General features: G+C 36.6%; 4 protein-coding genes across 10 annotated transcripts; 3 read left to right on the top strand and 1 right to left on the bottom strand.

Annotated features, from left to right (window-relative positions):
• The first annotated feature begins 21,562 nt into the window (after positions 1 to 21,562).
• Positions 21,563 to 32,540, top strand: LOC110799316 (serine/threonine protein phosphatase 2A 55 kDa regulatory subunit B beta isoform). Of its 3 annotated transcripts, none has more exons than XM_056843133.1 (14): positions 21,563 to 22,023; positions 24,140 to 24,243; positions 24,325 to 24,423; positions 24,533 to 24,652; positions 25,232 to 25,426; positions 26,102 to 26,193; positions 26,975 to 27,093; positions 27,975 to 28,098; positions 28,327 to 28,450; positions 31,060 to 31,128; positions 31,210 to 31,301; positions 31,389 to 31,466; positions 31,549 to 31,619; positions 31,740 to 32,540. In XM_056843133.1, the coding sequence occupies exons 1-14, from the start codon at positions 21,891 to 21,893 to the stop codon at positions 31,874 to 31,876; spliced, it is 1,557 nt and encodes a 518-aa protein (XP_056699111.1). In that variant the 5' UTR covers positions 21,563 to 21,890; the 3' UTR covers positions 31,877 to 32,540. The 3 variants fall into 3 exon arrangements, with proteins under 3 accessions (XP_056699111.1, XP_021860249.1, XP_021860248.1); XM_022004557.2 differs by having other exon boundaries at positions 25,232 to 25,429; XM_022004556.2 differs by having other exon boundaries at positions 21,564 to 22,023; positions 25,232 to 25,432.
• Positions 32,541 to 33,216: 676 nt separating this feature from the next.
• Positions 33,217 to 36,410, bottom strand: LOC130459670 (B3 domain-containing protein Os01g0234100). The gene is made up of 9 exons (XM_056827157.1): positions 36,158 to 36,410; positions 36,016 to 36,060; positions 35,865 to 35,924; positions 35,575 to 35,691; positions 35,242 to 35,451; positions 34,870 to 35,085; positions 34,664 to 34,780; positions 34,364 to 34,570; positions 33,217 to 34,291 (listed from the first exon to the last, which is right to left on the bottom strand). Exons 1-9 carry the CDS (start codon positions 36,167 to 36,169, stop codon positions 33,347 to 33,349), a joined length of 1,929 nt encoding a protein of 642 aa, XP_056683135.1. The 5' UTR covers positions 36,170 to 36,410; the 3' UTR covers positions 33,217 to 33,346.
• Positions 36,411 to 38,281: 1,871 nt separating this feature from the next.
• LOC110799308 (uncharacterized) lies at positions 38,282 to 49,427 on the top strand. 4 transcript variants are annotated; one of them, XM_022004546.2, is made up of 17 exons: positions 38,290 to 38,662; positions 39,212 to 39,810; positions 41,774 to 41,903; positions 42,002 to 42,203; positions 42,731 to 42,817; positions 42,957 to 43,016; positions 43,119 to 43,205; positions 44,448 to 44,519; positions 44,732 to 44,787; positions 45,642 to 45,727; positions 46,255 to 46,345; positions 46,460 to 46,617; positions 46,698 to 46,789; positions 47,063 to 47,143; positions 48,150 to 48,223; positions 48,923 to 49,024; positions 49,355 to 49,427. In XM_022004546.2, exons 2-16 carry the CDS (start codon positions 39,252 to 39,254, stop codon positions 48,996 to 48,998), a joined length of 1,911 nt encoding a protein of 636 aa, XP_021860238.1. In that variant the 5' UTR covers positions 38,290 to 38,662; positions 39,212 to 39,251; the 3' UTR covers positions 48,999 to 49,024; positions 49,355 to 49,427. The 4 variants fall into 4 exon arrangements, with proteins under 4 accessions (XP_021860239.1, XP_021860236.1, XP_021860238.1 ...); XM_022004545.2 differs by having other exon boundaries at positions 49,348 to 49,427; XM_022004547.2 differs by having other exon boundaries at positions 38,282 to 38,662; positions 41,792 to 41,903; positions 48,923 to 49,427.
• Positions 49,428 to 61,596: 12,169 nt separating this feature from the next.
• Positions 61,597 to 70,103, top strand: LOC110799313 (anoctamin-like protein At1g73020). 2 transcript variants are annotated; one of them, XM_022004552.2, is made up of 16 exons: positions 61,597 to 62,171; positions 62,730 to 62,799; positions 63,031 to 63,146; positions 63,425 to 63,551; positions 63,625 to 63,725; positions 63,803 to 63,894; positions 63,994 to 64,098; positions 64,185 to 64,469; positions 68,101 to 68,233; positions 68,337 to 68,450; positions 68,536 to 68,606; positions 68,706 to 68,836; positions 68,952 to 69,034; positions 69,108 to 69,215; positions 69,452 to 69,610; positions 69,713 to 70,103. In XM_022004552.2, exons 1-16 carry the CDS (start codon positions 61,986 to 61,988, stop codon positions 69,836 to 69,838), a joined length of 2,007 nt encoding a protein of 668 aa, XP_021860244.1. In that variant the 5' UTR covers positions 61,597 to 61,985; the 3' UTR covers positions 69,839 to 70,103. The 2 variants fall into 2 exon arrangements, with proteins under 2 accessions (XP_021860244.1, XP_021860245.1); XM_022004553.2 differs by having other exon boundaries at positions 61,599 to 62,171; positions 64,200 to 64,469.
• The last annotated feature ends 1,627 nt before the right edge of the window (positions 70,104 to 71,730 follow it).

Raw genomic sequence — 71,730 nt, 5'->3', positions numbered from 1 at the left:
ATTTATGATAATCAATCGATAAGCTAGGTCGGAACGGAGTTTTGAAAAATCACTAATCAAATAAAAGTAATTAAACTAAACTTAGAAATCAAAGGTAAACGAGATTAGGGAATGAGGTCAAACAACAACAAATCATGGAATGAGCACAAGATGAATGAAATAGAGTATAAAACATGAACACCACGTGTATGAACGTTGAATTCATGAGTAGCTACATCTACCTCCTGGTATCTAGCAATTTCCCTAAGCATCAAGCATGAATTCCTGTTCTACACTGTCACGTTGGGGCAAATCAAAGTCCAATTCTAACAAATAGTCAAGGTTAGGTCTTTAATCCTTTTCCAACCCAAATAGACTACCTCAAGAAATCAAGTAACACCCAAGTAGCTAATTTGAATGCAACAAGCTAGAATTGAGAATGCTCAAACATGTAATTATTTAATCATGAAAAACCCCTAAAATCTAAACACAAATTCCCAAACCAATCTACGTTAGGTTTTCACCCAAACCCTAACCAATACACTACTCAATCAACATAAAAACACAAAATTTATATAAATTAATAACTATTAACATGAAACTAAGCAATAACATCAACTAATCTAAACATGGATAATTAAACTAAACATGAACAATTAAATTAATTAAACAATAAATAAAGCAATAAAATAAACAATAAATAAAGAAATAAATGAAGAGAGATTAATAAATTCTCATTGATTGATGGTTGAATCTTCAAACCAAATTTCCACCCTTATCAAAAACCCCATATTGCATTGATAATTTCTCACTTTTCTCTCTCTCGAAACTAACTAAAAACCCTAGAAATTGGAAATTAAAACTGGAATGTGATGGTTATGAAATTGGGTATTTAACTATTTTAACCCCTTCAAAATAAAATGAAGAAAAAAAAAGAGTAAAAAAAAGGAGGAATTAAAAATTAAAAGAAAAAGAGAAACCAAAAAGAAATTAAAAAGGGAAGAAAAACAAAAGGAAAAACAAAACAAAAACCCCTGAAAACCAAACAAACAACCCCCTCTTGTTCTTCGTCTGATGTCCTTCGTTGCTCTCCTCATCATCAACAACCCACACCTCCTCCCGCTGCGCCCCTACCTTCATCATCAGATCAAGGCTCTTCATCTTCGACATATAATCATCAACCAACGCATCACAACCCTCAATCAAATTATTGAATCGCAGCCGCTCGATTTTCATTAATCCGTATAACTCAAATGTTCAGTCAAACTCAATGGAGGTTCGGTGGAACCAAATTCTGGTTTGGGCGAATTGAAGGGAGGTTCGGGCGGACCCAACATTGTCAGGAACTTTTCTAAATTTTGGGTTCGATCGAACTATAGTTCGGGTTCGACCAAACTAATTTCTCTATTTTTTGCGCTGTTTTTCGTGCTCGATTTTGATTGTTATTTTGCGTTAGTGCTGTTTTATGGACTTAGATGACGATGGTTGTTATGGGTCATTTTATACGACGTGAGGTCAACGTTTGAACGGATCAACGTGAATAAGATCGTATCGGTTAACTCCTACATTTAAGGAGTCGTTGTGGCTGAATCAAGGAATACTTGGAGGGCAAGGTCAAATTAGTTAGAGATTATTAAGCAAACAGTTGAGGATATCAAGGAGCTAACAACATTATTCCCTTAACAAGGCTAGACCCAGAGCTATATAAATACGTCCTACCTACAACAAGAATGGCAACCGAATACCTACGGTGAAACCTAAATACTCCCCATATCTAACCACTACCTTCTTCCATTTATCCCACTAATATCCATTATCCCCACTACTATTGTTTAACCACTACTTAGCTACACTCCATGATGCATCTTTTCACCTGAGCATACCCACGTACATTTTGCTATAAATACTCCATTTCCTTAGCTATAAGGAGGAAAAAAGGGCATTATACTCTAAAACTACTATTGTTTATTCTTAGCCAAGAAAAAAGTGGTATTTTTGAGCTAAAGGTTTTACTGACTTTTCGTGTCTGCTTTTCAAATTATTAGGCGCCTAAACTAGCTAGGTTCCTAAAACAAATTTCCTAGAATTGAGCTTCTACTTATTATATCATTCAAAAAATGCGTACTTTTTTTTGGGGGACCAAATTCATTTTAATTTTGTTTGAAAGCATATTTATATTTCTTATTTAAATTCGAAATTAACTTATTAATTTGAAACTTTTCATTTATTCGAATTAAGTATGTTCCTTTTCTTTTCGAAATTTAATTAAATACATTCGAAATATATATATATATATATATATATATATATATAAAATAAAATAAAAAATCGTTTTTATTATTCATTCTCGTTTTATTCTTTAAACGTTTCAGTGTTTTACTATGATTTATTATGAGAGATGGGTAGTATAGGAAAGGGCATATAGAATAGAAGCATTGTGTTTGCATTATATCAACATGATTGTACTTTATCTGCCTACTAACTGTTTGTGTCCTTCCTATGCTTTGCGATTGCTATTATTCTTACTTATGGTATATTGTGGGATCGTACGGTAAGTGAGAGTACTAATTACTAACATAGAAACTATGTTTAATCGTCATAGATCACTAATCATGTCTGACATAGAAGAGAATAGAGTAGGGAGCAACTATCACCCTATCGTTCTGAGTGATGATGACTCCAGCCCTATCGTTCTAAGTGATGGTGACTCCAATCTTATTATGAGTGATGATGAAAAGGTGATGAATTATGAACCTGACAGTAGAATTCGTAGTCTAGAGCACATTTGTCGCGAAGTAATGAAAACAAGTGCATATGGTAGTGATGATGAGGCAATTCGTGAGTATGACCGTGCTGTGGGTCAAACAAAAATGGATATCTACAAAGCCTTTCTGAGGGTTGAATCTGATTCTGAGCCTGAGATTGAGTTTGAGTTTGAGCCTGAACCTGAGCCCGAGCCCGAGCCTGAGCTAGAGGAAAATAATCATCAACTTCAAGGTCTACGAAGATCCTCAAGGCCAAGAAAAGAAGCTTATTATTTTGATATGGATGATGAAGATGAACTTAAGTATGAGTTGTTCACCCTAGACGATTATAACGAATCAAAGGACAAGTCTGATGATGTCTCCCTTTAACTTTGCTTACATATTTAGTTGCGTGTGAGAAAATGTTGGACAATTCGCCCAACCATAGTTTATGTTTATATCGTAGAACCTTTTTACTTTATTTTGAGAACAGGTGTGTGTTAATATTTAGGATTGTTATCGACATTCTTTTGAGGAATAAAAGTTAGATTATGGATTATCCAAAGGATCAAAGTTTATTACGGGCACGCAAGGGGAATGTTTTCTTCTTTATTCTACCTTATTATTCGTGATGATTGAAGTTATTCCTTGTTTCTCAGCTGAATGTTCTGCATGCAAATATCATTCGTAGATGATTGTTCATTTTATGTGAATTTTGGATGTTGGTGTGATATTACATTGCTAGAGGATAATATAAGTAAAGTTTTGAACCTGAATTAGAGTATATTAATTTCAGGTCGCGTTCTAGGATGACCAACAGTAATGACCTAGCTGCTGTCTTTCGCCTCTTGGCGGAAAAACTAGCCCAGGAAAGAACTGAGCGCCCCGATTCTGCAGGAGACATGTTTGAAAGGCTTGCGAAAGTTAAGCCACCATACTTCAAGGGGCAAGCAGACCCGACCTTCCTAGAAAACTGGATTAGGGAGTTTGAAAAACTATTTTGGGTGGTAAACTGTCCTGAAAATATGAAAATAGGTCAAGCTGTCCTTTACCTAAAAGATGAGGCCGATCTATGGTGGAAAGAGAATGGAACTAGGCTAAGTGTTGTTGAAGGATTTAATTGGGACTCATTTGTTGTTGCGTTGAGGGAAAAGTTTTATCCTCCTTTCATAACAAAACGAAAAGCGCAAGAATTCATAAACCTTGGGATGGGGAGTATGACTATCGCTGAATACTATAGTAAGTTTATAACTTTGTCGAGGTTTGCACCTGAGGTGGTAGCTACTGAGGAGCTAAAGGCTCAGAGGTTTGAGCAAGGGTTGACCGATGAGATTCAGTTGGGATTAGATGGAGAAACCTTTACATCCCTAGATAATGTGCGTGAGAAAACCACCCATATTTATGAATTGCAGTCTAGAAGGGACAAGAAAAATGTGGTTGGGGAGAAAAGAAAAGAGTTTAATGCTGGGAAAAACCAAGGGAATTTCAAGAAAAGTACGAAAGTGAACAGGAATGAGGGTGGAAATGGAAATGTTCAACAGAGGAACAATCAGGGGCACAACAATAGCAACCAATCTGAGAGAGTGCATCACTGTAAGAGATGCAACAACAACCATCCTGGTAAAAACTGCAAGGGAGAATTAGTGACATGCAACTATTGTCAGAAAAGGGGCCATAGGGAGTATGAGTGCTTCACCAAGCAGAAAAAGGAATAAAATGGTAATGGAAGTGAAAATCAAGTGAGGTTTAACCAGTCTGGAAGACAAGATTCAAAGCCTGGAGGGGCACAAAACAATCAAGGAAACTATAATAAGCCCGGGCAAACCGTTCTTGATGACTAGAAATGAAGCTGAATATTCTGCAGACGTAGTTCATGGTACTTTTTCTATTAACTCTGTGCTAGTTAAAACATTATGTGATTCGGGAGCAACTTATTCTTTTGTTTCGTCATCTGTTGTTAAGAGTCTGAATTTGGTAGATTTTGAGTAATTGATTTACCTGTTAGTATACCTACTGGTGTAACCATAAGGTGTACCAAGTTGTTTAAGAATCCGCCTTTGAAGATAAAAGATTGCGTTTTCTTTCCGATTTGATAGAGTTTAATCTGGGAAACCTATATGTAATTTTGGGGATGGATTGGCTAAGTTTGTTCAGGGCCAAGTTAGAGTTTGTAATTCAGAAACTAAGTATAAGGAACCCTATTGGAAATTTGACCTCATACAAACGTTTTGGGAAAACCAAGAACCTTGGGGTTATTTCTGCAATGCAAGTGAGGAAATTGATGATAAGGAGTGTGAACTATTTTTCTGTAGGAGCTAGATGTGAGTTAAGAAGTCGGAATGAAGATCGAGGATGTTCCAACTTTGAATGAATTCATGGATGTGTTTCCTAGTGAGATTGCAGGTATGCCACTTGCTAAGAGCCGTTGAGTCCCCTATAGACTTAGTTCCTAGAATGACGCATATATCTAGAGCACCATATAGAATGACACCTCCTGAAATGAGCTAATTAAGACAAAGTTGCAAGAGTTGTTTGGTCAAGGAATATATTAGGCCTAGTGCATCACCGTGGGGAGCTCCTGTGTTGTTTGTTAAGGAGAAAGATAAGAGTATGGAATTATGCATCGATTTTAGGGAGCTAAACATCATCAAGAGCAAGTATCTATTGGATCAATTGAACTGGGCGAGTGTGTTCTCGAAGAATGATTTGTGTTTGAAGTATCACCAATTGAGGATAGCTGATAAAGATATACCTAAGACCTCATTATGACTCGTTATTGTCATTATGGGTTTAGAGTAATGTCTTTTGGGTTAACCAATGCACCTGCCATAATTATGGATTTGATGAATAAGATTTTCTACGAATTCCGAATTAAGTTCGTTATTATGTTACTGATGGTATCCTGATTTATTCAAGGAATGAAAAGAGCATAATGAAATCTTGAGGATTACTTTGGAGACGCTTAGATAGAATCTAGTTTTATGTGAATGAAGTACACAAATCTTGAAGTCATGTGCGTATAAGTGACACCGGTGGAAAAGTGAAGGACTATATTGATCGAAAACCACGTTACGTAAGGGAGTAAAATTAAGAGAAGATTCGAGTGGTCCAGGATTGTTAGAAATTTGTTGTCTTGAAAAGAGGGGAATATATGAATTGGTGAAATACTAGGATTTAAGCCCAAGAGTTATAAATCCATGAAAGGCGTAATGAGGTTCAGTAGAAAAGGAAAGTTGAGCAGAAGGAGTGTCTGTAGATCCTGCTAAGGTTCGAGCTGTGAGTGAGTGACCTACTCCAAAGAACGTGTCTAATATTTGAAGTTTCCTAGGCCTATTTGACTGTTATAAGAGGTTGTGAAGACTTTAGAAGAGAGCAAAACCAATGGCAAACTTGTTGAAAAAGGAATCAAAATTTGAGTGAAGTGAGAAAAGTGAGGAAGCTTCTAGATTTTAAAAGAGCGTTTGACCTCCGCACCTGTTGTCGCTTCAGTTGAAACCTTATGAGACAAATTACCCTACCCATAACCTAGAGCTAACTGTTATTGTGTTCGCTTTGAAGATTTGGAAACATTACCTTTATATGAAAGCATTTGAGATCCTTACCGACCATAAAAGCCTGAAATTTTGGCAAAAAGAGTATAATTGAATCTTGGGGACAACATTGAAAATGATACTGTTTTCCACCCTGCAACCGATGGTCAGCCTGAGAGCACTAACCAAACCATGGGAGATATGTTGAGAGCATAAACTATTGACTTTAAAGAGCAGTTGGGAGATCATCTAGATTTGATTGAATTTCTTGGAACAATAGTTACTCTGCGAGCTTTAAGATGGAACCTGTTGAGGCATTGTGTGGAAAGAAGTGTAGAAATCCCACTTGCTACGATTCTAGTGGAAATATAGCTTTGGGGGCATGATTCGTTGAAGTAGAAATATCCAAAGTCATTCTCTGGGATGAGTTACGAGGGCGTAACTCGTTTTCTTTAAGGGGGGTAAAATGCGATAGAAATTCGCGCTTTTACCTATTTTTATGGTGTTTTTATGCATTTTTATGCTTATTTTTAACAACTAATTCATGCTGATGCAAAGTACATAGATTCTCCGCACAAGAAAATGTGTTCGTGAATATTACAAGTAACTTTAAGTTGGAAAAAGAGTGCACATTAGTGGCACAAGTACTTCTACAGTAAGAATAAGTTGAAAACTTTTGAGAAATGGGTGAATTTTCGTGTCAAGTTTCGGGACGAAACTTCTTTTAAGAGGGGTAGATTGTAATCCCCGTAATTTTATACATTTTATTAATATATTTTAACGTATAGTTAATTATATTTAAATAGAATTTACGAATTTTAGAAATAAATATTTAAGTTACGAATATTTATTTTTATACGTTTTAAATATTTCAACGATTTATGAAACTAAAATAATTTTAGAATTTTATGATGAAAAGAATTCGAATTACGAAAACACGATCGATTGAATTTAGAAAACAATCCTAATCATTTTGGATTCAAACAACCTTAATCCTAAGCCAAGCCCAACTTGGTAAAGCCCAAAATATCAAACCCACAACTCTCCTCCACTCTCCCCTCTTTCAATTTCACGTGAAAAACAAAACACCTAAACCCTTGCTCCTTCACGTGAAACCACAAAACCCAAAAACCTTTCTTCTCTCTTTGCTTCAGCCACCACCGTACTCCTCCGCCTAGCACCGCCCTAACCTCCGACCGTCCGACGAGCCGCCGCTGTTGTCATTCGTCGTCGGACCCTCACTGCTCGGTAATTTCGTCTCCTCCTTCCCCCTCTCTTTCGTCCTTTTTCCCCCTTTTATTTCGTTGCTTGCTTCCCTTAATCGCGGATTCTGTTTCGCACAGCCACCGCAGTCGCCGCACGCACCACCGCGCTGCCCCTAGCCAACCACCGTCCACACGGTTGCGCAAGCCGTCGTTGTCCACTCGTTCGCCTTTCCTCCTTTGCTCCTCTTTACTTCTTGCGGAAGTCAGTCACCACCGTTGCAGCCTCGCCGCCAGCCGCGACCACCTGCCGCCGCGTGCACCAGCCATTGCCGTCGGCCAGCCTTCCCTTGAATCTTTGTTGGGTTAATTTCTTGAACCCTAAGTAATTCAATTAAATATTCTAAATTTATGTTATTAATTTAAGTTATATTTTAATTAAATTGAATTTAGAATTTCTATGATTTAATTCGAATTTCATATTTTTATATTATGTTTAAATAGTAAATTTAATTTTCAGTTTATATAAATGCATTGAAATAACGATTTGAATTAGTTAAAGCGGGAATTTTAAGTCTTTAATGGTTGGAAATCATGGTGGGATGATTAGGGATTTTGAAATTGATTGTTTCAACGTTCTAAGAACGTTAATTGGTCTTAGTGAAGTTTTTAAATGAATTTATATTGCTGAAAGTTTAAAGTACGATGTTTGCAAAAAGTTTTCAACGGATTTCAATCACTAATTCAATAATTATGATGCTAGGAAATCAAAGGTTTAAGTTTTGATATTGGGGAATGTTCTAAATATGTTTAGGATGCATTTAGAATGCTTTATTATGGTTGCCAATGATTAGAAATTGATTGGGATTATTTGTTGGTTGTTAGGTGGAGAATTCTCCGTAGGCGACTTTTGAATTATTAAAGTGGTCTTGCAGTTTGTTTACACAAGGTACGTACATACCTGTGTGCTTGGAATGGGTGCTAATTGTTGAAACCATGTTGAATCTTGTTGTTGAACTTGGTTATGTTGATATTATTGTTGAACTTGGTGATGTTGATATTATGGACGAACTGGGTTATATTGAATGTGCGTGTTTAATACTGTTGGACAACTTATTGAACTTATTTTGCACTATGAGAACGGTAACATGTTAGTATGGATGATTGATACAAACATGTTGGTTGGGAACACTAGATTATTCTATATGATTGGTTTGGATCGATTGGTTGTTGTTCCCTTTCTAACTTTTCACTACTTTATAAGGGCGGAGGACCTTGTTTAGTAAGTTGAAACTTTATGCCCATATACAGGGTTGCTCATGGTTAAAGGAAAGGTTGGTTAAGTTGGAATGAGTCTTGATTGATACTTTTATGATCACCTACTTAATTCCAAGATAAAAACAGTTGTGAACAAATGTGAATTGTCTGTCTTATGTAATGGTTGAGTCATAACGGAATCTCAATTTGTAAATCATGTAAAGTGAAACTGAATAGCAATAGCTTTAGACTGTGCACGTCTGAAGTGACGGACAAACAGGAGTTGGGGTTCATGGTGGTAGCCCATGGCCTTTTCTGGGACCGGATTGATCACCGTGTCCTATTTTTATTTAAACGTTCCTCGATATCGCAGGTCACTGAGGTTACGGAGTCGCGCCCGTACCTCGTCTTCCTTAGTGAAGACTTTTGGATGGTCAACTCGGTCCATTGTCTATTTCAACTAAAATAATATTATGGTTATTAAGCCTAGCTTAGTCTAGTCAAGTATAATCGTCAATTTATTATGTTTTGCCTGTCCTTACTTATATTTATTAATATCATGTTAGGGTTGTTGGTTTGATAGTATCATGCTAGGATCGTTGTTGTTTTAGTATGTAGTACTCAGCTTTGCTGATTACGTGCTTTGTTTGTGTGTGTTGATCATGGCTATGCCTTATTGATCCTGTGATGACCCATCTTTGGTGAGCAGTCTCTAAGGATCAATAAGCGTTGCCCATCTACAGGTTTGAAGATGATGCATCATTGGGATCGGGATTAGAGAGCTTGTAGTTCTATTCGTTTAATTAAGTGATTTAATTTGTTAACTTGGATTTGAAATTTGTCGTACTATTCGTATTTCTTTAATTCAGTTAATTGGTTTGGACCTAATATGTAATAGATTATTTATGAACCTAAAAGTTAGTTTTATGTTTTCCGCTGCAAAATTCTGAATAAGCCGTAACGTTTTCACACGGGCGATAATACTTTGATAATTCTCTATGTTTTATATTAAAAGGTTATTTTAGAAAAGAGAGAATTGTCGGGGTGTTACATTATTCCCTTAACAAGGCTAGACCCAGAGCTATATAAATACGTCCTACCTACAACAAGAATGGCAACCGAATACCTACGGTGAAACCTAAATACTCCCCATATCTAACCACTACCTTCTTCCATTTATCCCACTAATATCCATTATCCCCACTACTATTGTTTAACCACTACTTAGCTACACTCCATGATGCATCTTTTCACCTGAGCATACCCACGTACATTTTGCTATAAATACTCCATTTCCTTAGCTATAAGGAGGAAAAAAGGGCATTATACTCTAAAACTACTATTGTTTATTCTTAGCCAAGAGACACTAAACCAAATATTTTCCCTAATAGTAAACCTACTGCCGTAACACAAAACTGATCCTCGACAAGCCTTCCCGACCCAAGCACATCGTCCGCTTATGTACTTTCTTCACGCATCTGACATCCCATTATCTTTTACTTATGTCTTATTATTAGCATCATTTACATATACGCAAACATACCAATGTACTTGTACTTAACATGGCTTTTTACGCCAGCAACATAGTGGATTGGTGGACTCATTGCCACCCGCGGTTTTTATCCCTTTCGGGTTTTCCGCGTCACCATCTCTTGTCTTGTCTCTCTTTGTTTTCTGTCATTTATTTCCTGTCATTTGCATACTTTATTTTATCTAGTCGTCTATGTCCCAACCAAAGGTCGTCCATACGAAATTTGGCATAAACAGTTTGGCGCCGTCTGTGGGGAGATGGCTAGATTTATCTCCAAACACATATCCACAAATATCCTTCCCAAACACAAAATCTGACCCCTTGAGTTCACCAGAAAAGTTGTCGCTATGCTATGTGTCGTTGTCATACTGTGTCGCCACCACGAGATGAAGCTATGTCAGGGCACATGTCGTCGACAGTCCAGGTTTCGTCGACGGGTCAGGTATCGTCGACGAGTCAGGTATCGTGGACGGGTCAGGTGTCGTCGACGGATCAGGTTTCGTCGACGGGTCAGGTGTGTCGACGGGTCAGGTGTGTCGACGGGTCAGGTGTCGTCGACGGGTCAGGTGTGTCGACGGGTCAGGTGTCGTCAACGGGTCAGGTGTCGTCGATGGATCAGGTGTCGTCGACGGGTTAGGTGTCGTCGACGGGTCAGGTGTCGTCGACGGGTCAGGTGTCATGGCCAGGTCAGGTGTCGTCGGCAGGTGTCGTCGGCAGGTCAGGTGTCGTCGCCAGGCTCGTCAGTCGCTGGAATATGGAATGACGTCAGGGTACATGTCGTCGCTAGATCAGGTGTCAACATCATCAGGTGTCATCGCTAGAAGTGACGCGTCGGAGTGGTCGAATTCAACCTAGATGATGCATATCGTGACAACAACGACACCAACGCTTGACGTTATCGAAAATAGGTACTAATATTTATAATATTCAAGTCTAATCGTTTGGCCTCGTTTTCGAATACGTGACAGGTTTTGGTCTAGACGTCACGGACCATCATGCAGATGTCACCACAAACAAGATACAACATGAGTTGGCTCGTACCTTGACAAGTTCTCGAGACGATTGATCACTTAACGTCGCGAAAAGTATGGTATAAAACTCAACCCCAGTGATTTTAACTTAAACTAATATTGTTTCTAGTCCTTGTTGTCACTAAAACAGATACGAACACATGACGTCATCCACCAATGACATGACGCCAACATAGTTTCGTCCGACGTCACCTCCACATCAGTCGACGACGTCTCCACAAACGAAGGCGACAAATGGAGATTCAACAACAAAATGTCGGCAATACTAGATTTTGTAGCTAACTGCAGTCCAAATATCAAATAGGAGAATTTGTAGTTGTCCTGAAGTCGCCACAGGGGAGCATATAGTATACTCTATCTCATTTGATTTTCATATAGTATACTTTACTTGATTTTCTTTTTATATAGTATACTTTGCTTGTTTTAATTTCCAAAAGCACTTTGAAATATATGCTATACGTTGTTATCCCACTTTTTGTACTAACGTCGTCACCACTTGTCGTTTGATCATGTCGTGTCGCCAAGTATTGTCTTGTCTAAGGGTATTGACGTGTCGCTTGGCTAGGTCATGAGTACATCAGACGACCGACGTTAGAAAGCAGGTGACAAGGTATCGTCTTATCTACAGATACTGACGTGTCGCTTGGCAAGGTCGTGAGTAAAGCAGGCGACCAAACGTTAGAAGGCCGTGAGCATATAGTATACTTTATTTGATTTAAATTTCATACGATATTTTTGATGCGATTTAATTTTTGAAAGTATCTGAATTATTATTACCATGTTGATGCATGTCGCTTGTTATGATTTCAAGTTTAGTTAAGAATAAACTTTTCATATGACAATGTGGTTGTAGACAAGATGTTAGCCAGGAACGTGACATCGGCGGCTCGATATCAAATGACTATTCACACAACCGGACCCAAAAAACGTAACACCTCAAAGTGACTTCCCACATCAACATTGCCAAGCCTACAACACAATCACCTCTCAAAAAATTAACCTTTCGCCATCACACTTTCCATGTCATCATATTTTCACCCCTACCAACGTCAAACCACTTGACATCATAAACTCAACGTTGTGTCCTCTCCCCACGTCCTCATCACCAAGTTCTTCATCAGCACATCATAACGCGTTGTTACGACAACATGTCAAGACAGCAGGACGCGATCAGCCACACAAGAAGATAAGACATCATTTGTCGTAAAGTATGACACATAGAAATAAATATCTAACATTTTTTAATTTCTTTGGTGATAGTGTTACACGAGGTCACGACACGACATGAGGTCACGACGACACAACATGACGCCACGACAGCAAGTCACGACAGCAGGACGCGACCATTCCGGTTACCCCCATGACGACAAGAAGTTTCTTGGCGTTAAACATGGTACGTAGAATTAATTATCTAACATCTTTATTTTAACAATATATTTCTTCGTAAGTTCGCCAACAGATCGTTGATACATGAATTTCAATGGGGGCTAAAGGTACGAACATACTTTCGAAGTAAGTTATCTTTTATTTATAATATATACGTATTGTCGCTGCCATGTACATCGCATATCGCGAGGGTCATCAACACAATCGAATGGTATGAGTGACGCAATTCATTTATGTCAATAGTGACAGTCAAAATTTTATAAACTAACACCTCATACCATATTGAAATTTTCTCACATATCATCCATGATAACTATTTTTCATTCACTAACGACATGCCACGACTATACGCGTTAGAATGTATATTAATGACAATAGAGTACCTTGATCATGATGATATGCCCCGACGCCACGAGATGGCAATGACCGATGACACGACGCCACCAGACTAGCTACCGAGAAAGCTAAGGTAATCGGAATGTCGAATAATCATCGTCAATGACCATGATGACACATGAGTAACTTCTAAACTATTTTTCACACACTTTCTCATTTCAATTCATTCATTGTTGTTCTCTTGTATTAATATGTCTCGTATTCAACGTTCATCAAGTTAACTAATAAATTATTGCATCACCATGAATTTCTCGATTTCTCTAATGACTAAACCACTTTATCAAATCGTTTTGAGGTAGTTTGACTTGATAGGACGTTTAGAGGTTGCATCATGCTGGCACGCATGTACGGCGTCAAATATAAACAAACGTCATCATATCTGTGGCCGACTTCAGCCATAATATCTTCCTAAAGTCGCCACAGGGGGGCAAGATAGTACATACTCCTGTTTAGTTTAATGTACTTGTTACAACTTTGAAATTTAACTAACGATGTGATACAATTTATTTTCATGGTGATCTTGTCATGAGATTTTGGTAACCGGTACGACGCTAAGACATATGTACAAACATTGGGGGCTCAACCACTATCACATGTCGAAATAGGCGGATAAAGAAAAGTCATTGGGTTTACCAAAGACGACAAGTGATAGGACGTCAACCGAATAACAAGAAAGGTAATTTATAAAGAGTTCACATAATTTACGACATATTGTAATGTAAGTTTGTCAAATGGTTTTACCAAAGACGTTAAGAAAAAGTCCACTTAAGACAGTATAAGGAATTCACATTAACCATATGTTCTTTCTTGTGCCACATTGCGAGGATCAACCAATAAGTCAACCAACGTTACAATGGACAGTGTCAAGACCAGCGATGCGTCAATCTCATTCAACGTGACGGGACGACACCAGGTGTGACGACGATGGTACAAGCGATGACAATGATCTCAGGAACGAAAACAAGATCGGCGACGGGAGGTGTCACGACATCAGGACAATGCTGTTGATTGTGGAATCGTCATCAAGGGACAGTCAGCGACACGACGTAATTTCGTTACACGAGCCCATATTAAGTAATATCTAACACTTACTTCGTGCGTTAATTAAGTTATTACATTTTTCACTACACTGCGATTAAAGTTCAATTTCAGTTTTTGATATCTGTCGCATTGAATATATCTTTCCAAACGCAATTATATTATATTTATGTCTCATCTTATTTATTTGAAAATCACCGCTAACATCGCATCACACGAACGTCCACCTCTACCTTTTCTATTCTCTACAGATCACTTGTTGACGATATCACCAACGACAACAACAACGAACGATATCATCAGAAGACGACATCAACGAACGACGCTATCAACTACAAGCGACGACGTCTCCAAGGTCATGACCCTTAAACTTATTGGATCCCTACAACGACATGTCACTTCTAAGCGCGACCACTATAGACGACGCGGGTACTATTTATGTGCACATAACTTCGTTCTCTGAATACCTCACAGGTGACATCTATTCCACTGCGAACAACAGAGACATCGTAAACAACATTTTAAGCTAACAACGTGTATGCACCCTCGACGCTTGTCCAAACGCCTAACCAATCGCCAAATACAAAGCAGAAAAACACACGTCTTTCCCCTCAACACTGACGACAAACAAAGCCAACCCAGAATGGTCATGTCTCACTTAAACTGTTGTTCTGAAAATCCATAGGCTAAAGTCTCCTTCAATAGGCTGCGCCATCCAAACATCCTACCCCTTGTCCTCGTGTTATAGGAAACCTCACAACCCTTCGACTCTTCTTGACAATTGTCATATGGTTGCTTCAAACCATTCATTTCATTCACCTATAACTTCAACTTAGTCGCCACAAATTTCAACTATTGTCTTCTCTAAATCTCTCTGCGTCATTGACCATTAACATTTTTGACACCTCGCCCACCTTCTTGTCAGTCGTCTTCTACCTATCCTAACATGACATTGCAAACCGTCTAAAACGATTCAACCATATGCACACTCGACACGAATTCCTTCTATAAATTCTTCGCACGACTACGAACAAACGAAGAGGCTTATATCTCCTACACATGATAGATGTCACACAACAACGACAATAGAAGCACGCATGTAAACATCAGACGACAGACTAAGATGCAACAGTTGGCCATGACGCCTGTAAACATCAGACGACAGACTAAGATGCAAAAGTTGGCCATGACGCCTGTAAACATCAGACGACAGACTAAGATATAACAGGTGGCCACGACGCCTGTAAACGTCGAACGACGGACTAAGGCACAACAGATGGGCGTGACGCCCGCAATTATCAAACGTCAGACGAAGATACAAAAGTTAGCCATGACACCGGATACCTAACTAACGTTATGTCTTAAACATGTTTTCACACGGGTTTTTAAGAATTACATTTTGTTGTCTTACGCTCGTTAAGAGAAAGGATTCTTTCACAAGATGTCATGTTTACATCTAATTAAGCTGAGGACACCAACGCCGACATGAAGACGCCAATATACGCATGACGACATCAAGTGTCAGAAATCATGGATGACACCAAGTTGCGACGTCGTTGATCAAGATTAAGTATGGAAGACGACGGACAGGACGAAGACAATGATATATTAGCATCGACAACAAATGAACGCGGTGACTGACTTTGAAGATTATTTTTCTAACTTTCGGCTCGCTACAATTAGAAAAATGGGGGCTATTGTTATGGGTCATTTTATACGACGTGAGGTCAACGTTTGAACGGATCAACGTGAATAAGATCGTATCGGTTAACTCCTACATTTAGGGAGTCGTTGTGGCTGAATCAAGGAATACTTGGAGGGCAAGGTCAAATTAGTTAGAGATTATTAAGCAAACAGTTGAGGATATCAAGGAGCTAACAACATTATTCCCTTAACAAGGCTAGACCCAGAGCTATATAAATACGTCCTACCTACAACAAGAATGGCAACCGAATACCTACGGTGAAACCTAAATACTCCCCATATCTAACCACTACCTTCTTCCATTTATCCCACTAATATCCATTATCCCCACTACTATTGTTTAACCACTACTTAGCTACACTCCATGATGCATCTTTTCACCTGAGCATACCCACGTACATTTTGCTATAAATACTCCATTTCCTTAGCTATAAGGAGGAAAAAAGGGCATTATACTCTAAAACTACTATTGTTTATTCTTAGCCAAGAGACACTAAACCAAATATTTTCCCTAATAGTAAACCTACTGCCGTAACACAAAACTGATCCTCGACAAGCCTTCCCGACCCAAGCACATCGTCCGCTTATGTACTTTCTTCACGCATCTGACATCCCATTATCTTTTACTTATGTCTTATTATTAGCATCATTTAAATATACGCAAACATACCAATGTACTTGTACTTAACATGGCTTTTTACGCCAGCAACATAGTGGATTGGTGGACTCATTGCCACCCGCGGTTTTTATCCCTTTCGGGTTTTCCGCGTCACCATCTCTTGTCTTGTCTCTCTTTGTTTTCTGTCATTTATTTCCTGTCATTTGCATACTTTATTTTATCTAGTCGTCTATGTCCCAACCAAAGGTCGTCCATACGAAATTTGGCATAAACAATGGTAAAAGAAATTGGTTTGTTGTGGATGGTGTTGCACAGGTGCGAAGGGTTGATGCAAGGGAGTTGGCAAGTGGTGGTGTGAAGGAGTGGGTGCTTGTTGTTGGATTGTTGGAGCGATGGAGTTGAGGGATGATGTTGGTGGTGAGCTGCGTGGCTGGACAACTTGCCAACAGGAGAGGAGAGTAGATGATGGTACGTGAGAATTGGTATGGTGTAGGATAGGGAGTGAGGCTGGTGTAGGATAAGAGGTGTTAAGTGTAGGGTAGGAGTGGTCTAGTGTAAGGATGCCATGACCGGTTTTGTTGCTTTTAAAGCCAAAGTTGACTTTTCTTGACCACGTAATTTAATTAGCTTGGTCTTTTAAACTCGTGAATGGGTACTCCATGCCGCCACCTACACAACTAAAATAAAACACGAGGAAAGAATCACCAAATTTAAAAATAAACAAAAACAAATAATAAGACTAATAAGAATTTATAATAATAATAATAATAATAATAATAATAATAATAATAATAATAATAAATAATAATAATAATAATAATAATAATAATAATAATAATAATAATAATAATAATAATAATAATAATGATAAGGGGTTGCTCCTGGGGTTGTTGTCGCTAATGCAGTAGTAGTGATGCATCTAATGCTCATGAAATATGTGTGCGCTGATGGAAGCATTGGCACCATCCATGGTGACCAGCAGCAAGCCAAAGATTGTTATCTAACTACCCTTAATCCGGTGGCATGGAACAAAGACGTCACTAACACGGGCGTTAAAAGAAAGCATAAAGAAGCAGCCCTTTCAGTGAAAGCAGCAAGTCCAGTGGACCTCACCACAGACATTGTCCCACATAAAAGTGAGAAGAGTAGCTAGAATAAGAAAAGTCTTTAAAAAGATTATTATGTAAAACGCCGATTAAAAGACTAAGAATTGTACTATTCCTAGTCCTACAACTTTATAAATAGACAAATATTATGTATAAATTTACATCTCTTGATATCTATGACATTAACGGATTAAGCAGGGTTCACCAAATGGCCTAGATCCCTTGTCAAAAGACTAATCGCTTGACGACCTGAGAAGTGGCCTAGATTAGCACCCCTATTAGACTGATCACCTAAACACAAGGGTTACCAACTAAACATTACCCAATGAGTCAGCTCTTTAAAAGAAAGAGTAACAATTCATCTTAAAATTTCGCAAATAAATTGGCCGATCGGGCACCAAGCCTTAAGGCAGACAATCTCAATCTCCCAATAGCTCTATAACTATCATAAATACATGTCAGGAGACATGATCTAGAGGGTTGTCCAAACTTGCCCTCCGTGTCTAAACGAAAATCATACTGATTGATTGTCCGAAAGTCAGTCAAAGGTAAAATAGACACAAACGGCAAGTGCAATGGGGCACCAATCCTCTTGATGATTCTTAGGTTAAGATGCATCTATAACAGACGACATCGTAATGCGCACTGTTCAACTCATGGACCATAGCCGTTGGAAACACTAATAAATAATATCAGTAGTAAATGAGAAACAAATAAGAAACATTATGAAAACCATATGGTCAGCCGGTGGCATCGGAAGACGCACTGATTTCTTGAGTTCTCTTGGAAATATGAAAATTTTCCTGCATTTTTAAAAGGTTTGCCACCAACGGCAAACGTCAATCAATGATAGACCATGGACTAAACACCATCACGGCACGTCCAAACGTCACAAAATGACAAAAACTACATATCATAATACATCCATAAGAAGCAACACCGTCAAGCATGTAAGACAAAGCATGCACGATAGCCGGCGGAAAAATGAAAGCATGAACAAATTAAAGTGAGGTGCAAATTATCAAAGTGCCACAAAGGCCAAAAATTATTCGAACAAAATAAATGTGCTCAGAAGGCACGAATGTTGATACATGTGCTCACAGTGCAGAAAACATAAAACTAATTGCCAGACGGGCTGGCAAGGGGATGATAACAAATAACTAAAAAGATTATAGAGCGACCGAGTTTCCATTCTGGACGTCTTGGTTAGCAGGAGACTCCACTTTATCCTCAAGTTTGTCTTACTTGGTGGAGTCAAACAATTTTGTTTCCTAAGTATGAACATACTACTAAGTTCAAAATTGGTAGTATGTCCGTACATGCAAAATTGTCCTCCTGAGGTCTCATCGTATGTACACATGAACAATTTATCAATTAATTAATGTATGCCTTGATCGGTTGATCGTTCCCCTGAAAAAATAAAAAAAAATAAAAAATTAGCATGCTTTACAAATACAAAATGAGTAAAGCATGCTAGTTGATCTTTCCCCTCTGTTATTTTTAACTCGCATCACTTTGATTTTGGTACTATTCATATACTAAGTTTGACTTAATTTTTTTTACCAATATATATAATAACCAAATTTTATATAAAATGTTGTTGGATTAGTCACAATACATATTTTTATAATTTCAGTTTTCTATAGTTTTTACAAATACAAAATTAGAGATAGTTAATGGTCAAATGATGCATTGACAAGTGTGCCGGTCTAAGTGATTCAAGTAAAAAGAAAAAACCCGGAGGGAGTAGTACTATACATTTGGTTTTTGCTATATTCCATGTTAAAACAATAAGTTATAATAATAAATTCAGGGGAAAATGGTCAAATACAACCCAATAAAGTTATTTCTTTGTCAATTATAACCTCAAACTTTCAAATTTGTAAATTACAACCTTAAACTCACATCTCCACATTATTACAACCCCAAGTCATATCCCAGCGAAATCAATCGGAATATGATATCATTAATCTTATTAAAATACAATTACATAATTTCCTAAAAGCATAAGTGTAGACACCTACTCTTGTCCCCATTCCCGCAAGGGAAAGGTTCGATGATGAAAGCATAAAAACTCCACTTGACAACGCATCTCCTATAAAATAAACGAATCTCAATTCCCCTTTTCATTTCACCCAAAACCAGCTATTTATGGAAACCTGCTAAAAATAGTAACTGCCGTAAAAAGTAGCTTCTAAAAGTGGCAAAATCATAAAAGATAGAAACCTGTCAGAATTAGGTGTTGCATTCCAACATAAATCCTAAATGAGATAGAAAACTGCGAGAATCCTATTCCTAATATGATTCGGAAATAAGAGTTACGTATTAATTGAAATCCTAACGAGCCTAGAGTTCGTAACGGGCCCAGACGCATTCCGTCACAAAATTAATACGCGCTAAAAGACTCGAATTAATCTCAAACTCTACGGATTTCAGGAATCCGAATCTGACAAAGAATTCGGCCCAGACATCACTTTCAACGCCCAGAGCTGGGCGCCGAAATCTTTGACGCCCAGCCCTGGGCGCTGAAATTGCATGGATCTCTATTTTCAACGCCCAGCCCTGGGCGCCGAAATCTTTGACGCCCAGAGCTGGGCGCCGAAATTACCTGGGACGTGTTTTTTCCTAATTCTTTATGGATTAGAAATCTGCAATTCTATCTTTCCACGAACTCTTCCCTATAAATAGACCCCTAGTTTCGACGTGAAAGGACACACAACAACACATAATATATTCTGAGTATTGACTCTAAATCCCTGAGCCTAAGCCTCTAGCTGCGAAACTGTTCACGCGTTCTGTCGCAATCGATCCATAAATCGAACAGAACGTATCCTGTCCCATAATCGAGATTCGTTAAATAAAAAGGAGAAATAGCAAAGTCAAAGTGGTTAGTTTTCTGAGAACAGTGACGCACCTCTCAAGGGTGCGTCGTAATATGTCCCTTTTCGTTGATTTAACTGCTTTCCTCGCCCTTTTTATGAACTGTTAAACTGACCTAATATGATTGTTCTATCACGCTTAACAAATATAATATTTTTGGGAAATCGGATTATCATGCTAGGTCTCTTAATGCTATTTAAAACAGATAATCACGATCGAATTAGTATTATATGTTGCATATTGCTAAAATCAACTCAGATTAGTTTAATAGTTAACGCATGTCCCTTCAATTATTTATGCTGAGCTAGTAAGGATATCCTGTCTCTGGAGTTATCGACGAGCGAATTACTCCTCTCGGTAGTTACAGTCCCCCGAACCCTCAATCTCTACCTTGCGGGTGTATATTGAGAGATCCCCACACCAGGGATCACAAGGGAACCTACGGCCGTGGTGGTCAAACATAATTGCACTCCCTTTATGTCACGATAACCGGGTTTTGTCAGTTTTTCTCATTGTCGTTAAAAACTGAATGACGACTCCTATATTACTAGTCAATTGGGTGTATACTCACAGGAAATCCAATTACACTTGATTGAATAAAAAGAATCGTCACACCCACGAGGGACGAGGTCACGTATTACAACCTTGAACGAATATTTCTAATTATTTTGTTTTTGTTTTATTAATTATTTAATTTTTCTTTAGAGTTTTTTTTGGAATTTTTTTTATTATAATATTAATGACATCATATTTAGATGGTTTTTGTCGGAAAATGGCACGTGATTGTAATTTAAAGTGCGGTATAGAGTTCAAGGTTGTAATTAACAAAATTGAAAGTTTGAGGTTGTAATTGGCAAAGACACAACCTAATTTTTATGTTTTTTGGACGAAGAAAGACACAACTTTATTGAATTATACTTGAACAAAGTAGAAAATAAAATACAAAGTAATAGTAAAAGGGAATAAGGTTTAGGAAAAAGACAACAAGAAGCAAAAAACAGTGTGACTATACTTAGTAGAAAAAGAAAATAAAAATAAAAATAAATAAAAAATGAAACACCCCAAATTCCACAAAACCCATTTATTTAATTATTTAATTTGTTCTTGCCTTTATTTTTTATTTTAAATTTTAATTTGCTCATATTAATCCCAAAATTCCAATTTCTATCCTCTGGAAAAAATAGGACAGAAAGAGAAGAGAGAGAAAGAGGAAGAAGGGTGGAGGAGAGAGAAAGTGAGAGAAATCGAAATCTGATAGTTGGAATGTTGGAAATGAAAAGCTGACATTATTTTTTGATTGAAATCTCCTAATTCTTTTTTTTCCTGTGTTTATTTTGGGGTTGATCTTCTGATAAAATTTTCAAATTCGATCAAGATTACAATAATCGAACTGAGATTGATGAAGGAGTAGTGGGACTTTGTTTGTTTTCGGCTTTTGATTTGACCTAGGAGAGAGAAAGGAGGAGAATAGAAGGAGATAGAAAGCGATGAACGGTGGCGATGGAGGTGGCGGAGGTGGAGGTGGTGAAGTTTCCGGCGTTGGACCACCGCCATCTCCGTTGGACTGGAAATTCTCTCAGGTCTTCGGTGAAAGAGCAGCCGGTGAGGAAGTTCAGGAAGGTGAGATCCAATTCTTGATTTTTGTTATTGATTGTAAAAGATTAATTTAATTACAAGATTAGGGTTTGAGATTTTTCGTTTTCTCCGATCTGATGTTTTTTTTTTATTGGGCTGAGTTTATCTGTTGCAAATATTGAATTAGAATGATGAATTTACAGATTTTGTTGAGTAGCTTTTTGGGGTCAATCTTGATTTTGATGTTGTCTACAATGCAATGGATCAGGATTAGGAAATGATTGAATGTAACATGGGTAATAGTATTACTCTATGGATATTGGATAAGCATAGTAACATGGGAGGAAATATATGTTTAGCTTAGCTTAGCTAGTGAGCTAGAAACGTTTGGAACGGCCCGTTAATGCTATTGAGTAATTATAGTAGAGAAAATAGTGTGAGGTATGAGTCCGTCTTCTATATAGCTGAAAGTGGCACTACTGGATATTGGATTGTAAAGGACCAAATTTGGTAACTACTGACTTGTTTACGTGTGGCTTAATGGTTGTTAAGTTGGTTGATGCCTTTCCAATCAAGAGTGTCTAGAAAACACAGTTACTGATAAGGCTGTATGTAGTTCCCTCTTAACCCAATCGTGCAATGGGCAGAGCTTGCCGAGGGGTATTGGATTGACAGGTTATTTTGTTATTTTACTATTTGTTTCCATGACGGCCTCATTATGTCTCCCATGTTTCACTACAATTATATAATGGATGATCTGTGTGTAGGGAATTAGATTCTCCCCTATTACTTGTGTGTTTTAGTTTATACTTGTGTAAGCAATCTCTAGGAATGCTCAAGCCCGTAGAAGTCAGAATAGGTGACACAGATTTGCTCGGATCTCTTGTATGGAAGTTACTTCTAGAGTGCGCTTGTTTAACAATCCTAGAGGGGAGGGGAACGAAAGAGATGGGAGGGAAGAAGTGTGCTTGCATTTCTCTTCCAAGTCTTTCTAATATTGAAAGGATTTGATTTGCTAAAAGGGGAAGGACAGATAATAGATCCCTCACTCTCCCCCTCCTTCCAATACACTGTTAGATTCTGCATGGTGTACTTTAAAGTGACTGGGTTAATCACTGTATTAATTGCTGCCAGTTAGCAGGATTTTATTTTTATTTTTTTATATTAGCTGTGTAGAAAGGATTTTGTTGCTTCAAAGCATATAACCTCCAGCATCCATTATAAGCCAGTATTTAGCCAGTATTTCTGTAAATCTTTGTTTGGAAGAGAAAGATCCAAGGTTCGGTAATCAACTGGTTTTTGGTCACATCTAGCTATATCATGAGTGCAGTATGTTAATTTTTTTAGGCTAGGATGAAAGAGAAGTTTATGCATCATGAATTTGATGAGGATCATGGATGGAATTTGGAAGAGATACTTCAGAAAATAAAGTGGATTCAAAATTGTAATTGTGCTTCTGCTGCTTAGAATAGTATTGGAAATGTTTGAGTGGAGGTCCTGGAGGATGTCCCCTTCTCCTACCATGTGCTTTTGTTACCTTTGTTTGAATTAATAGGAGTACATGTAGCTCAACTTGCTAAAATAATTTAGTATTAGCTGTTCATGAAGTTGCAAAACAAAAATCCGAGTCCTTAGTTTTAATGTGTTTAGATGCTTCCATCGCATGTGTCTCCTTTATAACTACTCCCTCCGTCCCTTTTTGTTCGCCTCATATGCCGTTTTGGTCCGTACCCAAAAGATTGCCCAAATACTAAAAATGAGCATGGGGAACACAATTTTGCTCTCACAAAAATACATATGGTTCCACCACTTTTATCTCTTCTCAATTTCACTCTAACCAAAATTAACAAAGCAAAAAATGGCTTGGGGGAAACAATTAGGGAAGGAGGGAGTACTTAAGATGAATTTCCCCGCTCCATCTTTCTTGTTGTATGGTCTAACTCTCAGAGTAATATTCTTAAGATGAATTTCCCTGCTCCATCTTTCTTGTTGTATGGTCTAACTCTCAGAGTAATATTCTTTTGCACCTATTACCTTGTATCCCATCTTTTGTAAATACCTCTCTCTTTGAGGCTATACATTATAATAATTAAAATTTAGTCAATGTGTTACTTTTATATATAGTTGGCTAGTCTTCAGACCTTTGTATTTCCTTTTGTAGTTGATATCATTTCAGCTATTGAGTTTGATAAAACCGGAGACCATCTAGCTACTGGTGATCGTGGGGGCAGGGTGGTTTTATTTGAGAGAACAGACACGAAGGATGTAAGCCCTTCACCTTCCATCTTATCACAATTTAAACATAATATAAGACTCGTGTTCTGATGTTCTCTGTATTTTCGGCAGCATGGTGTTAATAGAAGGGATATGGAGAGGATGGACTACCCAATTAGTAGGCATCCAGAGTTCCGATATAAAACTGAGTTTCAGAGTCATGAGCCTGAGGTAACTCCGGACTACTACTTTGCATGGTGTCTAATGTATGAACTCAATATTAGTGCAAAGTTTTTTCTGTACTAATGATGAGTTTGATTATTTTTTTTCTTGAATTCAGTTTGACTACCTAAAGAGTTTAGAAATAGAGGAGAAAATCAACAAAATCAGATGGTGCCAAACGGCTAACAGCGCATTGTTTCTTTTGTCCACCAATGATAAGACCATCAAGTTCTGGAAGGTAGGCTTCTCTCTGTTGTTACCTTGTGATATTCCTATAAGTGATGACATACTTGTTTCACTCAGTGCCTGGTTATAGTTAAATATTTTTTCATCTATCATCTTTACGTTTGCCTTATCTAAAGTAATTCATTCAAAGGATCTAAAAATTGGCATGTTGATTTTGTGGGTTGATATTTTCTCGAGAGTCCCTTATTTAGGCTTATTTCTTTCATCCAACTTGCTCATTTATTCCATAAGAAGTAGAAGATGATGGGGGAGCTGTCCTATTTAATGAAGAAGCTGCTGATCAGGGAGAAAAGTTACGGGAGGCTGACATCTATTTATCTACAATCATTACTCTTCCAGCCATAATTTTTTGTGTGCAGTGACCATACTGCTGAATTGCTGATTCATTAGTAGAGTAATTAATTTATACTTTTCCGTGCCTTTGTTTGAAAAATTGAAAATCTGTCTGCTCAGTATAATTCACTTCAAATACTAAGCAGATAATACATGAGGTCGATTTTCTTCTATTTGTTATGCTCATATTTTAAATTTGTTGTTGATCGGTTTGCTTCTTGATTGTATATTTTGTCAGGTCCAAGAAAAGAAGGTCAAGAAGATAGCTGACATGAATGCGGACTCTTCCAAATCTCCAGGTTCTGTTCCTAGTTCAGGTTTTCCAACCAGTTCCAAGCCGTACCTCGTGAATGGAGGATATCCTGACAAATTGCCCAACTCTATGAATGATGAGTCTTTCCCACCAGGAGGGATTACATCTCTGCGGTTACCTGTGGTAGTTGTACCCCATCTAGTTTAATTTTGTTTTTGGTTATTTAGTGACAGGCAGTGTTACTTGGTCCTCCATTCATGTTGGGAAAAAAGCTTTTGTTTTTCCCCTGCTACATTTGGAACTTCTATTATCACTATGATGTTAAATTATTAGGTAATTAACCCATCATGTGTACGGAACTATGCAGAACTTATATTGATTTGTGGGTTTAGATGTTAAATTATTAGGTAATGAACCCATCATGTGTATGGAACTATGCAGAAATTGTATTGATTTGTGGGTTTAGATGTAGGTAATTGAGTTACCTTTTACTTTGGAGTTTAGATGACTTGCTGAAGTTAGCAACGGTCTGAAATTTAGGCGACTCCATTGGTTCAGAGTGTCGGACTATGCATAGAGATATTTCTAACAGATTCTATTTTGCTTTATGAAAAAGAATTGTGTGCATACAGTTTTTTTTTCTGCATTATTGGAGTAGTGTTCATGTTGATATATGTTGGAGTGCAAAACTTGTTGACTGTTATTGTGTTTCATAGCATGAAAAAGAGCTTATAAGAATTCGTAAAACTAAAATTCGGTCTTCTTTGTGATGTCTTGTAACTGTTTGGTTATGTGACTATTCATTCTCACCCCAGTTTTTGTAAAATGCTAATGCTAAGCGCCTTGAATGTGTAGGTCACCAGCCAAGAAACTAGCCTTGTTGCTAGATGTCGGAGAGTATATGCTCATGCTCATGACTATCACATTAATTCTATTTCAAATAACAGGTAATTGTTCCTGAGATATGCAGTCTTGTAATTTCGCATTTCTCCTGACGTGTCATTTTTCTTTTATGCTAATACTTCTTGAGGATGCATTTATAATTGTATGCGTGTGTGTTTGCATATGCACATGTATAAGTGTATATATACCTTCATGCGTATGTAACTATTTATGTAATAATTTCAGTTGATCAATTTTGCAATTTATTTGATCTTGTAACGATATTGAATGTTGGGATCATCCAAAATGATGGTATCCTGAACTTCCTTGCAACATGCTTAAAAATTAGGATATTTGCATCTTCTGTTCTCAGTGAGTAAGTAGATGACGCTGAGAAGTAAAAATTTACCTATTTGAATTATTTATCTTTTAGTCATGGAGGGATCTGATGTGGCCAAAGGAGACGCCGACTTATATTTTCATACTTCAATGCTTCTTTGTTTAATCTATCTCAGATTTGTGGTACCTGCATCTTCCGTTTTTTTTTCTTAGTTGTTGGCATTATGAAAAATGAAGTCCTTATATTACGAGGCAGACATTGGAAATAAGACGCCTGTTGATTTTCCCTCCTTCCTAATTCCTACGTGGTTACATGCTTGTAAAATATTGTTCTGCCATTTACTGTTGATATCAATGAGTCACATTTACCTATGAGAGACCATGGAATCATGAACTTAGAGAATTTAATATCAGCATAACAGCATTTACCTATATAAAAAATCTTATGTTACTCTGCTGAGTATTATGTTGTGGTTTCCATGACATTTAGCTTTATCTCTGTTACAGTGATGGAGAGACTTTTATATCAGCAGATGATTTGCGGATAAACCTTTGGAACTTGGAGATCAGCAATCAGAGTTTCAATATTGTTGATGTAAAGCCCCAAAATATGGAGGATCTGACTGGTATATTTGATTTCACAGCTGCCCCTTCACCCTTTTCTCACTTTATGCAGGTTTATGCACATCATATTTAGCTCTTATTGGGCTGTGGATCAATATACTTGTCTTGTTCTGCTAAATTGCCTTTGTTTATCTTTTTTACAAAAAATATAACTTTTGTGCTCTTCCTTGCACATGGTAGGAGTACTTTTTCCATTTTACGCTTTGATCTTTAAAGGTTTTTTTAATTTTTGGCTTGGCTGAAGGCATTATAACTGGCAGCATTTCGCTGCATAGATTCCAGCAAATATTTTTTGGGAAATAGTATTCCAAAATCATTATACATGAACAAATGTACTTAGACGATTCCAGCTCCTTTATCAACTATATGGATGTGTCTAATCTAAAGCTAATGAAGTTGAAACGTAAGGGGTGAAAAAACAGTTTTCAGCTTGGTTGAAGTTTTATATGTTTAAAAAACAACTCCACAATATTAATGCTGTATTCCACTTGTGATTCGCTTGACACAAATTAATTGAGAGATCAGAATGTGTAACTTGTTTGGAAACTCAAATTTACATGCTAGCCCGCTTTTGTGGTTCTGAATGACACACAATTAGTTCATGAGGAAGTCTGGAAGGTGTGTTTTGGAATGAACGTTACGATTTGATGTCATTAAAGGTTGTGGAAGCATATCAATGACTTGTGATGATTATCTTCTTATGCCTTTTTAATCTCGTTATTATCCTCAATTGTTTCTTTTTCTTAAATTTTTATTTGAAAGTTGCGACCATGCTAGCTTATGTTTACACTAGAGACTCAGTTTTCTGAACACTTATGTTTGTCTTTTTTTTTTTTTACACGTAGAAACTCAGTCCTGTATACTTCTGTTTGTCTTTTTGCAGAGGTTATCACATCAGCTGAGTTTCACCCTTCCCATTGTAATACGTTGGCATATAGTAGCTCAAAAGGATCAATCCGCCTCATTGACTTGCGACAATCAGCTTTATGTGATAGTCACGCAAAATTGTGAGTGGTTAAGTGTTTCTGTTTCTTCTGCTATGTGGGAGATTTATACTTCTTCTTGAAGAATGAGGACGAGGAAAAGGGAACTGCTGTCATTTCCTTTTGTAGTCCTTCATGCTTACGTGTTCATTGGATAGTGGTCTAAATGAGTAGTCAAAGCGCCTAGAAATTTATAAGCAGTATTTTTTAGTAGAAAAAGTCAACTCAAAAGGTGATATTCGTTCCATGCAGATTTGAGGAACAGGAAGCGCCTGGTTCGAGATCCTTTTTTACGGAGATCATTGCTTCCATTTCAGATATTAAATTTGCAAAAGATGGAAGACATATACTTAGCCGCGATTACATGTCTCTTAAGGTTTGGATCTTCTTTCTGCCACTTAATATTAGCCTGAACATCAGTTCCTCTCTCCCTAGTATTTTTGGTTATTGATTTCTGTTTTTCTCGACTCATGTTACCGAATTGTTTAATATGGAAGGGTTGTTTAGTGCGATAAATCTGTAATATGGTCCATTAGGCGTATCCATTATTTTGGCTAAAGTTCACTTTATGGTCTCGTAATCTTTTTTCTCTTAACCATTACCTTTACAGAGGAGGTGAATTACAAAATATTCTTCTTATTTTATCGAAATTTTATAATTCACTGAGAAGTAAATTAGATAATAGTCATACTAACAGATATCTGAGTAAAATTTTGAATGCTTGATGGTTGAGACGTGAGAGAGCACCTCAGTGTTCTCTGAGGTGCACAATAGAGACGTGTTCTTGGGTGTCTTGGAGTATGACGAGGTGCAAAGGCGTGTGTGCCTAGGAAAAGCGATACACATATTTTGCACACTTGAGGGGAAAGGGAATGACGTAACGTCATAACGGAAGGGAGTTAAGGAGAATGGAAAGCAAAAGCCCAATTGTTTGATGTTGACATGTTGTTATTGTGGATATAAGAAGGGGAAAGGGAAAGAACACCAAGTGAACTTCGACCACCATCATCCCACCCTTTCCGTGTCATCAACAACATTGGCCACCATCATTCTACCCTTTACGTTTGTGGCAAGCACCCCCTTTTTTTCTCTTGCTCTTTTACTCTTCCTCAGATCTAGTTTCTAGGTGGGTGGGGGTTGATTTTCTGATGGGTTGGAAGGGTTTTGGTGGGTGCGGGGAGAGTTTCCTTGGGGCAGGAGCGTTTTCGTAGGTGTCGGTAGGGATTTACGGTGAGAGGAGAGGGTTTTCATGGGTGTAGGGAAGGGTCTTATGGTGAGATGGGAGGGTTTTTGTGGATGGGGGTGGTTTTGTGGTGGGTGGGATGAGTTTTCCGTGTGATGGTTGGGGTAGCGGGGTATTGACAGAGGCGGGGGGTGACTGGGGTGGTGCCGGAGGCAGTAAGTGGGTTAGGTGCATGTGGGGCCATAATGGTGGTTGGGTAGTGGTCAAAGTAGAAGAATCATTCCCTAGATGAAACCCTAGGAGGGGTGGGGAATCATGGTAGAGGAAAGTGGGGGAAACAAGTGGGTAAAGGGAATGAAAAAAGTGATCCCACTAACAACAAATAAGGGAATCACGGGGGTTCATTCCCTTACACTTTGTTGAAGACTCCCTATATCAAATCCTGTTGACTTGCTTCCTGATCAGCCATCCTTTAAAAAAGAATACTACATTATTTCCCATCCTTTAAAAAGAATACTACAAAAGAAAATGGTAGAAACTTGGCCATTGATCCACTTTTCTGTTCAGTGAAGTCCAAAATACTACATCCGGTTCAAAATAGTTGCACCATTTTTGTCTTTCACGTTTGCCACCGCATAATTTTGACCGACATATCTCTAGTTAATTAATTAGTGAAATTGCAAAAAATTGTTATCCTCAAGATGTATTGAGGCAAATCCTAACAACTTTTTACATAACCACGTTTCTTTTTTATATTAATAAAAATATCTGTTCAAAGTTAGTAGATGAATAGTTTAAAATCAAAATGGTGCAACTATTTTGAAACGGAGGTAGTATATGTATATCTGTGTATTTAAACAATGCTAAGATTGTGACTTCTTTTTGCAACTCATGGTATTATCACCTGTATTTTCCTGAATCACAGTGATCCTTTTGGTTCTGGTCCTTGGTGCCTGATGGTGATTCATGACAGAACGCCCGGTTAACAGATTTTTTGTAAAAACATTGAGTAGGACACGGGTTTACATTAATGAATTCTAATGACAGGATACATCATGCAGGCCAAAGGCCCTTCACCTTTTGCAGTGGCATTTGAAATTACTAGTCTCATAAGAATATTTTTACTTTCAAACAAGTAACATAAAATAACCATGGTTTTTAGATGCTGTCCAAAGTTGCTCAGATTGTGAACAGGGGATCTGGTACAGGTGGATTTGAGTGAAAGAATCCTAGAAGTATTGGACATGGCTACATGTCCAAGGGGGAGACATTTGCATAAGTTTAGTCCAAAATTAAGTGTTCAAGTGTGTCTTACCCATGTGAAGTGTCCAAAATGAAGTGTTGAGTAACTGACACGGGCACTAAGTGGTTTGAAGATTGGGATTAACATAGCCACATAGGCCTGACTACTAGGAAGTTCTGTATGTTCTAGAATTGTCATAGTGTCACTTCATATCTGAGTTTCGTGGGTTGGACATGGGGTATTTTCCATGGTTAATTGATTCGAAGTATTTGATATAAAGACTTTGAGAAACATTTGCATGATGATGGCGTTGTGCTGTAATTTTCCGCCTGTACTGCTGGTGTGCTACCCTTTGCTTTGCACTTCTATATCGGGATGTGTTGGTGACTTGATTGCAACTGCTTTCCAATTGCAATTTCTATTATTTTTATTTTGTATACCTGAGTATGATGAATTCTTGAGTGAAGTGCTGTGATTGCTGCAAGAGGAATTTTAAGAGCTGTTTCTCATTAGATTTCATTTGCTTATGATATAGTAACTTTTTGTCTTGGGATTTCAGTTATGGGACATCAATATGGATTCAGGTCCTGTTGCAACCTTTCAGGTCCATGAGTATTTAAGACCTAAGGTAAGATTTGAGGTTGATACCCCATTCAGATTCTATCTGTAGCGTTTTACGAATTTACTAATTGATGATTTACTTCCGCAGCTCTGTGATTTATATGAAAATGATTCTATCTTTGATAAATTTGAGTGCTGTCTGAGTGGCGATGGGCAGCGAGTGGCAACTGGTTCTTACAGGTATGAGTGCATAAATTGATGCAGTTCTGTGTATATTATTGCTTTAATTTTCCCCTCTTAATTGGAGCAAAATATTTTGTGTTCCAGCAATCTATTCCGTGTGTTTGGTTGTGCTCCTGGAAGTACAGAGGCCACAACTCTGGAGGCCAGTAAAAATCCCATGAGGTACTCTTGATGATAAAGCAGGGAACTAGTGTATGTCTTCTATGAAATGCAAATTTAATTGACATGATTATGACAATTGCAGGAGACAAGTGCAAACTCCGACAAGACCCTCCAGATCATCATTGAGCAGCATAACACGTGTTGTTAGACGAGGTTACCTCTTTTTTGTTTTTCAAACTTTGATTTTGTAATCCACTTTAGTTTTAAGACGAGGTTCAGTTATCTTATCCACCCAAACATTTTTGACTCAATAAATTGGAATGTGTATTGTAGGATCTGAGAGTCCTGGTGTTGATTCAAATGGAAATACTTTCGACTTCACCACAAAATTGCTTCACCTAGCTTGGCACCCATCAGAAAACTCAATTGCTTGTGCCGCAGCAAACAGTTTGTACATGTATTATGCATAAAAGATGGAGCTGGAGGATGGTATATTGTTACTTGGCTAACTTTTTTGGGGTTGATATCTGAGAAGGGCAGAAGGCCATTTCCCCCACCTCACAGCACACCGACAGTAAATTAAATGTGGCCTGTTTGCTCTTTGTTGATTCAAAAGTGCCTCTTAAACTTACTGCAGCTGCTCTCACAGATTTCGTCGAGGTCATTTTCAGGTCACAGCTCTGATTATTTATAACCACCGGCCACAAATTCCTTTTTGTTTATTATTATTTTTAGCCATGGCTGCTGCTAAAAAAAAGATAGGTGCAGCTCTGTTCTTCAATATGTGTTGGTGGGGAAATTTGTGTTTGTAGCTCTCCTACAACCAAAAACTAATATGGGATGTTTCATATTGCCACTAGAAGAAGTCTAAGAAGACGAATGTAGCCTGCCTCTTTCCTTCTTTTCCCCCTTTTTTGACCTTAAAATGTTGGTGAGAAAGGAGCTGTTTAAAACAAACAACTAGTGAATTGATTTATTTATTTCTTTCAAGTATGATTAGTACAATTTTTTCTTCTCTTCTACTTATTTTTTTTCTGGGGGTAATTATTATGATAATAACACTTTAGAGGATACTTTTGTTCTTATCTGACACTGTTGTAATATTCAGATAGTAATTATTTCTTCCAAGGATCATTTCTGTTTTAAATTTTTATTTCTGTAGTCGTCGCAGTGCAGCATTATTGTAGAAGAGAATAACGTGGTCCTGATTCAATTAGTGACATTCATTATGAACTGCAATAAATCTTCCCTCCCCTGAATATTATCCTCCCTCTGACCTAATTGAAATCGCCTATTTTGACTCTCCTACATCAGACTTCAATCTTACGAGCACCACTTATCACAGAGAGCCCCCATACCCAAAACTACACTAGTTAACCCATACTTTTAATGTTATTATCCAAATTATTAAGGGGGTGTTTGGTTTGCGGATTCTAGGTATGAGGTATAGGTTTAGAATGGTCTAAATCCATACCATGTGTTTGGTTGACAATTTTAAGAGTTTTAAACCCATACCTCAAACCTCCAAGGTATGAGGTTTAGAAACCTAGGGGAGGAAACTCACTCCCAAATTGAACCAAACACATGGTATTAATGCTCCTTGGCCTCCAATCCATCCACCCATTACAGTTTTACACTTTAGTTTCTTTTGCCAAGTAAAGCTCAAAGATGAAGGCCATTTTCACAGGTCCTGCGTGAGTCATTGACGAGTTCCATCAACAAGTGTTATTAACTGTAACGTGACATCCTCTCTCGCCAAGCTCAATGTTAAAGACATAAGTAAACTCTTGTATGAAAATTCCAAAATATATGATATTGCAGACTGCAAATATTTCCATGAAAAATCAGAGTTAGTAAATTACCAGTAGAAGCTTAACTTACAAAGATAAATAACCAAGTACGAGATTAGTTTAAGCTCTTCAACATTAGAGTATGTATAATCAGTTTGAAGGCTCTAGAGATTCGAAAGTAGGGGAGTACAAGTGCAACCATGGGGTACTAACTTTTTCATGAAATTTATACTCATGGGCCTTCACCTTTAACTTCAATTCCTGAATGTGAGCATCATATTGAGACAAAAACTCTCCTAACTCTTGTATCAGAACTTCAAGGCTACCTATCTCGGCTTTAACACACTTAGCCAAAGAATACCCTTGTCTGTATGTTTCCTCTCCAAGCTTCAACTCTAATGTCTGCAACTTAGCAAGTATTAGGTCGAGTTTTCTTACTTCACCTTTTGCACGCTCATTCTCATGACATGCTTCTTCATATCGACTCCTGTCTGTTGCACCTTCTGAACTTACAGCAAGGTTCTTGAGGTGTTGTAGACGAGCAAGGATGAAGCTGACATTCATTCCATAAGCTTCATACGTCTTCAAGGATTGGTCCCATAATTCATACTTTTGGAGGAAGGTGGAGAGCTTGCAAGTACTCAACTCGTTAGCTATGTTGACTGTGTCAAGTATAATTCTTGTAATGGCTCCAGCAATGATCTGATTATTCAACCTTGGATTGAATCCTCTGAATAAATGAGCGTGAAGGAAAGCATTCTGATTGCAACAGAGTTGGTAATAATCATGTAGAGCATAGTGAGGCAGCTGGTGGTTTTGAATCAACTTGTTCATAACCGCTTTAAACTCTTCAAAGCTAGTAATATTACTGAACAAAACACCTTGACCAACTAAAATGGAACCTTCACCATTTCTGGATTTGAGCCTTGCACTCTTCCAACGTAACTGTTGTTCTATTCGATCTACTTTCCTTGTGTACACGATTAGCTGCCTGCTATCTGCTTTACACGGAATGCTCTGCTTAACATGACTCAATAAATCAAGGAGATGATTTGGGAGATTGACTTCCTTTGCATTTGCTCTTATGATGTATACCTATAGAGGAGTAGAGTTTTATCAATAAGAAAGTACAAACCCCATAGATAACTAGCTTTTATCAATAACTACCTTAAATTTGGCAGCCTCGATTAAGTGGAGAACAACAGCATCTCCTTCTTCCAGTCTCATTTTTGTCACAAACCTAAACCACCCAGCACTAAGTCTGCAAGATTGAGGCAGATACTTGGTAGTGTATTGTTCTCCTGTTTCTGTCTCGAGTACCATATTAGTAACTATCACGGGTAAATGCGCCCTACAATATGGCGCAGGAAGTGCCTGTGACTCCATCAAAAGAACCAAACAGCTCAAGATAAACATATACTCATGTAAGGGAGTAGTTAGTAGTAAAGCATGATTCGAAATACTAACCAAAGTACCACCCCTAGAAATGTTCCCTTTCATCAACCATTTCACGGTAACTGGATGTTCAAAGTCCAGCTCTGACTGAATATTTTTAGCATGAACCAAATCACCTTTCCCTAAGACCTGTCCAAGATTTAAGTAGGGAAAATATCTCATCAACAAAATCAAATATATTTCATCATTTTCAGAAGACAGTCATAAGTCATACCCACCTGAGGCACAACCAAATCTTTCCTCCAAAACTTCTTAGCCCTTAACTCCTTTATCTTCCTCTGCAAGTAATTATGATGTACTTCCCCTCTGTTATAGAAGCTTTGCTGGTTTCTGCCTGCTTTGCTTGAAACTCTTTCCTTAACGCGATTTACCAAGTTAAGGAGATAAACAGGAAAATGGACTTCATTTGTGGAATTCACCCGTATGAAAAATATCTGTGAATAAAGTTTTCAAAGCGTCATTTACGAAGAAAGAGGTACTTGTATTTGTTGTCAATTAGCTACAATCAGGTAGAAGTGATGGTAGAAGATTATTACACATTTACTACACATAATCCATTAGTATCCAGAAGCACTCTTAACAAAGCTAACCTTAAATTTGGTAGGTTGAACCAATTGAAAAATAAGAGTATCTCCTTGTTCCAATTTCATGTCTATGGCAAACCTTCTCCACCCACCACTGAGTCCATAACAATGAGGCAGATACTTGGCTTCGTATCGTTCTCCAGTATCTGTCTCGAGTACCATAATAGTAGGATTTTTTACTGGTATATGCGCCTTACAAAAGGGCAGAGGAAGTCTCTGTGACTCCACCAAATGAACCAAATAAGAAAACATGCACCTCAACATAATCATATTACATCAGAATAATTTTTGTCACATTTGCCTAATGAAAAACCCTAAAACATGATTCCAGGTACTAACCAAGAAGAAACCACCAGAAACGTTCCCTTTCACCATCATTTTCACGGTAGCTGGATATTCAACATTCAGCTTTGGATGATTTTTTTTATCTTGAACCGAATCACATTTCCTTAATGCCTGTCCAAGTTACTAACTTTTATTAGATCAGGGATTCTTACCATAATTATCTCATCAAAAAAACGAATTAATTGACATTTCCCTGCTTAAATTATATCCAAAGATCAACAATTTGCAACATTTCATCATTTGAAACGAAACATTAGCATTTAGCAGTTTTAACCATAACCCACCCGAGATAAACGAAAATATTTCTTCCTAATCCTGTCAGCCCGCAATTTCTTTTGCTTTTTCTGCAAAATTAAATCAGCAACCCACTTGTAAATACCAGAAATTTTGGTGTTCATGAAAAAAAAGGGAGATATTTTTAAACACAAAACTTACAGAAATGTTGTTGAAATTCTCAGGCTTCACCTCCTTTTGTTTACCCTGCACGTACAAAACACCCACATTTCAAAATCAAACAAAAAACAGTAATGCTAATTCATTCATGCCCAGAAAATGAAGATCATGGGGTAGAACTAACTGGGTTTCTCATGGGTATGGTGAAATTTCCAGGTGGAACAGTCAAAATGCAGTGTTAGCTTGGAGATTGTTTGGATTTACACAAAATCTGATAAATTTTGGGGTGAATTCCAAGTTTGATACTTGGTACGGACAAAGGTATTCTCACTTCTGCCGTTCTGTGGTACGTGTGTAATTTTCAATGCAATGTCATATCATCGACTATGTCCTAGACTAGGTACTAGGTAGCAAGCACCAATGACAAGGTGTCATATTAGTACGTATTACTCCGTATTTGAAACAGAAAAGAGAGGAAGAAGAAGAATTTCGTATATATTGCGGCGGGGCGCGCGTGGGTAGGGGTGTTCATCGGTCCAAACCCGTACCGGACCGACTCGGACCGGATCGAAGACCGAATTTTGATAATTCAAGACCCGAAGACCGGACCGATTATGCTTGGACCGAATCCGGATCAGACCGAAAAAATCGGTCCAAAATCCGGACCGGACCGGTTTGGACCGATTGTAGACCTATTTCTATATATTTTTTATTTTTTCTAAAAATTATGGTAAAAAAGAAAAAATATATATAAAAAGCCAATTGTTTAAGGCCTTTTTTGGAAGCTAAAATAAAATATATAACAATATAGTAACATTTACAACATATTAAAGGAGAGAATTACATTTTTTAATAGAATTCATTTTATTTTATTAAGGAAAAATCGGTCCGGCCCAAAATCGGGTTTTTGACCGGACCGGACCGGACTAGACCGAAGACCAAAAATTGATATTTCTCGACCCGAAGACTGGACCGGTTGCCTTCGATCCGGTCCGATCCGGTCTGGGTCGGTCTGGACCAATTTTTGCACACCCCAACGCGTGGGGATGCCCTCTTCTAGCCCAAATCACCAAGGAAGTACTTCAAATTATTAATTATATACATCACATGCACATATTTAAATAAGAGAAAAATTTCCTTTAATACCAATGTGGGACAAACTTACTCCCACCAAATAGTAAAACCTAAAAGCCCACATACTTTGCATTATATCCAACAATCCCCCATAAAAGCAAAGATACATTTAGAATAATAAGAAAAAGAGTTATGAGCATTTTTAGAAGGTTTTATACTTAAATGTTGGTATCTTGCGACTGAACCAATACATAGTGAATATTAGGCAATTTCTTTATTGAGAAAGTGAATATTAGGCAATTTCTTTATTGAGAAAGTGAATGAATTTGGAACTCTCCCAACTGCGAAATAAATCTCGGTAACACATATCTTACCTAGAACCATTATGAGTTTAAAGATAGCCAACCAACAACGGCCATTATACTTGGGATGCTAATGAGTACTCTAAAAAAACTTGCCAAGTTTTCCATAGAAGATGATCAAACCTTCACAATCAAGTAGGCGATTTCATCAAGTCTACCACATAGACCACCCATATCCTTGGATATGAAATCATTAAGAGCTATTGCTCAACATCTCAACATATATGCGGTGAATTCATCAAGTCCTTCTCAATAGGGCCACCCAAACCATGAGATATGAATTCATTAAAAGCTAAAAAGCTTAACCTAAAAAAATGTACAAGTTATAGGGATGGGAAGTGTACAAGAATGAGTCTTTCCATGGCTTCATTAGTCCACCAAAAACCTTACATGAAGTCATGAACAAGGTCGGGTGTCCACCATGAATTTCTCAACTAACGGGCCTAAGCCCCATTCCCCTCGATGTATCAAGGACTAATCTTCTATTTAGTCCCTTTAAGTAAGAAAAAATGAGTGAAAAATTGTAAATATTATTGGGTAAGAAAGGTAAGGTGGTAAATTTTCATGTCCAAAAGTTGAATAAAGCAAAGCGTAAAAAACACTATGAAACGGACTAAAACGGAAAGTGAAAAAATCATTTTGAAACGGAGTAGTAGTCCATAAGAAATAAAAAGGTAACATAAAGATTTAGTTATTTTAAACATCATATTAACATGTATTTATAAATTAATGTGCATGAATAACAATAATTAATGGTTGGTTAAATTTTTTGATAATGAGAGTTATTTTCCAAATACGAGGTACTGTGTTCGAACCTTATTGAGTTCTAACTGGCACATAAATTTCTTCCGCAACGCAAACAGAAGTGCACGCGCTAAGAAACGGGTAAGAATGAATAAAGTCTGGGAGAAGAAGCAAAATGAAACTTAAAAAAGCTAAAAATTCCACTCTCTCCTTCTTCCATTAATTTGTGTTCGTTTATACACCAAATCAATTCAGTTTGTATTCCCACAAATCAAATCCAAAATCAAAATCATCAATTTTTGACAGAGGGGAGAGAAAGAGTGTGTGAAGTTGGAGTAGTTAGAGAAAGTTTTGTACTCACGTTGAAGATTTCGTTCAATTTTTCATTTTACAGAGGGTTTAATCTTCACAGTTCGATTGAAAAAGGGGATTCTTGGTGTAAAATTGTAATCCTGGAAAACCCATTTCTTGGATTTTCAAAATTTCTTTCACTTTATTGGATTTTTGAGGTAATTCGGTACTCATCCTTGATTTTTAATATCTGGGCATTTGGGATATTTTATTTGTGCATCTTTTGTTTCCAATTTGTTAAATTTTGAATTTTTACATTGTGTGTTTTAGCAAATCAGATGTTAATTATGTTAGGGAGATATGTTAATTGAATTGAATTGAATTGAATTGAATTTTTGGTTCAGCTTAGCCTGTTTTGAGTGGTTTTCTTTGTAATTGAAATATAAAAATTGAAAATAGCTTGGAGGAGTTAATTAAAATGCTGGCAAGTTTGTTGCTTGATGGATTTAGTAAAACTCCAAATTATTTTACTTGAACTGTGCAACACAGTAATTTTCACTAGGGGCAAAGAGGGTTGGGGTTTATGGGGTGCCTGTTAACCTGAGAGAGGTCAGGTTGGCCCGGCTTGCGTGTATTGGTCCGCAAAAAATGAAAAATGAATATCTTGAATGCTTTGTGCTGATTTAGTGGTTCATAGTCTCCTTAGTCGTTTAGTTAAAAGTATGAACATTGAAATTGTTGAGCTGTGTGTTGTTGGTAATTGTCAGAGAAAACAATATTGGAGGTTGTTTAGGATTGATATGCTGAATGTTGCTCCCGGTGAGTGGGTTAGGGATGAATTCTACAATGGATGACATGAATCTGATTCAGCAGAGGCATCACTTGGTAGTTAGAGAGCTCGGAGTAGGTGATGAAATCGACTTGGAAATTGGTCCTGGGGATGATGATCCATCGTTTGCTAGTGCTTCTCTTATAAGTGCTCCACGCGAGCCTTCGGTTGACGATCAAGATGAGACTAAGCAAATACAAATGATGCCGTCTCTCCAAGATGAAAATCAAGACTTATCAAAAGGTCAACCATTGAAGAAAAAGAAAAAGGTTGTGAAACGATGGAGAGAGGAATGGGCTGATACTTACAAATGGGCATATGTTGATGTTAAGGATGGAACTGCAAGGATCTTCTGTTCTGTGTGCCGAGAGTATGGCAGGAAACATAGGAGGAATCCCTATGGAAATGAAGGCAGTAGAAATATGCAGATGAGTGCCTTGGAAGAGCATAACAATAGCTTGTTACACAAAGAGGCTGTTCGTCTACAAATGGCTTCCAAGGATAAGATTGTTGTTGATAAACCTATGTATGTTAAAGGTCAGTATTCCTCTGACATCCTCATCAATATAGGCTTTTCTTGTGCTGTTGTGCATTTGAGTAGCTGAATCCAATTAATTAGCTGAAATGTCCTATTGATTCTTTAGTATTTAATTTAGTTCTCCCAGTGAACAAGCTTGAATCTTGATAGATGAGCTCGGTGCTCACTTAAATGAGAATGTGCACGAAGAGAAGAACACTTACAGGTGTGGATGTAGATTTTTTTGTGTTTTTGTTTCTTCTTGCTAGGGTTGACGTTTGACTATTTAACCTGGGAGACTTCTATACTAAGTTGAGACAAAGGAAGATGTTTGGTTCTTTCTTTTACTCTAACTAATTGCACTTTTTAGGGAAGTTGTCTATGATAACCCTCTATTTAGGGTCATTTATTCAAAATTTCCAAATTGACCCTAAAGTGACCCCGAAATAATGGCATTGAAGTCCAATTATGTACTAGACTAAAAGTTCTTCTGATTTCACAAATATTACGTAAAAATTAAGCATGGAACTTCAAAAACAGCTGATTTTTAGGGGTTGTAGTTTAAAAAACAGACTCTGACAGTAGTCTGACTGCAATAATACGCGAGTAATAGATTCGGTACAATATGCAACTCATTTTCTAATATGTTAAATTCAGCCAAAAATTATTACTTCTGTGTTATAATCCTCCTTTGTCAATACGAGCCGGGGATTAGAGTATTAGGTAACACTGGCATGATCCTTCATGGGCTCCCTTCTTATTTCTTCCTGCAATTTCTCCTCCAACACCTCTTGATTTTGGTTGAAAGTTCTGTTTTTAAGGAACCTTCTTTTTACCCTCTTTCCATTAAATTCCACTAAAAGTGTCGCATGAAATATTGGGAATAATTTTGGACTTCGATTATAGTGTACAAAATTATCTCAGGCAGTCAGGCTTCATGCAGAAAATTGTATATTGCTATCTAATGTGGCTGGGGAAACTCATTTACTGAGTGCAGTTAATCTGTCGTCAAACGTCAAGATTTATATGGAAATTTGGATAAGTCTGGGTCATTTTGCGAAATGGTCCTATATTTAGGGTTACCAGATTATTAGTAATTTCCCTTGACTGAAAAATTAGGTTGCACATTGTATATGCTAAGCATACATCATACACCCCGATAACAAAAAAGGAATATATAAAAAGTTGGCTTGGAGACTCTTTGTTGACCTGTGCGGAGGCAATAACTTGATTATGGCTTGGACTGATTATCTTCTGTTTATTAGGAGGTAAGAATCTAGCATTTTCTTCAAGCTGTAAATGAAATTTCGAATTCGAACTTTAGCTGAGTTCCATGAAAGTTTATGAAGTGTTTGTGGTGAACTGTGGTTTTCTGTAGAACTGCTGTTTGTGTAGTTTCTGTTATCTGAACTTCCACCGTCCTTTCTTTTTTTCGTGTTGACAATTGATTATGATGAGCATTAAGAAATTTTGAAACGTCTTTCTTTTGGGACCCTGGAAATGTGTTTAAACTTTAAAGTTTAAACTATGGATGCTTTAATTATTTCTGATGCTTAACTTAGTCATGGATGTCCTTCATGGGATAGTCTGAAATATTTGATGATATTCCTGGTATGAAAGAAACTGAAGATCCTGATACCTAAAAAAGGTTGATACCAGCAATTAAAGCTCTAGTCGTACCTCTTGATATTTTGGAAGATCTCATCTTTCATTAATTCGCTCTATCGTATTGTCTAAAGATCCAGAATCTAGTAGGTTGTGCATCTTATGAGTTGACCTTATTATGCTTTAGTTTATATGCTTTAATGCCAAGTGGATGGAGAAGACAAGTACGCTGTTTCTATCTCATGTTTTCAGTCTGAAGATCATCCTATTATTTTGACATTTATGCTTTTACGGTTTTGCCTGCTTGTCAAATAACAGTTGTGTTTGCTTATTCAATTTTTCTTGTGGTTTTTGTATGACGTTTTCTACAACATGTAGCTCTAATGTCAAAAACAGCTGGATCAATTGTTGAGGCTGCATTAATAAGAGATCCTCATGAGCTGGAATTTATTCAGTCAGTACAAGAAGCAGTGCATTCGATTGAAAGAGTGATTGGAAAAAATTCTCAGTAAGTTAGTCACTCCAATAATTATATGTTATGTTATGATTACAAAGACAGTTTATTATCCTGAATTGGCAGCCAACTTGTGCTAATTTTTATTTCAGTTATGTTAATATAATGGAACGTCTGCTTGAACCTGAACGTACAATTATTTTCCGAGTTCCATGGGTTGATGACCGGGGTGAGACACATGTTAATCGAGGATTTCGGGTGCAATTTAATCAGGCGTTAGGTCCATGCAGGGGAGGAATTCGTTTTCATCCTTCGATGAACTTAAGTATTGCCAAGTTTCTTGCTTTTGAGCAGGTATAATTTATCCTAATGAAAATTTCCCCTTCCTGCCACTTCACATTGTCTAAATGAGGATTAGTGAGAAGACAAGAAATCTTCTATTACTTGCACTCTCTTCAATTCTGTATTTTATTTTTCTGTATGTTGTTACATTCAATGTTCTGAAGATGTTTCTATGTTTTATGCTTAATGTTTTTCTTTATACAAATGTGTAGCTATTATCTTATAACAATCTGTCACAAAGTAAATATGTGCATTCATGCTAATAAATGTAGTACGAAGTATATTTTTCATTTTACCCGACATTGTCCTACAGATTGAGCTGTGCTTCTGCTTGTCCTATATTCTACTTAAGAAAGGTGTACTAAGAGTCTAAGGTAATGTATTTTGTAGGATAGTGTGTTCATTTAGAAGATTGAAAGTAGGCACCAATTTGTACCTCTCTTCCTGTCCTTGCTTGCCTAAGAGAGAAAATTAACTGGAGATTAGCGAAGTTTCTAAATTTACGTGGTGATGCAAGTTAACAGCTTTTCATATAGCAGACTCTAAAGAATGCTTTATCACCATACAAACTGGGAGGGGCGGCAGGTGGAAGTGATTTTGATCCAAAAGGGAAAAGTGATAATGAGGTATTTTTGTTCACCTCCTTATGCTCTAGTTTCTCAATCTCTCTTCTTATTTTTTGCTTTTCTTTCTCGCCCTATGTATCTTCTTTTTTGCTTCACTTTGGATGCAAGAATTCATTCCAGTATTGACTTGTGTCTACAGATAATGCGCTTTTGTCAAAGCTTTATTAATGAGCTGTATCGGTATTTAGGGCCTGATCAGGTAATCTGGAAAGCCTTCTGTTCATTGTTTGATGAATTGTGTTATCATTTTATTACAATTGTTACTTTGTAATGTTGTCTGGGTAATCTTCGTGTAAAACAGGATCTTCCTTCTGAAGAAATGGGTGTTGGTGCTCGGGAGATGGGTTATCTTTTTGGGCAGTATAGACGCCTTGCTGGTCACTTTCAGGTAAGGAAGTTAACTAGGGTAAATAATAGCATTTTTTGTAGGGAGAAACGGTGGCATCTTCCCACTGCTTTCTACACGTTACCTATGTCATCTATCTTTTTGTATTTTTTTTCTTTATACAATATTTTAGCCACGTCGAGCTTATTTATTTGGTAAAGAGCTTAAACTGGTTCCTAAGATTCTATATATAACCACGGTCTTTGTGTGATTGAGATATATTTCGGTGATCATGATTACTACTTACCTTCTTGAAGTATTCTGTGATAAAAAGTGAACAAAGTGAACAAATTGAATTATATGTATATGACAAAAATGTAGATGAAGTAGAAGATGGAGCAAAAGATTCATTTGTTCTTTTGGTTGTGGGATGTAATAGACTAAATCAAAATGGCTCTTAAAACCTCTTCGCTTCCTTTTCATGAAGTAGAAGATGGTCGTCTCGTTGTTGTCCCGTTATCGCTTTTGGGTCAATTGAAAACAACCTCTATGCAATTGCAGGGGTTAGGTTGCATACAACCGACCCCCCCCCCCTACCCCGCTTCTTGCGGGAGCCTCTTTGAGGCAATGGGGTAATAATAATGAAATGACAAAAACGTAGATAAGAGACCTTCAACTATAAGAGAGAGCATAGGAACATATTTCTAGTTTTCCTTAGGCTTTTCTGAGTTTTCCTGGTTTCTTGTTAGCCAAGAGCAGCATGCTGTGAGTAAAGATGTATAATTTTCGTTGATGATAGAATATAAGAAGTCTCCGGTGGTAGAAAGGAGTATAGATTAATATGGAACTTATCCTTGTTTGCATATTCTGCCATCTTGATCATATATGCATGTAGGTCTACTCGGAGACAGTCCTGAGACTTGTCTGCAAGTGCATTAGTAATTTACTGCCCAGGACATTAATCAGTACGTGTTAAGGTTATTGATTAGTAACTACAAATTTCGCATGCATTACATGTATCCCTTGACAAAGGTTCAATTGATTAGTAACTACAAATTTTGCATGCGCTACATGTATCCCTTGACAAAGGTTCAATTTTCTTTAGCTAAGACTCTAAAAATTTGCGGCATTTTCAGCCATGGAAATTGGTCATGGGGTCTTTTTATACTTTCAAGATAATCAATGTAAACAACTTAATTGTCTTTCTTTTTAGTCTATGTCATCTGCTGAAGTAATGTCTACAAATTATTGTGGCAGAGGCAAGTAACTCACCTATTTGTCTTTTACAATTGCTTTCTTCCGCAGGGAAGTTTTACAGGATCTCGAGTTTTCTGGTCTGGCTCTAGCCTACGAACAGAAGCTACTGGATATGGGCTGGTAATGTCATCTATGTCTTATTATGCTTTGCATTCTACACAGTATTTTCCGTGGGAGTTTATTTAGTCATCTTTGTCGCATTTGCTGGACTGGTTGCATATTTTCTGCATCAACTTATCTCCATTTTTCTAGTTTTAAGAGTTGTTTTAAATCAACTTCGCACATTTACATTCAGTGGAGTTTGAAATTGACAAATGTTCTTACATTTGCAGGTTTTCTTTGCCCACCTCATTCTAGGAGATTCAAACAGAGAATTGAAGGGACTAAGGTGTTGAATTTGATATTTGGATTTTTGAAATGAGATTGTATCTGTTTTGCTTAAAGTTGTACAAGTATAACATTTTAAGGCTGCGTTTAGATTTGGGTCATGTGGAGGCCTGTTCCTTTTTCTTTTTTTTTTCTTGCGAGATTCTATTTCAATACTCCCTCCATCCCGAGTTGCTCGCAATGATTTGACTGACACAAAGTTTTGGGCAAATAAATTCTGACTTCTTATTTTATTGTGTTATACTCCCTCTGTCCCGGAATACTCGCAACGTTTTGACTTTTTGCACTATTCACATAATTCACTTTGACCATATTTTATTTCAAGTATATGAAAAACAAATGTTAGTATATAATATATTGTTGGCTTCATCTTAATATATATTTTCAAAATATTAATATTTTATAAGTTTTTATAATATGTAGTTAAACACATCGGTGCTCAAAGTTGTACATTGACAAGCGTGTCCAGTCAAAACGTTACGAGTATTCCGGGACGGAGGGAGTACTTATAGTGAGTATTTTTGTATATTGTAGTTAAAGGGTATTCTTTAATTGTAGTTTGTAGCCCCGGGGGGGGGAGGGGGGGGGGGGGTTCTCCTTTTATTAATGTTTTTTTTTATAAACCAGAAAGTAAAGAGGTCCAATGGGAAGTGAGAAATAATAAAAATTGTGGGTCCATGCCATTTATAGAAATGCTGCAGGCAATTCTGGACGGAGGGAGTATGCGGTAAAGAGAAAAATAGAGAACTAGGAAAGGGGGTGGGGTGGTGTCATGGTGATACTCACATCAATTTTGAATGATTATTTTGAGAACTGTAGACATGGACTGATCTTGATTCTTCTCTACTTCTCCAGGTGCGCGGTAAGTGGCTCTGGAAAAATCGCATTCCATGTCATAGAAAAGCTTCTTGCTTATGGTGCTGTTCCTATCACAGTATCAGGTAAAAGGACTCTGTGAGATTTGTCTCCTAAGTCAATTTGCAATGTGCTTAACACTTAGTCAATTCCTACTCTTTATTCCTAAACAGTTTTACGAATTATCTTCTCAGTACTGTAAAATCAATTGAGCCTTTATGATTATGATTTCCAGTTTGGTTAGATTACCATGATATTAAATGTTTCACATTTTTGTAGAGGTGTTAGGCCTACCGAGATTAGGATTAGGATATTGAAGGACTTTGATGCTTGATTTATTTATTCATTTACCATCATGAAGACGTGCACAGGTGGACATGTGTAATATAGAAGTTACTGCACCTATTACTGCTCCGTTCATCCTCTATTATCTGTCAAATTTTCCTTTTTGGGTTTACTATTTTAGTTCAATGCCAACTGGTTCTGGACAATTTAGATAGTTATTCTGAGACTAGTTACAGTAATGATCATAGTTTTCTTGCTCATTAATTTAATAATGCTAGTATGTGACTACGTTGGATGACATGTTCTTGTCCTTAAACGCTTGTTACAGATTCTAAGGGTTATTTGGTGGATGAAGATGGCTTTGACTTCATGAAGATTCAGTTCCTTAGAGATATTAAGGCTCAACAGAGAAGCTTGAGGTCATTCTTTCTAGCTCTTGCTTCTGTTTACTGTAAATACATTTAGATTTAGATTTAGTAATGTTATTTATGTCTATGACTGAGAAATTTATCTCACTTTTTTGGCACTAACAGGGATTATTCTAAAACTTATGCTCGATCGAAGTATTTTGATGAAGCAAAACCTTGGACTGAGAGGTGTGATGTTGCATTTCCTTGTGCTACACAAAACGAAATAGATCAATCTGATGCCATTAGTTTGGTCAATTCTGGTTGTCGTCTACTAGTTGAAGGTATGTCTTATATCTGTGTCAAATCTCTAACTTAAATCTGTATTAAGGTGCTGTAATTGATTTATCTGATCATACGTCAGGTTCCATCATGCCTTGTACCCCTGAAGCTGTTGATGTCCTAAGGAAAGCCAATGTTGTAGTTGCACCAGCCATGGCTGCTGGTGCGGGAGGGGTAAGATTGCTTCTACGTGTTTACTTGCTACAATGTGGTCACTATGATAGAGTGAGTATATTTTGTGTTAAATGGGACTCAAGGTTGTAGTTTGATGAAGACATTGATGCATTTGTACTTCTTTATAACCGTCATATCTTGTCCTCTCCTCTTATTAGAGATTTTACTTAATGTTGTAAATAAAGATAAAACAAAAGAATTATCATTATTTTTCAGATGTCTCCATGATACTTGTGATTCTTGTTTGCTAAACTACAATGATGTTGCATACAGGTTGCTGCTGGAGAACTTGAACTAAATCACGAGTTCAATCTGATGCAATGGACCCCTGAAGACTTTGAATCTAAATTACAGGTCAGCAATGTACAATATGCTATATACCTCTTGATAAACCTTTATAATATCATGTGGTCCAAACAGAACTCAGTAGAGGACCTCTCTTGATCAAGTTTTACCAAGTTTGATGTTCTTTAGCTGGCAAATGGTTAAAGTCTTGTTGTGAGAGACTAGGTCATATATTTTTCCTTCTTTTTTCGTTTTTTTTTTTTTTTTTTTTTTTGAATTTTTGTAACTTTAAATTATGCTAGTAAATTCGGATTTGGTGTAAGAAAAATTAGAATAACTGGTGCAAGGAAATGATCAAATCATGACGACACTTGATTCCGTTTGACAATCACCAGATAATACCTAAGTCTCCCTACCTATTTCTATAGCAAATCTCTTAAGCCTCATATTAGAGTTTACAAGTGTATCATTGGTTGTCCAATTCTAATGAGAGCTTTTACAAGTGTATCATTGGTTGTCCAGTTCTAATGAGAGCTTTTCTTTGGAAACCATGGTGTTCTTAACTGTTGGATTCAATCTAATTTTGTAATGTTTGTGGAACAAATTGCATTCTGTATACATGTTAAATTTCATATACAACCCTCCCTTCCTTAATGTTCTAACTTTCCGTTTTGGGGTGTTTCATAATGTTCTACTCACTTCTACTTTATGGCAAACACGTTTTACCATCTTACTCCCTTTCCCTATAATATTTACCCCTTTTAACTCACTCTCTCTTTTGCTTTATCCACATTTTTCTTACGCCCATGCACCTTTTTCAAACTTCTATAGAAACAAGAGTCTACAATAAGTCGATCAGTAAGGAACGGAGGGAGTATTATTGAATACTAGCAAATTTAAATGTGTTCCATTAATTGGGTAAAAAAGGAGAAATGTTGTGGTAAATTTAATGTAGTTCAGTATAATTAAAAATCGTGCATACTAATTCTGTTTGATACTCCATATGATGTTGCATGTTTCGGTGTGATTGAAATTCTTTGTGGGATGCTAAGTCTGTGTACTATTACATTGACAGGATTCCATGAAACAGACATATCAGAGAGCTTTAAAAGCAGCAACAGACTTCGGTTATGAGAAAGAAAGTCCTGAGTAAGTTGCATTACCAAGTACAGTATCCCTTTTTTTGTCCTTCAGTTTCTATAGAATGTCGATGGTGTTTAGCATCAGCAATGAATGAGGTAAAAGAAATGTGTGAAGGTAATGTACTTCTTTCCTTGCTCCCTGGAGGGGAAGGGAACTGTATTTAGTATCTTTCCCTAGTCCTGAACCACTTTTACGGAGGAAGGTTGGAAAAGGTGCTTTAAACAACCGTTTTGTTATTGCATTGGTAAAGATGTGTCCTCTGTATATACGAGTAATATGACCCTCCCTTACCTATTCTGGACTTGGAGCCTTTTTAGAATTGTTGGGATAGGATGGATTTGATTTTGTCAAGACCTAGAAGCTTGAAGTTGGGCATTAGGTAATTATAAAAAACTGATGATGCACATAAAATGATTTTTACTTCCATAGATGGTTAATTATAAAACTGATGTTTATTGTTTTTGAAATTTATATGTTTGAATTATACTCCCTCTATTTCCAAATGTTGGGAAATGATTTTGGCATTCCTTGTGACTTGTATATTTTTCGAATATCAATTTTTTATTATATATAATTTCTACTTATCAATAATTAAAAATATTAATTGATCAAGTTATGCATTGCCAAGCGTGAAAAGCAAAGTGTTGCAACTAAAAAGAAACGGAGGAAGTATTTATCTAATGTGTCGCCCTTCACTTTTGTTAGGGTTTTGGTGTATGGAGCTGCCATAGCTGCTTTTCTAACCGTAGCTCAAGGTATGACTGATCAAGGATGTGTGTGAAGAAACATACAAACTAAGCGCCTAAGGTATGACTTATCAAGGACGAGTACCCATTTTCTCCATAATAGTGCATATAATGCTCGTCTCCCTGTTAATATGCTGTTGGGAGATTTTACGGCCGATTATTCTCCCATTCTCAAAGAAATCTTCCACTCTCGAAGAAAGTGGAAAATATCTAGTACTCTTAAAGCATTGTAACATGTGTAATTGATTATATATACAGTTAGTTATGAGCTCTAGGTAGAATTAGGATCTTAAACCTGATAGGGTGATATATTTCACCATCGAGTCTATAAATAGCTGTTTACTTGATGTGTAAATGGTGTGACTTTGATGTTAGTCGCATTAGTGTGCAGGAACAAGCTAGATGTAAATAACGTGTACCGGATCAAAGCCGATGAACGGAAGAAAGTTGATCATTCTTTGTCATTGTTTGGGTTATGACTTATGAGTACCACGGTACCACCCGTACCGTGACTTTAACCAACTAAGCTAGTCGTCAATGTCATCCACAGATATACAAAATACTACATGGGATGAATGAATTATCGTGACTTTGTGAAGCTGATGTTAAAGAACAGGATTTGTAGTAATCCAAGATTTAAACTAACGTTAACAACTTGATTAGCAATTAAGGCTAGAGCAGTAATTGGTCCAGTTCGATTGAAATTTACAGTTCGTTCTTCAATGATCTGTATAAGTGAGGCCACAACTTCCCTTTTTTTATTTAAAACTAGTTTTTCGGGCTCGGGCGATAACATTTACATTTTTTTATTAATTTTTTTTCCAATTAAAACATGAAACATGTGATACCTTAGAGCAAGATCAGCCCTAAGTCTTAAGACTTGGGATGACATCATCAATATTTTCTTAAGACAAGACTTCCATAATTTCACCCATTTATCTCCTTTTGTCTTAACAAAGTCTTAAGTGGAGTCTTGATTTTCAAGACTCAATTTAAGACTTGGACACTCACATGGGTGATGTCATCCTAAAAGTGGGTGATGTCATGTACATGTATTGATAAATCTTAATTGAGTCTTAGTGGTGAAGAGATAAATTTAGTTAAGTTTTAGCAAGTCTTAGCACATAAAAAATTATTAAAAGTTAGTAGAAATCTGATGTGGCATTTGAAGTAAGTCTTAAGACAAGACAGGGCTGAACATGCTCTTAGTGGTAAAAGCTTTGTTGTTTAAACTCAAGGTAGGGGATATTACATGGAACGAACAATCCATAAGCAGAGCGCCACGTTTCACGTATACTTTTTATTTTATTTTATTTGCAAGCTAAGATGAATAGCCCTATCGGGTCAAAACCCCGCACGGGTCAACCCGCCCGGGTTAGCAGGCTAGACACTTTGAGAGTGGAGGGAGTGATAAGGGAACCCTCCCTCAAAGTGCCCCTAGTGGGGATTGAACCCCAAACCTTTTGGTTGGAAGGTGAAATCCTTTCCACTAGACCAAGACACACTTGGTTTGTCACGTATACTTTCTTATAGACGTCTTTTAATATACAACTACTATGCCACAACTCTTTATTACTCACCTCTATATATTACCGCCCTATTAAATGACCCAACTACCCCTTTTATATTTCTTCCATCTTTTACACTTTGTACCTCATTTTAATTAACATATAATCAATAATTAATAAACTAATCAAATAAATCATTATTACATTTTTTCGAATTCAACATTAAATTACAAAACACTTATTAAAATCACAAATAAAAATTGAAATAATTTTTAATTTTATTTTAACATTGAGGCTTCCACAGTTGGAGCTTCTACCGTGGTAGAGACTTCTTTTGTTTGAGCTCCTACCATGGTATGAGCTCAAACAACAGAAGTCTCAACCATGGTAGAAGCTCAAATCGTGGAAGTCTTTGTAAGTTTTGTTATACTAAAACACAAACTTTTTAACATGAAAACTTCTACAATTTGAGATTCCACATGGTGGACATGGTGGAGACTTCTTTTGTTTGAGCTTCAACCATGATAGAGACTTCTTCTATTTGAGCTTTCACCATGGTGCAAGCTCAAACTGCAAAAGCCTATGGAAGTACCATTTTTTTACAAAAAAAATATTAATTAGATTTTTATTATTTAGGGAACCACATTAATTTCTATTATTATTTATTATTAACCGGATTATTATTTATTATTATCATTAATTAAATTCGATTATTTTGTTTAAACACGTGGACTTCTTCATTTTGAGCTTGGTCCATAGTAGAGACTTCTGCGCTTTAAGCTTCTATCGTGGACGGAACTTAAAACGCAGAAGCCTCTACCATGGACCAAGCTCAAAACGAAGAAGTCTAAATTTCTTTAAGTTATTGTTTTTAATTTTTGGATTTTTATTAAATTTATGAACCAAATTCATTAAATTCTAAATATACATTAACTAAATTTATTAACAAGTTTGATGGAGAGATTAAGAATGAGGTGGGGATAAAATGGGGGAGAGAAAAAGCTAATATAATCAAGGGTATTTTAGTAACTATATAGGGCGGGTGAGTAATAATGGGGCGGGGTTTAGCGCTCCAAATATTATACAATGTATTCTTTCATAACAAAAACTGGGAGAGAAACATTAGGGGTGTGCTCCGACTCGCTCCTTAGAAGATCCGTTGATGATTCTAGGAACTCCTCAGGCGGCAGACAGGCTAACATTTGTTGGTGTGGATGATTCAGCTCAAACCACTTAGGGGGTGCTTGGCACTTGGCTGTTGGCGGTTAGCTGTCGGTTGTTTTACTTGGCTGGTTTGACTGGCGGTTGGATATGGCTTTTAAGTTGGTTGGTTGTTTGACTTATAAAGATGTTTGGTAAACTCATTTGTTGGCGGTTGGCTGTGACTATGTAAAATGATATTTATGGACACTATTATGTTCTATTAACCATTTATTATATTCTTAATAATTAATTAACCAAATTAATTAACCAAGTTAATTAATATTTAATTTAATTATTTAATAAATTATTACATAATCTAATAAAATTAGTAATAAAATAAATTAATAATAAAAATAATTATTAATTATTTCTAGTTCAAAGAATTATTAACTTAAATATTAATTAATTAGTATTAATTAAAATTACTCCGTATGAGTTATTAATTAATCATTATTAATGCATGGTTAATCACTGAATACTCCCTATTAATTATTTAATAAATTATTAAATGATTTAATTAGTAAATAAAAAATATATTAATTAAAACTACTATTTAAATAAATTAATTAAAATTACAATTTAAATTAATTAATTAATTAGTTGTATTTTAAATAATCACTAATTCATTAGTTCTTAATTAGTAGTAATTCATCCTACTCTAAAAAATTAGTAGTAATTAAAAATATGTTAATAATTAATAGTTCTAATGCATAATTAATAATTGATTAGTCCATATTAATTTTTTAATTGCTAATTATTTATTAATATCATTATTCATTGTTAATTAGTGAAAAATTAAGGATAGAAAAATAATTTGAAGATTGAAAAGCCAAAAGCCATACAAAAAAAGCTAGTAAGACTAGCTTTTCATTTTTGGCGAATAAGCTGGCTTTTCAGCTAACCAAAAGTCACTTTACCAAACACTTTTTTTTGGCTCGTTGACCAACATTAAAAGCCAACAACTAAAAGATAGTGAAAAAGCCACCAAAAAACCATTTTCCAAACACCCCCATAACCTATCAAGAAAGGTTTGTCAAACACCAATACACCATAGTCTAATACGATGTATAAACTAGGCTAGTATTACAAAACAAGAAGATTTGCGGTGCCACTTGTCACCGCCTTACCAACGATCTTTTTTGTTTTTATTTTTTGTACAATTTCCCTACATATTTAAATAAATACTCCCCCCCGTCCCATAATATAGTGTCCGTTTGACTAAAAACACGGGAATTAAGGAAATGGAATATAACATGATTTGTTAATTAATGTAGTTGTACTTTATTGAGATGTACATAATTTTATTTTTATTTTAAAAAAAATACTAGCTTCTCTCTTCTAACTCTTCCATAAAAAATTTAAAAAAAAAAAAAAAGCTCTTCAACCCAAAACATCAACCAACACCAGCATTGCACCTTGCCACATACCATAAACCCCAACACCCTCACCAACACCGCGCCGTCCATAACAACAACAACTAAAATCACGGCTTTCAATCAAATCACATATTTTGCATCTTCACCTAAATTTAGATAATGTGATTTATATAATATATTTTCCGAAATTCGTTCAAATTTGGCTCCAAATCCATGGGAATTTTCTGTAAATCTCCGGCGGAAGTTGCAAGGGAGGATGTAAATAGAAGGAATCAAACAGCACGAGGAAAGAGAATTGCTCACTTGTAAATCGATTTTGAAGTGGAAGCTGCACCCACCACCAAATCACACGATCATGCACCTCCTACACTTGTTCCCTAAATGGGCGTGTGATTTGGTGGTAGGTGCAGCTTCCGCTTCAAAATCGATTTAATCCATATTCTGTATTCCGTAAGTTGTCATTCCGTATTCTGTTTCTGTATTTTGTATTTCGTATTCCGTTGTCATTCCATATTCTGTATTCCGTCCTCAAAAAAATCGTGTTAAGTATTTGTTTTCGAAGAAACTCCATTTCACCATCTGGACGTCTTCAACGACTCTGTGAGAAGTCGGTTCAAGTCAGTAAATTCTCAATGACTCGTGAGGGAACTGTTGGCATTTCTAGTGATGACCCCTAAGTCAAATGTTATCACTCGGGGGCTCGTGAGACCCTTGCCTAAATTTGGTCTTAACCAGACTAAGTTCCAGACGCACTCCGTCTACCAATACTTTGATTATCGTCTTGCCCAAACTCAATCAAAGTGGGGGCTAACTGTAGACGCCTACATTTGTCCCTAGGCACGAAGCGATGAGTTCGATGATGAAACCAAACACTGCTTGACTAAGCTTTCCTAAGTATGCGATGAACAGCCTGTGGCTGTCTAACGATCTCGAAAACCCTATTTCCATTTTTAGAAGCTGCTATTTATAGTAACTGCTATGCTTAACTGCTTCCCAGAATAGTACTCCGTAACTGTATAAGATAAATATTCAAGTGATTACATTGTAGTACAATTAATCATTGGATAAAGAATGAAGAGTTGCACATCAACTAATATTCTAGAAGATCAAACCGTGAGTGAGATTCGGATGAAATCGAATCAATCTGGAAAAGTGGAAGTTAAACACCAGTGCTGGAAAATTCCAGCGCTTGGCAGTCACGCGCCACAAATATTCCAGCGCACCAAAATAAGGGCCATAATTTTCTGGCGCTGCAACTTGGTTCACACCCAATCACGCAAAGATAAAGTTTTCAGTACAGCTGTATAAAACAGATATGGCGCTGAAATGTTAAGCGCTGGTTATTTCTAGCGCTCCTGATCAAAGCGCTAGAAATTTCCAGCGCTGCTACATGTTTTTCAGAAAACTCCCATCTCTTCGATCTTATCTCATTTCGGCATGTTACACTAAAAATAGAGGCCTCTGAAACCCCGAAAAACACACACAATTCCCTAAAAACCCTAAGCTTGAGTATTGACCGAAGCTTAACCATTCTCTCTCTGTCCCGCGTTTTCAACAGTCTGTCGCATTAACACTGTTAAGCAAACTCTGCCCATACAATCGTCCATCTAAGTCTAAGCACTGCCGAAGTTCTGTCCCAATAACTAGCATAAACACTCAAAACTCTGGAAGAATCTCGTCCCGCAGTCAGTCAGTTACCAGGAGGTTCGAAAACTAAAAGGAAATCTAGCAAAGTCCAGTGATTAGTGTTCCTGAGAACCGCAGTATAGCCTACGCTATACTGTAACCTGAAATCTACTTTTTATGGCTTTTCCCACCCTATAAATCTGTTCATAATAATCTGTTTTATTAATCACGCCTAATAAGATCATCTCTGGACAGATCTGATATTGCCAGGTTCCTTAAATCAATCTAAATCACCATTTTGACGACTGTTTAGTTAATATCTGTGCATTAAAATCAACTCAGATTAGTAATGTAGCATAACGCATGTCCCTTTTCATCGTCATATTGAACTAGTAAGGACCGTCGCGTGAGCTAATGTTGGGCACTCCCCGTATTAGTAAACGTCCCCCGAACTCTCAATCTCTACTCTACTGGATGTACGTTGAGCGATCTCCATAATAGGGATCACAAGGGAACCTATGGCCATTGTGACTCAAATATGTCTGCACTCCATGCATATCACGATAACCGGGTTTTGTCAGTTTTCTTCAATGTCGCTGTAAAACTGAATGCCGACTCCTACAGACTAGTATAAAGAGGCTAATGCCCACAATTAGTCCCTATTTTACTTGATATTGCTTGCCACATCCCGAGGGAAAAAGGTCGTGCGGGCTGTATACTCTTTTAAAGGTGTCCTTCGTGTTTTTCGACCCCCTCACAGTATCTAACCACTTCAACCTTTATAAGGGAATGCAGTCTCTAATAAACATAGTTTATGAATTTTAACTTAGAACGAAGTCACTGAAGTCATTGAAAACTCATTGTACCTTCATCACAGGAATAACTCTATATCTATATTAAAATTTTGAAAGAAACATCAAGCCTTGAAAAGCTACTAACTTGTATGTTCCGCGACTATATCAGACATTGATCCACAAAATTAAAAAGATAAAAGGGCAACCAAAGTCATCTCAACATAATTCTAAGTAGTTCAAGGCATATGAGTTTAAAACAGATCAACTAAAAGGTCTAGTTTTTTTCCAGGACAACACCCACACTATAGCCACTACCTGTCACACTGCAACAATGACAACTCACTTTAGACCACCAACAAAACACCAAGAAAACACCGCCTCAACTTACTTTCCACAAACCCTGGAAAATTTAAAATGGAGGGAGACATCACCTATCCAAGGGATTACACCTCAAAAAGCTCCATCAGCACCCATCTACAACTCAAATTGAAAGTTTAAGTTGCATTTGAAGGAAGTAGTGTCCTTGGTCCAAGTTTGCATTTAATGCTAAGTCTAATAAATGTGGTTCAATATTAATTAAGCAAGTTAGTTATTCAGTGAGATCAAGTGATCTGAATGCCTAGCTAGAGGCCGCTTCAGTTCAAGTGGAATTAATATTAATAATGCCACAACTTACTCTTGACTGAACCCGTAGGGTCACACAAATAGTTGGTGACCGGATCAAGTATTTAGGTGAATATAATATTTAGCTCTAATTATGGATATTCGGAAATGACGGATGTTGGTTTCAGTTGGAGACAAACAAACTGTCAAAAGGAAAAGAAGGAATATTTGCGGGAAATGAAAATATTGTCGGAAGCGGAAATATGATTCATAACGGAAATATAAATATTATCGAAGTCGAAGATATTGCCGGAAACGGAAATATGGTTCATGTCGGAAATATTATAGGAAATAGAAATATTTCCGGAATCGGAAATATTATCGGAATCGAAAATATTACCGGAAACGTAAATATTGTTCGAATCGGAAATATTTTTCGGAATCGGAAAACGAATCGGAAACACGAAACGAGTGACGGACCATCACACGAAACAATGGCCCATCGCTCAATGGGTCGTGGCAGCAACGCCAAGGTGTTGGGCAAGCGCGCAATCAAGCAAGGGCCAGCGCACATGGCAACAACAACCTGGCCAGCGCTACTGGGCCACTGCTCTTGGGCCGCGGCTTGTGCAAGCACGCATGGGTAGCTTGCGTGCCAAGCTGCCTTGCTACGCAAGAAGCTTGTGCACCAAGCTACCGGTTGCCTTAAATGGTTTATTTAAGGTTTGGTAATTTTTTGAAAATTGCCTAAAGCTTAAATAAAGATTTTGTGCATGTTTCCTAAAATTTAATGTTTCCGAAACTTAATTATTAAAGTTATGGAAACTTAGGGTTTTCCTATTTCCTATTTATACGTGGTCTATGATCATAATATATACATGAGTTTTCATACTTTGCCTATCACATTAAAAGTGAGATCCCGAATTAATATTACCTTAGATTAAATCCTAGTTGGTTGAACCTAAGGCGGATCCGAACGTGTTGTGGACTTTCTATGGAGGGACAACGTTTGGCGTTCTAACTTGTTCTTGTTCGGTTCGGGATCAACTAGGGAAGGCACGCATCACAAAGTGTGTTCACTGAATTATGCTAGATGATTATATGCATTTAATTTGGATACTGGCATTTATGGTTTTTTCGCATGACATTAGATTGTTCATAACCTAACAGTGGTATCAGAACCTCTAATTAAATGCATAATCATTTAAATTAGGGTTTTTCTATGTTGTACCCTTGTATTTCTTTGATTTCTACGTTGTACCCATGCATTTAAAATCTTCCACATTGTACCCCTGTACTTGTAAAATATAGTCAACCTTATCCATGATGTTAATCCAACTTTTAAAAACTTCTTGACTTTTTAAGCAAACAAAGATTTTTCTATATCATAGGCAACTTTATGTTTGTTGTTAAACCAACGCTAATGTAGAAAAATCTTGATTTTCTTAAAAACACAACAAAAAAATTTAACATTGGGTTGGCGACAAGGATAAAAGTGAGTAACTTTTGCAAATACAAGGGTACAATGTGTAAAATTTAAAACGTTTGGATACAACGTAGAAATCAATGAACTAAAGGGTTACAACGTAGAAAAACCCTTTAAATTAATATGGATTTTTTTATTATAAATTTGCAAAGAATTAAAGGGGTGAATTAATTTGGTATAATTAATTGCAAATTCATGTGATTATTAATTGATATTTCGTAGAATTTTCAGCAGTTTTGTCAATAATGCTCGGAATCTTATGTTTTTATAGTGAATTCCGCATGTAAACGGCGTTTTAAAATTTTGACATAAATCATAGATTTTGTGCCGAACTCAGAATTCCAAAATTTGAAACCTAACTATGACTTTTCTGAGGTTTTAGTTTTTCGGATGCATAATTATAATTTTAATGATATTAAAAATTAATATTTGCGAATCTTGTTTAATAATCTTGAGTTAATAAAAGACCTACTGCAAAATATTAACATTTTGAAGTTTTAAATTCTTTAATTATGCTACCTAATTTGTAATTATAATTAATTTGTTGAATTTCAATCATTTGGAATTTGTTTTGATTTTCATAATTAATTAGTAATTTAATTGGGATCTTATGACTAAAACACCACCTAAATTTTTTTTAAGTTTGAATCTTTAAAATTTTATGAAACCTAATTTTAATCCCTAAGTCGTTTATGTAATCGAAATTATTTTAATTAATGAATTTTCGGTTAATCGCCTAAAATTTTATGAAATCAATATGATTTATTAATTTGTCATAAATTTTGAAAATGAATAAAATTTTGATTTTATAAATTCATTCACGAAACTTGCACGCACGAAGCAATGGAAGCCTAGTGTTGCAATGGTACGGGCATGCGACGACGAGCAAGGGAGCTTCGTCGCCCATGCGGTGTTGTGGCAGCGAGAAAGTCACAAGCACGCACATGGACTACGGCCTGTGCGTGTGTACTTGTGCGAGTGATCAAGGGCGAGCAAACAAGCACAAGACAACAACATTGGGCGAGCCACACATCCGTGTGTGTGCTGCGCCTAGCATTCGCTACTTGTGCGAGCAGCAGCATAGCAAGGCAGTGCAATGGCGAGCAATGCGCTGCTGCGCCACACCACTGCCCAGCGCGCACTGGTGCGAGCCAACGAGGGATGCCTCGCGCTCCCTGCTTGGTCGTGCTAGCGTGTTGTGTTGTGCTATGCGACGAGGAAGAGCACACACATGGGCAATGCACCTGTGCACGCGGCCCATGGCTGCTTGGCGTAGAGATTGGTGTGGCAACTGGCAAGGCATGGGCTTTTTGTTCGTGGAATTGCCTCGGCTTTTCGATGTACGTTTAATTTTTCGTTGAGCGTTGAATTTAATTAATTTTAAATTTGTGCTTATAATTTTTTCTTGGAATTTAATTTTATTAGTTTAATTATTATAATTAATTTTATACTGATTATTTAATAAAATTAAAACCTTGAATAAATTATGATTAATTTATTTTAATCAACTAAAATTAATTTAAGGGATTTAAAGTATTAAATATATGAGATTTAAATTTTAATTAAATATGTGGTTTCTGATTAGACTTGGAAAGACTTTTCTATGTTTAAAAATTACTAAAGCATATAATTCTTGGTTTGAGTGGGAGCTTTTATTCATGAATGGTTAAACTCTTCATTAGGTCCTTGTTACCTTAGGATTAATAAACTCGATTAGAACTAATAAGGTCAAATAATTGGTAGATTCTTGAGCCTTAATTGGTTTTTGCAATTATTATGTGATGCATTTTTTCTGCTAACTTGCTAAATGGGACATTCATCGATAAATGAATGGGTGAATGGTATATTGTAAATATATTGTTTTGCAGGTTGCGGAAAGTAACTAGTATGACCCAAATAGGATAGAAAATATGGTCTGCGTACCATTAATTTTGAATGTAAAATATGGTCAAAAGTACCATGGTTTTTATGTTATATCTTAGCTATACTACGTACTCCCTCCGTCCCGGAATACTCGAAACGGTTTGACTTTTTGCACTATTCACACAATTCACTTTGACCCTATTTTATTTCAAGTATATGAAAACAAATGTTAGTATATAATATATTGTTGGCTTCATCTTAATATAAATTTTTAAAATACTAATATTTTATAAGTTTTTTATAATACGTAGTTAAAGATATTGGTGGTCAAATTTGTGCATTGGCAAACGTGTCCAGTCAAAACGAAGCAAGTATTCCGGGACGGAGGGAGTATGATATAAGTTGAAGTCTTTATGAATCAGGAAACCTACGATCAATCGTAGGATATCTAGTTTGTATTATAAATAGAGGTGTATGCCCACGAATAACAAAACATGAAACACAACACAACATTACATTTTCCCCTCAGTAATATTTTATCAGTATCTTTCTTGAGTTTAAGATTTTTTTTTTAATATAAGATTTTATACTGTTTATAATTGACAACTGTTATTCTTAACATTCTTTTTTACAATTTCCCTTTTACTCCACAATATTTTAAATTTTCGTCAGCTTATTTTACAAAAAAAAAGACACCAAGTTTATTCAATGTTTGTGCTCGAGATGTACGAAGTATTACTTTGGCCCCCCTTATTGAAAAATCCTGGCTCCGTCACACCATAAAATCATTGGTAGTACACAGTAAAGATGACTCTGGGCAAGGCTGGGTCGGGTCGAGGCACGATACCGCAAACATGGAAAAGCATAATCCGCCATGAGCATGAAGTCGTGTATCGTTAGCTGGGTTCGGGCCACTTTATAGAAAAAGCATGACACATCCCGTCACAACAAAGCATGTTAAATTTAGTGAGATTGTGCTTAATCATAAAGGCCTGGTCTGACTCAACACGAGGGCACATAGACTTGGGCCATGCCTGCACCGCTTTTTTTAAATTTTCAACCCAACATGAAACAAGTGGGTTTGGCACGAAGCACGACCCAGTACGTCCGGCCACAACTGTCTTTACTCCCTCTGTTCCTAAAAGATCGCCTCCCTCATACTCCCCCCGTTTCGAAATAATAGAGAAACTTTGACTTTTGACACTATTCACAAGTTTCAATATGACAATAATTTGTGATTTATGGGTAAAAAGAAAAATAGTAGTGGGGTCTTGTTTGATTCTTCTCGCTATGTACTTTCGGAATATCAACTTTTTATAATTTTTATGAATACAAAATTAGAAATATTGCCCAAATATTTACATTGGCAAACGTGAAAAGTTAAAATGTCCCCATTTTACCGATACATAGGGAGTATAACATAAATGGATGTCCCTGTTTATTTGCCACATAGTCTCATACCTCATTTTTAGTTTATGGTTCTCACATGTCTCTCCTCACACTATAATTTAATCTAAATAAAAAATAAATTTACCTACTCCCTCCGTCCCAAAATTATCTTCCTGCTTTCCTAAACGAGTGTCCCAAAATTATCTTCCTGTTTCTAATTTTGGCTACTAAGGTCCCCACTTTCTCATGTACTATATTAATTAAATAAATTGAAAACCCCACCATGTACTATATTCCACTTTTCCCATGTACTATATTCTCTTTCATATGTATTTTATTTCACTTTTCCATACAACTCAATAGACGGAGGGAGTATCTATTTATTTTTTAGAATACTCAATTCTTAATAGATTAAATTCTCTTATAGAATAATCTCTTAGGGACGGAGGTAGTAGTACAAGTATGTTATTTTTACGCATAGCACACCCGGTTCACCGGAGCTTAGCTCCGACTACATCCAGATCCGACCCGAGTCGCACACCTTGCTTAGGGAAATAATACGGCGAGACTCGAACCCGAGACCTCCCTTAAGCGGCATCAAGCTGCTTTACCACTTGAACCAACTCTATGTTGGTACAAGTATGTTATTGTTCAAAGAACAAATGAGACTTTAAAGCGTGGGAACCAAGTTTCTGACTTCTTGACTTGGACGAATTATGGGCAGTCACTCAGTCATTAATCAGTGCATCACTTCACTTAGCAAAAAGGTCGGTACATCATAAAAACACTGCCCCACCACGTGTCATTTCTCTCTCTCCACCTTCTTTCTATGTGTAAAAATTCAAAAACATTTTTTCTTTAAAAAAGTTCCCATAAAATAAAAATTTAATTCCAATCTCTTTATAGTTTATGCTCCTCCCATCAGAATTTCTACGTTTTCTACAAATTCCATACGAAGTACGGTGTATTTATTTCAAATTAACTCACATTTTCCCAATTCAATCTTCACGCAAATTCATGCCATTTCGGCTCAATTGATCCCAGATTTGAACACCCTCCAATGTAATTCTATTCAACATTCTTTTGTAAAGAATCTCTAAAAACTGGTTAATTATTGGATTCTTTAAGCTAAAGTAGAAATTGGGGTTTTGGGTTTTTGTGGGAATTATTGGAAATGAAGGTGGAAGGTGAAGAACAGACTGTATTTGAGATTGCGTTAGTGTTTTCAAAGAAAGAAGAAAATGGTGAAACTGAAGATGAAGGTAGCAGGTATGATGCTTTTGATCTTCTGGTTGAAGAATTGAAGAAAACTGGGTTGTTGGTTGAGGCAGTTCCCGGGCTTGCTCATGAGTTTATTAAGGTTAGGTTTTTTTTGCTCATAAGCTTCTGATATTTTTTATTTATTGCTGATAGGGTTAGTAGCTCTTTCTTTTTCTTTTTTAAATTGGGACGGAGGGAGTAAATTGTTTTAATTTCAAGTGTTTGTTGCTAATTCTTTAAACAAAATTATTTATAATGTATGATGTTACTATATGATGTTACAAATTAGGTAATAGAGTGGTTTATAATTGCAAGTTGCAAGATTAGCTATTTTATGAGTAGACTAATTTATAATTGTTAATTATCCTTTTTAAATAGTCTAGACTTTGATGTCTGGGCTGCGAAAAGGCCCCTTGTAAAATTGTATGAAATCGAAGAAAAGACATGGAGAGGATCCTGATGCACATAAGTCATAAATATAGAAATAATACTGTATTGTTTGAAATGAGCAAGAACTAGAGTTTTAAATTGTTACTAAATACACAACTTCAAGGTGCTATTTCTGATTTTGATTATAACTATCTATATATGTTCCTTTCCATGTATATAATTGTGAAATTTAATTGGCACGTTAAAATTGGATATTGCTTTGTCTCAGTTGGCAGCGCCATTGGAGGCTCTAGGAAAGGCTGCAGCAGAATTACAGATAAGGAAACGAACAAATATTGGTATTAACCCCATCTAGTTTCTTGTTTCCACAGTGTGTATGATTCTTTAAATGTTCTTTTACCATTAGCAACTTTCAATGACTGAGGAGAAGTGAAGTGAGGAACACTAATGATAAGTTAGATTACTTTCTACGTCTTTCCTCAGCCACTGGATTGCCTTGTAACTATAATTTTGATGCTGAGTAGTTCTACATGGTAGTTCAGCTTTATAATATACGCAGTATTTCTCAGGAATGGACTTAGCTTTCGACTGGGATCAGGTCAAGGCCTTTGTGAAGCAGGCTGATGGCTCATTGTTCAGTTGGTGTGAACGCCACCATTGCTACCATCACTTAACTTATGGAATAGTAAGCAACCTTCTAATTCCTTCTCTGTTCTTTGACCATGATATACTAAGTATTTTATCTTTTGTGACTAATTTGTTACTTCTTTTACTGAGACTGCCGGCCTTTTTCGGTTGACCTCTGCCCTCATTACAGCATTATCATAGAATTTTATTGTTGTAGTGTTTCTTTCATAAAGTCATGGTGATTCAAATTTTACCTTGAATCCTTTTAGCAATAATGTGAATTCTTTAGAAGTGCGGAGAAATTCATTAACATTACTGATAAACTGATAATTGCAGGTAAATAAAAGTAAGTTGTCTGTGCCCCTGAAATATGGCTGTAAAAATTTCTACTGGGAACCTTGGGAGCCTCTTCTCCGGAAGCTGGAAACAGAAGGCATCCTTAAACAAGTATTTCCATTGCATGGTACGAGAATTCCTTATTATTGATGAGCTCTTATGTTTTCTGTTTGAGTATAAAATGGGCTTTATGATATCAGATGAACAGAAAAAGAAGGAAATGCTGAGGAGTTGGGCACTCAACTTTTGGGATGTCACAAGGCAGCCAATTGATGATATATACCTATACTTTGGAGCTAAGGCAAGTTGAAATGATCTTAAATAATGTTTGTACTTCACGCTTCCATTGGCTAATACAAAGGCAATTCACAATTGCAGATAGCAATATATTTTGCTTTTCTTGGAATGTATACTCGTTGGTTACTCTTTCCAGCGGCTTTGGGGATTGTATTGCATTTAGTTGATTTTGGGTAGGTACTACTATCTTAAACTTCTGTCAGACCAAAATGTCTCCCTCACTTTTCCACATTGCTTGCAATTTTGGCATTGACTGCTGTGTTTTCTCTCAGCTCGTTGCAATATCTGGCTCTTCCAGTGTTTTTCATAAGTATCATATCATGGGCTGTATTCTTCTTCCAGTTCTGGAAACGCAAAAATTATGCCCTTATAACCAGGTATTTTGCTGTCATGCATCAAAAGCTTCATTTTTTTTGGTCTTGTTTTTAATGGATATACATCGTCAGCATCATGTCTTTACCAGCTCCTTGTCATCCAGATGGAACATCAGCTACACAGTCGGTACAGGACCTGGATATAAGATATTTGGAATGGATTTAAACTCTAGGAAGCATCCTTTGGTATCTGCAAAGAAGTTTGAGGAGGATAATGCTAAAGAAAAAAAAGCATATCAAAGAGATGAATGGTTAGGCCGTCTAAAGAGAATCAGAAATGATACGGTCATTATATTGAGCATTATTTGTCTTCAGTTGCCTTTTGAGCTAGCTTATGCTCATCTTTATGAAAAAATTGGATCAGACATCATAAAGTAAGTTTCCTTTGTCTTTTCTGCTAATGAATAGTTATGATATGAAATTGAGGCGGTGTGCCTGGCCATTAGACAATAACTTGATCTATAGTTTGATTTTTCTTTAAATATTGGTGTGCAAGTTGGAAAACTTCTCTGTAAATCTTGAACTGCTTCTGCTATCACTACGCCGTCTTAATAAAATGTCCACCTTGACCTTTTCTGAACTTATAGAAAAATTAAACGAACTTGTCACTTCTGATGTCTCATGCCCAAAGTTTCCCACTTTACTTGGCAATTAGCATTGTATGGTCTAAATTGAATCACGTATCAAATCAATCATTTTGAATAGAGCGTAATGGTGATGTGGGAAGTCGAATTAAACAAAAGTAGGCACTGCTAACTACTTTCAGTAAGTGTACATTATTTTTGTTGGGAGATCTTCAAAAGGGTAGGCGAACATTTTTTGTGAGACAGGGATAGTATATAATATATATACATTGGTTTACCATGGATTTTCACTTGGGATGATTAGGAGAATCATTAGCTTAGATTCCATTGGGATTGTGGGAAGTGGAAACTAGGACAAATGCATGTTTAAGGGTTATTTCACTTTGCAAGAGATTGATGTGGGCTTTCTGCTTTATACTTCATTTCACTCCTAAAAAATAATAATGTGGTTACTAGTCAAATAATTTCTTAACCAAGAATCAATATCCCCCAACCTAAGGTCTTGCGGAATAGGCAAGAGAACCCAAATAGATCAAGATCTGGGGAAGTCTCGAATGGTATTGATTGATTCTTCTATGACGAGGGGGCAATTCAGGCAATAGGGATTTGGGAAGATTGAACAGCGGTGGAGCAAGCTCCTAATGGGGGCAGTGTATCCTCCAAAGGAGCAAAATGATAAGATAGTTTTTTGGGAGGGTGTTGCTTTCCATAACCACTTAAAAGGTAAGGTGTGAATCAAGAGCTCCAACATTCGCTGCACATGCAATAGACAGAGAAAGTGTTATGGGATACAAAGCGAGAACAAGGCATGTCAGGGTTAGGGGATGAGGGGGGTTTAAAGCTTTTAATTCTGTCTTCAACATCGTGAGGGAGAGACACAGGGAAAGGGTGTCTAGACCCCAATCACCCCGCATTAACAAAATCTCTAACCTTCATATTGTCTTTTATTAGAGCGAGAAACCCTTTGATGGGACTGCAAAGCAGGCCTATACCTAGCTAAAAGGAAATCCCATCCCTATTTCCAACTTCCAAGTACCTATGTACGATTTGAAGCAAGGAGGTTCAACCTTTTGCCAAAAATCTTCCATAGAGGTGAGCCTTTGTTGATTTGGGTGATATAATCACGATGGACATACTTTGATCTAACACTCACTTAGCTATCTCGAGAATGACTTTCTGACATCAATGAAATGAATTTGCATTGTTGAAAATGACCTTTAGACATCAAATAAAGAAAAATTATGCTTTTGAAATGTGAGAAACCACGGCATATAGGAGGATATCTGAAAATATATATTTACCAGAAGCAGCATACCACAATGAGGCTATGAAAACCATAACGCCTTACATCATACGAGCCTTATTGCGGAACACATACCTAAAAAATCTCAACATGACCAACGTAAATGGCTGTTCTTGATTTTGGAAATATCAAGTATTTACCCGTTCAGTTCTGCTGTGTATAGTTCATTATCATTATCATTACCCCATTGCCTCAAAGAGGCTCCCACAAGAAGCGGGGTAAGCGGGGGTCGGGTGTACGGAACCTTACCCCTGCAATTGCAGAGAGGTTGTTTCCAATTGACCCAAAACTCCAAAAGCGATAACGGGACGACAACGGAAAGACCATCTTCTACTTCATGGAAAGGAAGCGAAGAGGTTTTAAGAGCCATTTTGATTTAGTCCATTACATCCCACAGGCAAAAGAATAAATGAATCGTTGGCTCCATCGGAAATGGACATAATTAATTAATCAGCAATTGGAATTTGAATAATCCTTGCTCTGTTTATTAATCAGCAGTTGGAAAACTCTGTGCTCAATTTTAGTAGTCACTTAATTCTTTAGGTAAGTTTTACTCTGATATCTTGCAGATTACTTTTCTGATAGAGAGAATTGCGTAATCCATGACTGTTGTCTGTTGCTCTGAACAGAAAAGAACTGGCCAAAATTTGGGAACGTGTGCTCTGCAGCTCCTGAATTATTCTCTCTATCGAACAATTGATGTTCTATACACTATTTTGGTCAATCCCAAAACGAACAGCCTTAACCAGAAATTGTATACCCTACCCCAGCCGTATACTCTCCATATCCCATGTGGTCTTCCCCTCCTAATTCTTTTTCCTGATTTATTTTCACTTTTTCACTATATTCCATAATAGCCCATACTCCCCTACTATATAATCTTAGTATGAGTGTCCAAGCCTAATAAGAAATTTACTCGTGGACAGAAATGTTTGTGCTTAGAAAAATGAAACTTTTCCATAAATGTGGAAATACATGTGGCTTTCTTAAATGGATCTGTAATTCTGACATGGATGTTAACACTGTCCATTGATTTCTCATTTTTATATGCCCAGGTGTTCCACGTTTTGAGAAACTGCAAGATCACTGTCAGTATCTTGATGTGTTTAGCAGAAAATAAGTCTATTATATTTGTCTTTAGTTTTTATTTGAAACTTTTCAAACGTGAAGTAATCTTTTCTGTTGGTTGAAGTCTTATATTGTCGAAACGATGGTCAACTGAGGAGTTTTACTAGTTATAGTCATTAATATCGTGGTAAATATCCCTATAAGCTAAAACATATGTTTAAAAAAATGTGCATATGGTATCTGGATACAAAAAAATAAGTATAGATGGGCCTCATACCAAGTGAATTAAGACGCTGAGATTGGACTATGTTCAGGACACGCAACAATTTAGATTGCAAGTTTCCAAAATGATTCAAATAGAAGATACATGTCATATTTACAGAAAAAAACGGGAAGCAGTTACTTCTGGTTTAGTTGCCGAAGGGGGGCACCAAATATAAAAGTAACTGTTAATATATAACTGTATAACTGCTCCTGCCTACTGTGCCTATAAAACTGTTTTCTGAGATCACGGATGGGGCTTCGAAAGGAAATCCGGGTTTTGCTGGAGCAGGGGACCTATAATAAGTCTTTACTTTGCTGGCTTGACTCCAGAACTAGTAAAGGAAGGAAGTCCGTTCTAATTGGTTATGTTAATACTTCAATAACATGATTTAACACATGTCATAATTTTTTTTAAGTAGACAAAAGCCTGATCATTTTTGCTTGTGCATATTTATTTCTGTGAAGAGTAAAGACTCTTCACCTTCGCTTTCCTCTTCCCATTTTCTTCAGTAAATACTGCAATTAGACGGAATTCAGTCTCATACTCTCATGTCTTATTCTGGGTGATCCTGTCCTCCCTGGTTATTATCCATTTCCCCTCCATTGCAGTAGTTATGGAATCTTGTACTAGTTTTAGTGTTTTACCATGATGACAGAGCTGGTCTTTGTTACTAAAATATTTCAATTTCTTTGATGTGGAGTTACTCACTAATAGCAGCAATGCAGCGTTGTTTCTGCAAGAGTCGTGTAATAACATATCATCAACTTTTATGGTTAATTTGATAGGTTTGGGCTGACAGCTGTCTATCTACTCTTCATTCAATATTTTACACGATTTGGGGGGAAAGTTTCTGCTGATCTCATTAAAAATGAAAATATTGACAACGAAGATTTTCGTGCGGACAGCTTGATTTACAAGGTGAGTAATGGGATCAGGTGCCCAGATTTGTTTATTTGTTTCATTTGAAGGTGAGTACTGGGAGTACTGACTCAAATTCCCTTTGTTGACATTTCTTTTGCAGTTGTTCGGGCTTTATTTTATGCAGACATATATTGGAGTTTTCTATCATGCTCTGCTTCACCGCAATATTATGACACTCCGCAAAGTTTTGATCCAGCGTCTGATAGTCTCAGAGGTTCACATATAAATTTATTGAACAGGAATTACTAAATTCTACTGAAAATTGTGATTGTAACGATGATGAGGTAACATGTTTGCAGGTTTTTGAGAACTTGCTTGAAAATTCTCTGCCCTACCTTAAATACAGCTATAAAAAATTTGGAACTGTTAGGTGAGCTTTCTTATCCTTTTTTATTTGCACCATCTGCACATTTAAATGGATTGCTGATGAACTCCTTTTTGTTTGTCAATGCATTTCCCTACTATCAAGGCTCAAGAAGAAGCACAATAAGGGGTCATCAATTGGGAAGATAAAGGTGAATTCAAGAGTGGAGAAAGAGTATCTGAAATCTGCTTACTCTGCAAGCATCGGAAGTGAACTTGAAGATGGACTGTTTGATGGTAATACTTTCCCCTCATGGTTTGTGGTCATCAGTTATAGTAATATAGCTTTTTTTGCATAGAGAAGAACTTTATTTGTAAACTTCAGCTTATTCAGACTGTAAACTATGTGCAGATTTCTTGGAATTGGCATTGCAGTTTGGAATGATTATGATGTTTGCAAGTGCATTTCCCCTCACATTTGCTTTTGCCGTTGTGGTAAGTAATATCTATATACATCAGTTCAAAGTTTGAGGCATCAAGTTATTATAACAAGCTGCTGTTCGTACAGAATAACATTATGGAGATCAGGACAGATGCTCTGAAGTTGCTTGTCATGCATAAAAGGCCTGTCCCTCGTGCTACTGCTACAATAGGAGCATGGCTGAATATTTTTCAGGCAAGCATGCACATTTAAAATCTTGTTGGTATAATTGCAACTAATCATCCCCTTGTACATGATTTTTGGGATTAAACATAACTATACGGACCAATACATAAATTCTTAGTCATACCCCGAAAAGAGGTTGCAGATCGTGTTGTGTATTCTCTCAGCTTATGTTTGAAATTTTGTATTTTATATTTAGAAGTAGAACAACCTCGCTAATTTTGAAGTCTATGTTATCCAAAATTCAGTTTCTAATAGTGATGTCGATTTGCACCAACTGTGCACTATTGGTTTGCTTATACGATGAGGAGGGGAAATGGAAATTAGAACCAGGGCTTGCAGCAATTTTGGTTATGGAGCATATCCTCCTCCTGATAAAGTTTGGCTTTTCTCGCTTTGTCCCTGAGGTAAACATGTGGTTAAGATCTTGTTGTACATACCAATAAAAAAAAAGCAGGAAAGTGATAGTGAATAATGAGTAAAGAAATTGTATTCCTTTTTTCTTGCAGGAGCCTGCGTGGGTAAGAGCAAGTCGTGTGAAGAACGCAACACATACTCCAGAAGTCTCTAGAGAACTGTTGAGGACCATTTCTGGTGGAGAAAATATGATGAACCCTGCACAAGTAATCAAGTGATACCAAAACAATCTGCTGCCTAGCTTGTACAATTGGTATATAAATTTTTTGTAGGATGGTTGGTGCGTATAGCTATACGGAAATGTCGTGTGTGTCATTTTTTTGGGTTCTTGGTTTTCTTCCTGCCTGGTTTTTTGCTTGAAAATGTATTTGCTTCGTGTTGTATAGGTGGGTAGTGAATGCTCACATTCACAGGTTTCTTAAATCTCAAAGTGAGAGAATTGTATATACCAATTACTGGAAAGCATTCTTAAATCTCCCCGGATTTTGCTTGTTGCTGTGATTATTTCATGCCCCCTTCCTCTTCTAATTTTACACTATATAATTATCAAAAGGTCTTGCGCGCACAAGGTGCACAATAAATTTATTGTACACCAATATAACTTTTACTTATTTTCTTGTAACTTTAACCTAGTTTTGATTAACTTTTATATTAGTAAAAAAAAGTTGATAGATAAACATTTTAAAGGGTTATATGATTAATTTTATACATTATTAGTGATTTTGAAGAAATAAGTTTTATTAAAAATGAAAAAAAATTCACTAAAAATAGATAACTTTTACATATATAAGCTTGACTTTTAAGCATTTTGAGTTAACATTTACTCTAGTGTATAATATTTATTGTACAACCTTTATAAATAAGAATTTGTGTATAATTATATCCTTACTTTCATTTTCTTCTCTTTTGACTGATATGCTGTCTGTTTTTATCTCCTTGAAATAATCATTTAAAAACAAACAAAATATGTGCATTGCACGTGGTTAAAACTAGTTGATTTTAAATAAGTAAAATGATTTCACTATGTGACACGTCCAATCTTTAACCCAATTAGTGTATGTACAAATGTATTCCCTATCATATCATGTGTTTACATGCCTTCTTTAGATTCACAATTCAACCAACCTTTCCAAATAAATGGATAGAATTTTGACGGGAAAAATAGGTGAAGCATGTGACGATTGAATCAGATGACGAATATAAGCCAAGCTTAAGTGCAACAATTGATGGCAAGAGAGTCTAATGCTTGAATTAAAAATCTAAAATACTACTCTCTCCGTTCTTTTTACTTGTAATAAATATTTTTTTCAACTTGTCAATGCATAACTTGAACAACTAATGTCTTTAGTTATCGGTTGTAACACCCCGACAATTCTCTCTTTTCTAAAACAACATTTTAATATAATACATAGAGAATTATCAAGGCATTATCGCCCGTGTGAAAACGTAACGGCTTATTCAGAATTTTGCAGCGGAAAACATAAAACTAACTTTAGGTTTATAAATAATCGATTACAGGTTTAATCCCAAAAATCATCCAACGAAAATAAGGAAATATAAATCGTACGACAAGTTTAAAGTCCCAATTAACAAACCCAAGTTAACTTAGCAAATCAAAATTAAATACAAGCTCTCTATTCCCGATCCCAATGATGCAACATCTTCAAACCTGCAGATGGACAATGCTTATTGATCCTTAGAGACTGCTCACCAAAGATTGGGTCATCACAGGATCAATAAGGCATAGCCATGATCAACATGCACAAGCAAAAGCACGTAATCAGCAAAGCTGAGTACTACATACTAAACCAATAATAATCCTATCATGATTCTATTAAACGAACAATCCTAACATGATACTAAATAAAACATAAGTAAGGATAATCAAGATATATTGACTTGACGACTATATTTGACTGAACTAGACCTTTGTATCATTAACATTATTTTAATTGAAATAGTCAATGGACTGAGTTGTCTACTAGAAACTTCTTCTTCTTCACTAAGGAAGACGAGGTACGGGCGCGACTCCGTAAACCCCAATGACCTGCGATATCGAGGGACTTTTGAATAAAATAGAACCGGTGATCAATCCGGCCCCAGAAAAAGC

Source organism: Spinacia oleracea, chromosome 4, assembly GCF_020520425.1.
Source record: "Spinacia oleracea cultivar Varoflay chromosome 4, BTI_SOV_V1, whole genome shotgun sequence".
Classification (NCBI taxonomy): domain Eukaryota; kingdom Viridiplantae; phylum Streptophyta; class Magnoliopsida; order Caryophyllales; family Amaranthaceae; genus Spinacia; species Spinacia oleracea.
The sequence above is the reverse complement of the archived record's forward strand: the minus strand, read 5'-3'. Positions and strand labels throughout refer to the sequence as shown.

Bases quoted from the DNA above. Each gene is read 5' to 3' on its own strand.
- LOC110799316 (XM_022004556.2), top strand. From the start codon at position 21,891: ATGAACGGTGGCGATGGAGGTGGCGGAGGTGGAGGTGGTGAAGTTTCC. The intron at 24,244-24,324 runs GTAAGCCCTTCA...TATTTTCGGCAG, and splicing joins AGAGAACAGACACGAAGGAT to CATGGTGTTAATAGAAGGGA. The intron at 26,194-26,974 runs GTAATTGTTCCT...TCTCTGTTACAG, and splicing joins AATTCTATTTCAAATAACAG to TGATGGAGAGACTTTTATAT.
- LOC130459670 (XM_056827157.1), bottom strand. The intron at 35,925-36,015 runs GTAAGTTTTGTG...TTAATTTTGCAG, and splicing joins AGAATTTCAACAACATTTCT to AAAAAGCAAAAGAAATTGCG. The intron at 34,571-34,663 runs GTTAGTATTTCG...ATGGAGTCACAG, and splicing joins TTTCTAGGGGTGGTACTTTG to GCACTTCCTGCGCCATATTG.
- LOC110799308 (XM_022004544.2), top strand. From the start codon at position 39,252: ATGTTGCTCCCGGTGAGTGGGTTAGGGATGAATTCTACAATGGATGAC. The intron at 39,811-41,773 runs GTCAGTATTCCT...TACAACATGTAG, and splicing joins TAAACCTATGTATGTTAAAG to CTCTAATGTCAAAAACAGCT. The intron at 47,144-48,149 runs GTCAGCAATGTA...TTACATTGACAG, and splicing joins ACTTTGAATCTAAATTACAG to GATTCCATGAAACAGACATA.
- LOC110799313 (XM_022004552.2), top strand. From the start codon at position 61,986: ATGAAGGTGGAAGGTGAAGAACAGACTGTATTTGAGATTGCGTTAGTG. The intron at 63,552-63,624 runs GTACGAGAATTC...TTATGATATCAG, and splicing joins ACAAGTATTTCCATTGCATG to ATGAACAGAAAAAGAAGGAA. The intron at 68,451-68,535 runs GTTCACATATAA...ACATGTTTGCAG, and splicing joins AGCGTCTGATAGTCTCAGAG to GTTTTTGAGAACTTGCTTGA.